Source organism: Carya illinoinensis, chromosome 3 (genome assembly GCF_018687715.1).
Source record: "Carya illinoinensis cultivar Pawnee chromosome 3, C.illinoinensisPawnee_v1, whole genome shotgun sequence".
Lineage (NCBI taxonomy): Eukaryota > Viridiplantae > Streptophyta > Magnoliopsida > Fagales > Juglandaceae > Carya > Carya illinoinensis.
The window spans coordinates 53,351,890-53,408,698 of NC_056754.1; the positions used below are offsets into that span (position 1 = coordinate 53,351,890).

The window sequence follows — 56,809 nt, forward strand, 5'->3', positions numbered from 1 at the left end:
CCTATCAATCACAAGCCTTGGTTTGTTCCCATTCAAAAGTGGGTATTTTACAACCCACGGCCACAGTGTTTTTATACTGTTACGTTACTTTTTCTTCGCGTTTTGCAGCTTGTTGATTCTCTAAAAATTATTTTATAGCACTATAAGTATTTTTCAAACTTTATTTTAGATGTAAATATATTATTATTTTTACAATAAATGTGACTGGTTAGTTATTCTAGACTGAGTCCGAGGAGTCGGGGGTCGGATGGATTTGAGGAATGAGTTATTTGTTTGTTGTTGATGTTGAGATTTGTTGAATAATTTGTGTCTTGAAGTATGCATTGCATGGAGCATGCATGTTCATGTTTAAAAAGGAAAAATTAGATTTTTCACATAATGACATACATGTACATGTATTGAATAATGAAAATTGGGTTTTTATGCATAAATGGATTTTTGGGTGCATGTATCACGACCACAAGTCAAGATGGGGTATTATCTCAGTGGAGCTCCTTTGGTTATTCGAGAGTACAATATACTGAGTGACGTCTCTTGAATTGTTGCTGGGCGACAACGGGAGCAGGTGGGATGATAATGCTCTCGTACCGACTCTGTGGCTTGGGGCGGAATTGAGCATCGTTCGTTACGAAGTCACACGTATGGTCATTACCCATAGTGTGACGAAATGAGTCAGGGTGTGCGGATGACTCTTAAGGGAGGTCATGATGAATTCAGTTAAGGAAAAATGGAAGTTTATCTGGGCCAAATATGACTTTTGACATGAGTTGGAAAATGAATTCTTTTTGGGCCAAAAATGAGATTTTTGGCATGCATGGAAAAACGTAAATTTTCAGGATACATGCATATGACATCTTGTTCATGCATATTATTGAGTTTTAATATATTTTTATCTTGTGGGTATTTGAATTATTACTTACCTGCGGTACCATCTTTGATACTGTAGACTTTGATGCAGATGTGGAGGAGGAGACTGAACCTGAGGAGGCGACTCCGCTAAAGTACTAATTTGGGGTTGTATTGTTGGAATTTTTTTTCCCTTGTCCTTATTTTATGTATTTTGGATTTGTGACAATGTTAAACTTGTAGTATTTTATTACGCTTGTTTTAAACGAGTTTGTATTTAAACAAAATTCTAATACTTAGTTGAAAGACTTTTTATTACTGCTGTATTATTTTTATATACACGTATTGCATGTACACACTTGGCATTTGACGATGGGATACGTGACCCATGTTGTCATTATCCCGACGCCTCGATTTTCACGTGTTCGTACGTGAGCACTGGGGGCGTCACATTAGATATCTACAAAACAGATCCTGATAAAAAAATAACTAAAGTATGACTAAAAGAACATTTTTGTAAAATCAAAACCATCTCCAAGTAACAAAACTATCCATCCACAAAACTTCCAACCTCAAGTGATCAAACCAAGTCCCATCTGGAATCTTAAGTTCAACAGCTATTACTTCAAATGGAGGAACTTTTTACAGTACTGAAAAATTTATGAAATGAAGTGGTGAGTTGTCTCGTGCTCGGTAAGTAGCAATTTAAAGGGGTGTGGGAGTTGACAATTTTCTTCACTATAAGAGAGTGAATAAGTTCTCAATCAAATAAAGTGAGCAATATAATTTCATCTCAACTTTTATGTTCAGCCAAATATCATATTTAAGGCCACATGATAATAGAAAATAACTAATATACCACAAAGATATCATGCCCTGAAGACATAATGCCGCGAGGGGCATCAAATATACCACAAAGATATCAAAAGACGTCGAATATGTCACAAAGACATTTATATCATGGGCTTAAGAATAAATAACAGCCTCACCTTTAACTTTCAATTTGATAAGACACATAATATTTTTCAACCGTTCCAACCATCACAAAATTTGCACAAATCCCACAAGCCAAGCCAAAAATAACATATAAATGTGCACCAATCAAAAGGTTACTCAGGTTTGAAATATAATACCAAAGTGCATCATTTCAAACAAAACCAATAATTTCTTTTTGTAAAAACCTATTAAAGAGCCACTTACCCCAATTTATGCTTAAAATAGTCACGATATTCCTCTGCCAATGTCACTCAAAACCTATTTCAATGTCAGTATAATCTGTCAACTTTAACTCTAAAAATTATCTCACTTAACTCTAAACTTTCCCAAAATCTTTAATACTCATGGGTTTAAACTTGCTCTAAACGATTATCCTTCAAAATGGAAAAACTCACAAATTTCTAAGTTGTAATTAAGCTTCTGGACAGCAAGTAAAGTGCCTCTATTCTCTTCATAACCCAGCATAAATAACGTCTATACTCACCCATAAAACAGTGACATAACCTACATTAATTCTAGGTAATACCCACCACCAATGGTTGAATATTAACTTCTTATTCCATACACCCTAACAACGTAATCCACTGGATATATTCTCAATAATTCACAACTTCAAAATTTACAATCTCTTTTTACAAAATTAAGCAAATAAACAAATTATCAAGAATGAGAATTTACCAAAAACTATCGTTGGTGGTGATGAAACAACACCGACTAATGGCTGTGAGAGGAGTTTACTGAGATAGAGATATAGACAAAGGAGTATATGTACTGTTTAGAGAGAGAGAGAGAGAGAGAGAGAGAGAGATGTATATATATGTGTGTGTGGGGGGGGGCACGGTTTAGAAGTGAGAGAAAAGAAAATAACAAATAAAAATAATATATGTATGTATATGTATATACGGAAGGTTATTGAGAGAGATATAATTTGAGATATAGATATGGTGGTTAGAGAGAGAGAGAGAAAATCGGTGGGTGGAAGAAAAGAAGGTGCTATGTGTGTGTGTGAGGATTGACGAGAGAGACGAAATGATGGGGGGAAAGAAATGATTTACTCAATGGGTTGAGGGATATAGAGGTAGTGGAATGTACGAGAGTTTATGGGAAGAGGGGAAATTATGAGAAGAAAGAGGAAGGTACGGGAAGGGGAAAGAAGGGGGAGGGGAAAAAGAAAGAAAAGAAAATAGGCTTGATGGGTTGGGCTATTTATGCATCCCCCCTCCCTCCCCCTCCATTTTTTTTTTTTTTTTTTTTTTAATTTGGGCTATTATAGCGGGTGGCCCCACCAGCATCTGGGGTGTTCAACGGAGGTGGGGGACAGAGGGCGCTCTGATTTTCCCCCACCCTGCTTCATATATATATATATAATATATAATATTATGTCTATTAAAAAAAACTAAGCTTGAAATGGTGCCATTTTGTCATAGACAAAACAACATCGTTTCAAGCCTCAGGTTTTTTTTAATAACCCCCAATACAAAACATTTGGATTGTGAATTATGTGATGTTGATAATTGATTGTGTAGTGTTTGAATCTTGATTGTTGAATCGTTGATTGTGGGTCACTATCACTGTGCTTCCACCGATTGAATTTGAAATTTTATTTTGTAGGGTTTCGGATTGAGAACTCCAAATTAGTTTAGAGTCAGTTTCAATTTTAGATTAGGACCCCAAATTAATTTATATAATTTTTTGTATTGTACAATATGAGTATGTGTAGCTCAAGTCTCAAGCCTTAAATCTCAATGAGTTAATCCTAATTCCAATGTCTCATCTTGATTCCCATCTCATCATAGTTAGTCAGATTTTAGTTTTTAATTTTTTAATTTCTAATATTTGTTTGTATTTTAATTCTTATTTCTTGTTTATAATTCTAATTTATTTTTCTATTAAATTGTTAATGTTGTTTCAGATTTTATGATCTCACACAATCACAGCATGCAGTACTAATTACATGTCTTTCCACCATTGACTACCTGCCTGGGTTGTCCCAAATGTCACAGTCAAAGATTCAAACAACTCTCTTAGAATATTGAAATTTGAATTAGTTTTACTTGTATAATGTATTCAATAATTTGTAATATTGATACAATGTCTCTTGGACATTTTTATATTTGTAATTGTTTAGCCTCAAATTTTGTAATAGGTTAGTTATTATGATTAGTTTATCAGGTAGTAGACTAGTAGTCTATAGTAATACTTTATTAGTTTATTTGCTCTAAATTTATATTATGCGTATTATTTTTATTCATATAACTTCTTTTTTTTTTTTTAAAAAAATTTGGTTTTTTTTTTTTAATTTCTGATTTTCTGGGTTTAAAATAGCCCGAGACAGTTTCGGGCTATTTTGGACCCATTTAAACTGTTTCTAAGTTAAAAATAACCTCTAGGCCAAAGGCTCGTTAAGGGGGCAGGGGGTTGACAAAGGGACCCCTCCACTCACACCCCGTTATTCGGGATTGGTACCCCACCCTACACTCGGGGGCAAGTGCTGAGGACAAAATTCGGGGCGGAGCCTGGCAGGGAAGGGTGCGGTCATCCCTGCCGCTGCATAGAAAGTGTCTTAAACAAATTATATAGAAATCGTTTTTAGCGGCTAATTGGGAGCTAACATATTTATGATTACTTGCAGGATTGCGCGCATTCCACCGACATGTCTCGAATGAAAGCTATAAAAAATATATATATGTGTATAGGTAAGCCGGCAGGGAGTGAAAGGAAAGATGAGATTGTCAAATTTACGAAGCAGCTCATTGGAGACTGTAAATAGCTACATTGTATGAGGGAAAGGGTAGCAGCACTCGCGCAGTACTCCATTGTCATATCCAATGATTCAAAGTGGTAATTTGGTCTCTGGAACTGGGATTTTGTTGTATTTCCCAACATTTGATATCTCGCATGTTCCCCACACAATGTCTGCAGGTGTCAACAACATCAATGCCCTTTCCTTACATAAGCAGCTCTGTCAGCTCATGATTTGGTCAGTGAAACCCAAAACAAGGCATATTTCTCACACATGCACACACTCTCTCTAATCTCTTGGATGGACAGTGAAAAAGGCATTAAGTCGAGATCATTGGAGGAGTTTGAAAGTACTTAAAACTGAGATCATGACTGAAGTGGGAAGCATGCATGGGCAGGCAAAGAAAAGAATCTAGCTAATTAAAGGGAAGAATTATGAGACATACAGGGTAAGAAAAATGGACATTTGGGGACAGAACATGACCTGCCAAAGTGCATGTTTTCAGTGAAAGGTAAATGGGGTATGCGTAAAAAGAAAGCTAGTCAGCGCACGGCATCATCCTTGCGCATTCATGCTAGCTGTTGCTCATTTCCTTTTCCTGTTTTCATTCCCCCCAGCTCTCTGCCCTCTTTTTGCATTACCTTTTGGAAAATGCTAGATTCCCGCTGGGAACGGGGTGTTTTTTTTTTTTTTTTTTTTTTTTTTTCTCTTAATAATTAAGAAAAATTTGTCTACTATTATTATGAATTTTTTTTTATTTTTTTTAAAAATATTTAAAAGTATTAAAAAATATGTAAATAAAATGAAAAAAACTTCTAAACCTAGCGGGAGCTTTCAGCTATAAAAGAATCCTTACTTTTTCCACCCTCTCTCTCTCTTGTTGTATTACAAACGAATATTGCAAGTGACTTGGGCTGGTCGAAGGCTCAGATGTCTTTTATATTGGGCTTGCTAATTTGCATTGTAGCCTACAAAGTTTTCATGTAGAAGATTTACTTGACCTGTCTTGTGCTCTTAAAGTTCGGTTTGGTCTAATAAAATTTTCATCTTAAATTTAAAATTTTTATTTTATTATTATAATTTTTTTAAATTTTTATATAAAATATAATAAATAATTTAACTTTTTTTTAATTTTTTTAAATCTCAAAATAATAATAATTTTAAAATATAATATTTTAATATTTTATCTTAACACTCAAAATTCTCATTTCAAAATTCTCACTTATCCAACCATACCAAAGAGACTACTCAACCCCCCACACCCCACCCCACCACACCACACCACACCACAAAACAAAGAAAAATAATATAATCATTTATGGGTTCGGATACCAAAGCAAAAAGTTTATGGGTCGTTAAAGAAAGAAAACAAAAATATGGGTCGATTTTTGGCATGAGAAAGAAAAAAGTTAGATGTTTTTGCCTTTAAAGATGAAGTTCTTCGAAGTACTGACTAGAAAAGGAGATCATTCATCTCAGGTCAACTACCAAATTGAACAAGGAGAAAACCATTATAGAATTCTGATCTCTCTCTCTCTCTCTCTCTCTCTCTCCAAGTGTCTTGTTGAATTTAGAAGGACACAACAGGTCAGAGGAGCAGGTCTATTCAAAATGTTTGACTGGATTGCCGTCTTTCTTTAACTTTTGAATATAGATTTCAAACCAAAACATATATATAATTGTCAGCCTTATCTCCTTTCCCTGTTATGAAACCGATCGATGGAAATAACATACTTGAAGCAACGGTCAGCTCCTGTCATTGCCAAGAAAGATAGAGCAAAAATTAAGAAACTTAAGACTTGAGTACTAAATGGGGTATATATCTAATCGGTCTTTGAATTGAAGCCTCTCATCAACTCAAATTCTTCTTTAATTGGTACAAGAATTATTCCCCATTTAGTTGCTAAGAAACTGACTAATGAGGAAGCAAGAAAAGTCCAATCACGTACAATGATTATTTAAGCTTTAAAATAGCAGCAATCAAGTAGGGCAGGGCATGCATTAATATTTAAGAATATTAATGGACATGATCTTAATTATTATATATATATGTACCTAGAAGCTAAGACAAACAAATGTATTGGTTAACAAAGGAAACAAAAGAAGCTAGCTGCGGGTTCATACATGATCAAATATTGACAAAACGTAAAGTAGAAGACAGAATGATTTGGTAGAGATCAAAATGAAGTTGTTGCATGGAGCACACTTGTGTTGTTTTCGTCCCTCATGTTGTAGCCATTGTCCACTTCTTTATATCTTTTTCTTCCTACAATTTTCTTGCGGACTAAGTCAAACCCAACATCTAATTATACCTTGAACCAACTCCTCATATAATGAAAAATAAAATTCACTAACTAGTAAAATACTTGAAGACAAAACTCACCCCACTGGTAATAAAATAGGGCTTATCAACGATCGAATGAATTATGTCAACTCAGCACGTTGGACCTCTTTGTCGTCCCGCGTGAGATATGGCCGGGGATCCATCAATTTCTATCTATCTATCTGAATATTATTATTAGTATTAGTATTATATTATATATAATATATATGTTACAGCATCATTTTGTTCTTTATTTTTTGGGTATTTTCGATAGAAATTGAAATTTTATTATTTTTTAAGGTGGGAATGGGTAGGATGTTTTGTCTAAGACGTACTAACGACCGAATCCACATGTAATTTTAAGAGCAATATTATTTGTTAATCTTCCCTAGTGGCCAGATGGCACGTCGTTATAATTCACAAACCGGATGGTTTTTCTTTTTATTTATTTATTTTTATCTTTTCTGTTCGTAAAAATATATGATGAGAAGTGGCAGATAGTCATGAATTGGCTACAGATCATGACAACGCCTGCAGCTTATATATAGCTGTAATCAAGCTTGCGTGCTTGCCATGGATCCATTTTAAAGGTTATATATATATGAACTTAATTCAATTCTATGCAAAAGACATTAATTTGCGTATATATAACTAGCTGTATAAATGATCTGATCTGCTTGTGTGTCTTGTGTGTGCGTGACATCGATATTGGGATTAATTAAGAAAAGATTTGCTTTTTTTGGTCTCGAAAGAATACAACAAAGCAATCAAAATAAGTAATAATTAACGATCGAATCTTCTCTTTGCCTTTTTGTGTTTTCCTTTTAATTTCTTTTCGGATAAGCTAGGCGATAAGAAATAACATGAAATAATTCAAATTAATTACGTGACGTACAATCTAGCTAGCTGGTCAAAACCCCCTTAGCCCCCCTTTTTTATTTACTCTTACAAATAGGAATTAAATTAATTAAGAGTATTATATAATAAGCCTTTTTAAAAGATCAGGACCATAAAGTCTAGCTCTCTCTATGTATCTACACACACAAAAATGAAAATATAATGTTATATATTATATATATATGTTACCTACGACACATGACCAAACATCAATACTTCGTTGCCGGATGTTTATCTAGGATTTATGCATGAATAATATTAAATACAGTCGTGGAGTGTACAAATGCCGTACAATCATTTTGAAAAAAAGAGCGGGATTTACGATTAAAAAGTTAGTTTTTTTTCTATGTGGGTCTCGTATTAATTTACTTTTTTTAAAAAGACTGCATGGTGCTTGCACAACCACGACTGCAAATATCATTTCTTTTCATGCATATATATATATATATATACACAATATAACAATATATTAGGAAATTAAATTTTTTGATTGATCACTAGGTGCAGGAAGCTAGCGCGCAAAACCAATAAATTAATTCAACGTACATATATATAATATAGGATCAGAGTACTACGTGTCATTTATAAGGACATTTCATGGCCACGTCTTAGAATTCTAAACATTTCGATCATGCAATAAAAGGCTAGCATTGCAGTTTAATTTAAACCGGCTGTACGTAAATCCTAATATGTGCGTGTGTGTGTGAAAATATATATATATATATGTGTGTGCATCATTTGATGCACTACGCAATTTATGAACTGATGAAGAAATGGTAAAACTAGCCAGCTAGCTAGCTGGATTCTCGAAGTACCATAATATCGTTTATTTAAATATTTGATAGCTGAATTAATTAGCATAATGACTAGAAATGTCAAATATGCTCACATGCTCTTGATCTTTACGACTTAAGCCAGAAAATGAACAAAACCGTATGACAACAGCAACACATGATCTAGACGGACGAAACTCTTTCTAGGGCAAGACCAAGCTGCTAGCTAGCTAGCTAAGTGCGCGCAATTAATTTCAGATAGTTTTTTTTTTTTTTCCTCTCTTTTTCTATTTTTCGATTTGATTTTTATGCGGATGATCGGTTTTTAGCTTCCTGCATATTTTCTGATCTCTTATTAATATGTATTTCGAGGAAAAGCAACAAAGCATATAATTAATTATATATGATCATCAGTATGAAGCAAAATGAAACATCGATGAATATCAGCAACGAACACGATTATGATTTTTGTACGTACGATGTTGACCGTATGTGATGACATAAACATGATGTGTTTCCACTAATCATGGTTTTACAAGGTATACTAAGGACAAGTATAAGCTACAAAATGCAGTACTGTTGTTTGCTTTTCTTTTCTTTGTGTGTATCGTGCAGGAAGGTTCCTACATCTTTCCGATGAGAATGTGATAGGCATGTAAGCTCTACCTGCAGGCTACAACGTCAATTATAGTGATTATCTATCTGCAACTATTTTTTGTTCCACGCTTGCCATCAGCAGTGCATTTAACAAGACTCAGGCCTCTAAACTCACCTTATGCCATCACCCTTGTCGTGACCCCGTGGGGATCGTCAATGAGTAAAACTTTTACCATTTTCTGTAGACATTTTTGTTTTTATTTTTGGATAGAGATATATAATATATTTCAATTAATTATGATATTGCTTAAATATGTTGGATTTCTTTTGTTCATGATCTTGAAAATTTCCTTTGACTGCTTTGTAATTATGAACACTAACTACTTGTGCAAAGAACTAATTATTGTGAAGGACTTAAGGTACGTAAGAGTGAAGGTGGAAGCTAGAAGAATGATTTAGATTATTTTGATTATAAAATACATAATTTCCGAAGTACTCCATACGCTAAGGTCATGACATGCACATGCACTAGTGTATCTAGTGGCAGTACTCGACATCATGACCAATATATATAGGTAGATAAACATATGTAAGGTTGTGTATGTACGTATATGCATGTATGCGTATCAATATACATACATACATATACCGAGAGAGAGAGAGAGAGAGAGAGAGAGAGAGAGAGAGAGAGATGACAAAGCGAAGACCGGGTTAAGGATGAAAGCTACAAGAGCTCTATGAGGATCAGAAACAAAGCATTGAAAAGAAGATGCATTAAAAAAAAAAAAAAAAAAAAAAAAAAAAAAAAAAAAAAAAAAAAAAAAAAAAAAAACAAAAACAAAAACAAAAAAAAAAAAACTCTGGTAAAGGAGAATCCAGGGCCGGCTAAGCGAATGCCTCTCTCAGAAAACTTCTAAGACTTTTCCCCCCAGCTCACCACACCTGCGCGCGTACTCAATTCTGATAGGTAATGCCTATGTCCTTTCTTTGTCTCTTGTCTCATGCCCCTCCCTCCTCTTCTCTTGATCTCTATAAGACCTTCCCTTCCCATATTATTTTGGATAAGTAGTACTACTTTCTTTTTCCCACCTTATTCTCTAGAAACAACTGATTCTTTTGCCAGGATCTTCGAGTTTTTTTACCATGGAAATCAACTATCATGAAGTTTCGAAGAGCTCAAGTGAAGAAAGCGATCGATCAGAGCAAAATGACGAGATGGGCACAGGCCGATCCTACGAGTGTGTGTTCTGCAAGAGAGGCTTCACTACTGCACAAGCCTTGGGTGGACACATGAATATCCATAGGAAGGATAGAGGCAAGACAAGGCCTACTTCAGCTCCTTCCGTATCAAGCAGAGCCGATGAGAACTATGTGAATCTTAAATCATACCTACCATTTCAAAACTACCCATCATATTACCCCAAAGCTCCTGAGATGTCTGTAAATTATCAGATACCTTTTCAAGCATCAACATGGGATCTGAGACCCACACATACATATCGCAGCGATGAGTTGTCTGCACAGTATCCACAGCGTCTGAATCTATTTGAAGAAGATTGGCAAAGAAGTCTAAACTTGCCGGTTCATCCCACGCATGTCAATCATGCTGAGCATGGGGAAAAGAGAGAACACGGCAGTACTGAAGAAGATGAATTGGACTTGGAACTTCGACTTGGTCATTATCCATAATATTTTCTGAGTTTTATAAGAGCTTTTATCATGGAGTAATAACATGTTTTTTCGTACAGCTCCCGAATATATGTCTTTGCATATTTCAAACTATCGTTTTTTCATCCATCCAAAAAAGAGGGAGAAAGTTATAAATGGTATCTCCCCTGTGTTAGTATTTGATTCAATTCGAGGCTTACCTTCTTGGGCAGTGGGCACTCTTTTCAAGGCATGCGAGAAATATTGTTTCCAGCTGGATTTCATGGAAGGAAGACGAAAAATCATACAAGTAATAGCTGGATACCCAAGGAAGGTACTATTTTTCCTCTCGATCATGTAAAGCCCTAAATTGATTTAGGGTTCTATGTTCTTATATATTATATATAAGTGTTCATCAGCTACCTAGCTCATCACTTTTCCTATGCTTTGATCTTTTTGTTTCTTTCCTAGTCCAAGTTTTTGTCGGTCAACCCAAATAAACCTTTCTGTAGCTAGTTTCCTGCATGTCTAAATGAATTGAAACCGATTCATCTCGTGATGCCAGAACAAATTACAATTGCTAGAGTACTGCTGTTTCCATTTTCAGCAAGAAATAATATAGAGCTTGCTTCAATTAATTATCAGGAATTTTCTAGTCTTATAAGTAACAAAGCTTAATTAATTATGGAAACCAGCCTTCCTAGCAGCAGAAAGAAATCAGGGATAAAACCCAAACAAAAGATTCACACACCAAAAGAAATCGATTTCATTGCTCAATAATTCTGATATCTGAGATCGATGCATGATGCAAACCAATTTAAATGGATGTGAAAATTTGAACCACTTTTCGTTCAAGTTCCGTGCATGAGCATCAACACGTAATAACAAACATTCTATTCAAATGAGTTGGAGCAACTCCAAATTTCCAATCCAGTTTGGAGGATTTGTATTTGTTTTTTAGTAAAAAAAGAGTTCATTTTTAAATCATTGCATTATGTTGTCGTTTTGAATGTATTATCACAATTGATATCATATCGGATCATGATCGACCTACCAAAGCAATTAGCTAGTGTTTCTTACTTCTGTGTGTATATATTTATATATACATAGAGAGAGAGAGAGAGAGAGAGAGAGAGAGAGAGAGAGAGAGAGAGAGAGAGAGAGAGAGAGAGAGAGAGAGAGAGAGAGAGAGAGAGAGAGAGAGAGAGGCAATTCGTCATGGTCACTATGCTTTTTTAATTGTGAATGGCAGAATGCATACTTGTGGACATTCTTGGGTCGGATGTTCGCAAATTATAGGTTGATTTTAGTTGTGATTAGTAGTACTTGATTTCCGATATAACTACAAATTAATAAATCTAGTGACAGGCAGATTATGACTAATAAATTGTCTTTCTTTTTACGCCTTGAAAACGTCATTGCATGTGCATGTGAACATCATTAGCTAGTTTCCCTTGAAAGTCTTTTTTAAGGTGTCTAGCATGCAGATCACCAGCACTAGCCGCTGTTTCATGAGTAGTACTTAGGATGTTCTAACTGGGAGCAAAAATATTTTGACTTTACTCGAAAAACTTTATGTATTTGGTGTAATTAACCTCTTTCATATATGTTTCCTTAAATCAAGCGATTGAATGAATAAGTACGTACTACGCATGCAGTACATGACGAACTCGTTCGAATGCAAAATTTTTGTTCTTGCGGATGCTTACCGTGGTTGAAAGATAATTTTTTAGAGAAAGAAATAACCTTTCAAGATAATTTTTAAGAGAAAGAAATAACCTTTCAGTCAATGTAAATTCATGTAGTTAACCCGGGGAAATTGAAAAGACACTCTCACTGGTGTCAAGAGCTAGCTAGGCATGTCTATCTCATGGGATAGACCGATGGACATTTACTTTGAATCTTGTGTCTTGAAAGCTAGCATTCCCATTGAAAGGCATGCATGCAGGAAGTTGTAGTTATAACTACTTCCCCTCAACAATGGGTACGAGACTATTAATATAGTGATTGAATGCAAACAAAACGACAAATTAAGAATTAATGTTCCTTAATTATTTTGCACAAAATGTGTTAGGCAACCAAAAGTTCAATTAAGATGCTTGAATATCCTTTGCGTACTCCATTATGCCTGCATAGTGGATAGGACAACAAGGACATTGTTATCTGCACATGTAGCTAGTTTTGATGTAGATTCTATTTCTGACAGGGAATTAAGTTTTGATGAAAACTTGCAAAGCATCGAGTTTTATGTTAAGTACAAAGTTAGAATAGCTTGGAACTTGATATGATCTATATAATAACTTGAAAATATTTCAAGCTATATTGATGTCAGAACTCCTCTAGTGTCATAAGATAGGGGGTATCAGCTTTTGTTGATTTGACTATAGTTGATCTCTTCCTCGGAACATTTCCAGTCAGTCCATAAAAATGGACCATCTGTAAATTTTTACAATCTTTCTTTATGATAGTCATCCTATTTAAACCTAAGAGTTCATCCCTTTTTTTTTGTTTTTTTTTTTTCAACTTCAATTTTCTTTTCCCTTTCGGATAAAGTCGACTAGGACATAAGACCGAAGGTGTAACCAGTCGAAGTAGAATGCTGAAGGCAGGTCGATCATTATTGCAGGTGGCTTGGATTTTCTTTTTCTTTTTCTTTTTTTCCTGTTGAAAGCAGAAGCTTTTAGATAATGCCTATTCCTACTAGAAGCTCGTGGGCTTGGATTGCATGCTTATATATATATATAGATATTCCTGCTAAAAGTTCATTCATTTTTCGATGAAATTATAGTATTGGACCAGAGATAAATTATATGATCATATGCGGGAATAGTATGCAATATGCATGGGAAGCAGGAATAATTTCTTGTCGTGCTGATGATCATGAAATTGGCTTCGATGAGGGATTTCTGTCAAGTTTGGATTGAAAGAGACATGACTACTCGCATTCATAAAGCAACAGCTGAAAATTGAAGACTGATCATGATAGCATATGATCATGAGGACAATGTTGTAGATATCCTGTTGATCTGGATTACCTCTTTGAGAACAAATTGCTCTCAAATTAATAAAACTCTTGTGCATGCAGCTTCTGGTTTATTTTTTTACATACGATCGATCTCGAAGACGCAATACATAAATTTATAGGACCTTAATAGGTGGTTTTGATTGTGAGAATTCTTAACTCCATATATATTCATCTGAAAAAGTACGTAGTATCATGGCCGGGGGTAAATACAATATAAGTTGGCCCCTAATTTTATCATCAAGGGACATGCATCTAAATAAATGATTGCGCCTCTGTGCACACAAATTATAAGCAGTTGCATGTAAAGCCGACCACAGTTTATAAGTATGTCGAGTAGTACTGTCTCAATCAAAAGTGAGAGTCAATGAAATTTAACAAAGGACGTTGTTCTAATATTCCGACTGGATCGATTCATATTATATATATTAGACTAGGCCAGGGTACTTGATGATCGGGAGCCATTTCCACGGATTAATTAAAGATACACTACTAAATCAGTGGGAGCTAGGTGTAAATGGCAAATGAATGAACACTGCCCGCCCGGGATTGAGCTAATTGATTCAGAGAGATCTCTCTGAATATATTTAAGTCAATCCCACTTATGATTTTCCGTTGGTTTTTGTGGACTCTAGGATTTGCTTTCGAATAATTAATAAGACTCTTGGCTCCAGCATTCGCAGGATTTCGAGGCACCACATTGCAAAACGAGTGATAGTTTGAATATGTCAATTAAGCAATAATAAAAACTCTGCAGGCCATAATTAAGAATTTCATGTGTTTTGACTTTGACCTGCTGTCTAACATTTGCCATGCCATGTGGACTTACTCCTCAAGGCAGCTGGATCAGATCAACTTAACCTTGGACTCCTTGTCTTATATGCATTTCTTAAATCAATTTGTTTGTGTCGTTTTAATTCAACATGCATGAGGAAGATTTTGCATCAATTCTAAAAATAATAGCGATGCATGGAAAAGTACCAATCAAATATAGGGTTCATAAATCAAAATCCATCAACATCCAACAAAGCACCAGTGGTCTAGTGGTAGAATAGTACCCTGCCACGGTACAGACCCGGGTCCGATTCCCGGCTGGTGCAGATTTTTTCTATAAACTTTTGTGCCCTAAAAGTCCATAGTTTTTAGTTACTCCATTATTAATTTATACTATAAGCACTACTCGAGGCATAATTGTTGGCTCTACATCTACCAAGTGGACCCATGTCAGGAGAAAACGCCCAAAAACAATGGGAATGACTGGTCAAGGTTTACCGTCATCTCCGCGTACCCAATTTGTCTGTTCTTCCTTTAATTTGTCCCACTTTTGTGACCTTGGCGTCAATTTCTTTCCACCACAAACTCATATCTAACCCGAGTCAATGCCAGCTTACGACGTCTAAGGAAGGTTTTACCAGACTTTAGTGGGTCGACCACCAACGAATGGCAACCTTATTGCTCCAAGCATCAAGAAACTTCCGAGTCCTTGCAAAATTTTGACAAAGCAGCTCTATATATCAATATGTTCATTGCTGATGGCAATTCCTTTATTTTTTCGGTCTTTCCACTTAGACCTGATTGCTTTATATTAATCTTCTCCTCAAAGTTACAGAAGTTCCAGGTTTTGGAGTGTTATTGTTATGCTCGCAAATTATGTGAGCAAGGGAGTTCCAAGCTGCTTTAGGGCAGACCAATCATATTCCAGCTAAAACGTATTGCTTAACATGATGCAAAATTCTATAATCGATCAAGACATGTAACCAAAACACATGGAAAGATCTTTACTATGACATGCAAAATATCTTACAGGCAGGAAAACACGTATTACAACAATATGAAGCAAATTTGTCGTCCCAGTCTAACATAGAGCTAGAAGATATGTATCAAATCATCGCCAGTTGATTACCTAGTAAGGTAGTATATGACTAGGAAAACAACGACGAATGATGCCACAAGTGTAAGCATTCTCCTGCTTGACTTAGTCTCAAATACCTAAAAGGTAAAACAAGATCATCATAGTATCCAAAAAGCAACAATGTAGTCTGGAAAAGAAGATAGACTGCAGAAATAATTCTCTATTTATGGGAACGGTGAACTTTATTTATTGTACATACCATCTTGAAACGATCCATGGTTCCTGACAAGACTCCCCTTGATGAATCCATATCGTTGCCCTAAAGCAAAGAATGCCACATTGTATAAAAGAAGAGAGAGCAAGAAAGAGTGACTAGAAATAGAACAAATAAAACAAAGATGGGCCTACTGCAGCTCTACATACCATTCTGTCCAACATGCGGTTATGACTATCCACCTCCTCATTTATATCACCTGACAACTGAAAGTAACAGGTATTAATATTTGCTTTGGATACTCAAGCTTAAGGCTGTGTTAGGTTCCTTAACTCCTCTTATCTAATCATTATAACTTTCCTAACTTCCAACACAAAGTGTAATAAATAATTCAACTTTTTCAAATCCCAAAATAATAATAATATTAAAAAATAATATTCTAATAATATTTTATTCAACTTTCAACTTTTATCTCAACTCAACTCAACATTCAAACCGGCCCGCAAGATAACATCCACGAAGGCATATTATGAAACATTTTTCTGCTTGCTTAAGCTTCAATTCCAAATAGTTACTGGAGCTTTAACCACTCTTACGGCAGTTTTGATAAGATATTGAAGTAACAGAACGGGGAAGGCATGCTTCATAAAATTTTGAAGAGCATCATCCAATCTATTTAGAGAATTTTTTCGAAGATGCTCCATTTGGTTTGTTGTGAAGATGGGTGAGTACCACAAAAATCTTGATTTTACACAACGCAAAGCTCTAGTCCATTGTTTGACCATATAATAAACGATATTCAGGCCAGTCAGGAACTTCCACAACTACTGAACTATGCTATGACAATTAAGCTTACTGGCTCAGATAAAACTCACTCTCTTTAGCAGAATGACTCTGTCTTGCAATCCATCTATTGCTCTTTCATTATCATGCTCATCAATTTCGTGGGAAGAGTAAGAAGATGAGGCCCTGATGCCACCCTCCTCAATTCCATCAAAGAGAGCAGATCTATTGTTCCGATAGTCTCTGCACACAAGATGATCTTATCATAGGGTCAAAAATTACAGATGATATGCCAAAACCTACATAGTTTCCTGACGGGAAAATTCAGCAGAAATCAACCAGTAGGGAGACACAATATAGAAGATTTATTATTCACCCAACATTTTAAGACACTACGAAATTATGTTAAGATCTAGGTATCATTCTGATCTAAGTAGTGTCAATTTATCTGAAAGAGAACCATCGCTATTTATAATCCATTTAATACCTATACTTCCCATTGCTTATTAATAATTCTTGAACATGTTGTTAACATCCTAACAGGTTTTGAGGAAATGTCCACTGGTCGATTGATAGTCCTGGAGATGTACCGAATAAACCAACAAAATCCTACATATATATATATATATATATCTTATAAGTGAGAATAAGAATAACAGAAGTAAATCCAAACAAGGGTTTACACAAATTTTGAACCTTTGGTGCCAAGAATACCTTGTTTCTTTATGCAAAACCAGTTTTGACACAGAGCTTATTAGGAGTATGAATCGTTAGCATCATATATTGTCGTCATGATCCATTTTGTATTTCTATTATTAATTCAGGGTAAAAAAATAGTATCATCCAAAATAATATAAATATATTATTTATATTTATCATCTCTGCCCATCGTTTGTTACCTAACTTATCTCCCACTTCAAGACTGTCACACCTTATTACAAAGTTGAGGGGCTTTTAGAAAGAGAAGGTCTGACTTCTCTCTAGAAAAAACCCATCCCCACCTTCTTGATAGCCTTCGCCAGAGAGGAGGGTGAGAGCCACGGCTCCACTCTCCTCTCCATTTCCTTCTCATTTTCCCTTTTCCTTTCCACTAACTAGGTGTACATATGCTTTCATTGTAGTGTTTTTCTTCCTCTCCCCTCCACCGGTTCAGTTTTCTTAGATCTATTGCACTCCGGCCACCCTCAGTTGACATGCGGCCCACCACGCCACTCCTCAGTCACCCTCATGCGCGGCTTATTCCCACGTGTGGGCTTCATTCGCTGTCGTGCCCTGGCAACTCCGCCGGCTACTCGTGCCATTCCAGCAAATTCCCTACCTCCCGATCTTTTAGATTGGCCTTACCTCACCTTCAAACCACCAATGAGCGACCTACACGTGCCACTACAGAGGCGCGGGAAGAATTTTGTTTTGCCACAGACCTGTTATTTCGATTCTGGCTTTTCGACTATGTTATCACTTTATTTAAGTTATGTATTGTCTTTTGTTTTAGAAAAAAATAATAATAAAAAATAAAAAATAAAAAACACATTGTCTCTTGGACTTTTGCCTATAGAGAGTGTCCTTTGCTCTGTCTTAGACGGAATATAGGGTTTTGTTTAACTCTGTTTTGGATAAAGTTGTGCTGTCTCTCAGACTGTGGGTTTGTAGAGGTTTGTAGCATGGACTAGATCATGTCAATCATGGTTGTGTACTGGGGAGCTATTAATGTTGTAGTTGGCTTGTAATGTTTGTTTCAGGTCCAGTTGTAATGTCCATTATTAATGAATACAGTATACTTTTATAAAAAAAAAAAAAAAGGATGTGGCGGATAATCGTTGTTGATTGGTGTTATATGTGTAAGAAGAATGATGAATCTATGGACCATTTGTTACTTCATTCTAAGTTGAACAAGGCTTTATGGGATGAGAGTTTAGCAGGACCGGTCTGGCGTAGGTTAGGTCTAGGAGGGTGGCAGATCTCCAAGCCAATGGGAGAGGCCTTTAGGGAATCAAGGTAATCCCCTAATTGCAGCAGTTTGGAGAATGATCCCCTCATGTCTCATGTGGTGCATTTGGTTGGAGATGAATGACTAGAGCTTTGAAGATAGTTAATGCTCTCTGGAAGAACTTGATTCTTTTTCGGTACTTTATTCTTATGGGCTTCCATTATTGGTTTCAATGGTGCTAGCTCCCATGATTTTTTTGTTGCTATTATAAGCACCTAACTTTTTCTAGGTGTTTCCTCTTCTATACTTCCTATCTACTTGGACTATGCCTATTTTTTTTTTTATTCAATAAAATTTATTTTAACCTGATATATATATATATATATACAGCCTGGCATGTAAAGTAACCTTTGAGTTAAACTTGAGCTTATACCTAGTTACAATAATGAATGAAACAGAGAAAGGACTAACCATCGGAAGATTAAGTAATTGGAGTACTTACAGAATAAAATACAGCCAGCCCAGTTATTGGAGCAAATAATATGGTTGATGGATCATCTAACATAAGTGATTCACCATACAGGATCCTTGTGTATCAGCCACCAATGTGTGATACCATCAAAATTAACAGTTGAATGAAATGCAGTACTATTCATTGTTTGAAATCTCACATGGAAAAATTTATTTTTACTTTTTGAAAAAAAAGGCATTGACAACTTGTCCAAGCTCAGCAAGCTGATAAAATGGATTTCAGTATCTCAAGGTATATTTTGCTGATGCCTATTTCTATCAATAAAATCTGTTTACTGACAAGGAAGGAAAGGTATATTTTGCTGATGATGTTGCAGTCATTAGCATGCTCTTGAGTCTAGACTATTTCACAAAGCATCGCAATAGCAAATATTTTATATCAAAGAGCACCTTTGGTTATATACTTGGATAAACTTAGAGTCTACGAATCATCAAAGTGCAAACAAATTCACCCATTTTCTGAGAATAAAGGTACCATAAAAACAATTTAAGTGCCACCTATCTGATACCCATAACATCCACATGCACTAATCCAAACTATGGTTTAACATGATCCTTGTGGGCTAATCGTATACCGATCAACGAATTGAATTTCATCAAACTTTGCTAATATAAGCGGAAACGACTAAAGAATTTCATCGAGATTTTGCTAATAATATCGGAATATTTAGGTTATTGTCTGCAAAAGAAGTAGTGCTTTGGGGAAAAAAAGCAACTACTATCTGAACTGGTTTTAGTTCATAATGCCCCAGAACAAACCTACAGTTTACACCGAAACAAGCACATATGCTTCAAGGACTCCTAGATGGCAGCCCATTCACCCAAATATAGGCACATACCAAAAAACATTTAAGAACGTAAGATGATCTCCCGACGTAGTAAATTTCACATATTGACTTGCACGTACCAATCTAAACAGATCAGATCTAGCAGAGCCCACTAATGAAATCAGATTAACATGATTTTACAATCTTCAAAAATAAAATTAATAATAAAGAGCGTCAATTCAAAAAATATGAAAGAGACCCAATTCAAAAACAACTGAAACAAGCAACCAGGAGTTGGAAGTTTAGCTAACCTTCTGGCATTCATGGCTAGCGGGGTCACAGATTCTATATTCAAGCTTCCGTTTCTTGAACGCGTAATCTCAGGCTCTTCGATCTCCTAAGTTTTTTTCATTGAAAATTCAAGAAAATCAAATAGAAAGAAAAATATATAGAAATTCACAAAAAAAGGAAGAGAAGTTCATCAGAGAAACACCCAAAAAAAAAAAAAAAAAAAAAAAAAAGGAGAAAATCATATATACATGAAAACTAAATCGAGAAAATTATTTCAGGAAGGGAGATGAATTCAGATCTGATAAAAGGGATCAGGAATCGGAGATTTGAGAGGAGGTTACCTTTCGATGGAAGGCTGAGGAGTTTTTAGTGTTGGACGGAAGAATAAGGTGGCAGAATGGAGCGGTGATCATATATATAGGTACACGCACACAGTGGTTTGTTTAGTCGGGGAGAGAGACAGTGATCCTCATCCTGATCGCTTATGTTGGTTGGGGTCGGGAGATTGTGAGTTGGAAATTAATTTTTTTGTGGGCCCCATGCAAAAGGTAGTTGTTCATCCAATTATTAACTTTTTTTTTTTTTTTTTGAATTGTAAATTTGCAAAATATTACTTTAATTTTTATTTTTAATTTTTTTACTTTTATAGATTAATATCTAAGTTTAAAGAAATTTGTAATGAGCTTTTTTTTTTTTTTTTTTTTTTATTTTTTATTTTTTTTTTAACAAGAGATAGATAAAGGTACTTAATAGTTAATTTTTTAAAGTGTATATATCAATTTTTAAAAAAATTGAGAATTTGATTTACAAAAAAGTAAAAAACTCATGTATTAGTTTTGCAATTAATAATTTAATTTATTATCTTTAATTTGGGTGTTAAGTATAAAGTATAAACCCTAGAGTACGATAATACTATAAAATTAATTTTTTGTTTAGATTACTATAAAATTGATTTAATAAACTAATCGAGTTTTATTTAAAACTTACATTAATTCATAGTTAACCCTAATATGAAAAGGAAAAAAATCTTAAAAAAACGAGAAGACTATCTCCATCACGCAGTGCACCATCCGATTCTGGGAGATTTTACATTTTAGTAGAAAGACTGCCGCAACGATCACGCTACTCTCCGTAGCGACTAGCGATTTCCATGGCCATGGGTTCTTTGAACAACGAAAACGACGGCTCCCGCGCTTTCGGATGCTCTCCTGGAATGGAGAAGTTCCTCTGCGACCGTTTGGTCGACCCGGCCCAGCCGATCTCGGAGCGTTTTAGAGCCCTCTTCTCCCTTCGCAACCTCAAAGGCCCCACCCCTCGCGATGCCCTTATCCTCGGTTCGTTCAATCTCTCCAAAAGCGCTTTCTTTTGGGCGAAAATGTCATTTTCTTCGTGCATCCTCTTGATCACTAGTATTCTGGAGCAGCTTTTATTGATTTCCAGAGTAAAATTACATTGTTTCCTGCTAAGAAGCTCAAATTTCATTGTATTTGTTAGTCGATGTGAGGGTGAGACAACCAGAACCTGAATTGTTTATTTGTTAGATTATGCTTAGTTTTGGGTTTTCTAGAAAGTTTTTCCCCCTTTCTAATGTCTTTCTGGGAATCATCCTGCTGAAATTTCTTTATCCAAATTACTGAACTGCTACGTACAGAGACAGAGAAACTCTTTGATCATTCCCAGTATTTTTAGGTGACGAAAGAAATAATTTTTGCATTTGACTCCTTTTACAGCGACAAGGGATTCGTCAAATTTGTTGGCACACGAGGCTGCATTTGCGTTGGGTCAAATGCAAGATGAGGAAGCTATTCCAGCCCTGATTTCTGTACTCAACGATCTTTCTTTGCATCCCATTGTTCGCCACGAAGTAAATATATGGCTTTAACTATTCCTTTGTTGGAGCTGTTCTTCTCTTTGTCCTTGTTTTGAATATGTGTAATTATATTATGATTGCCTAGGCAGCAGAAGCACTGGGTGCAATTGGGTTGGAGACTAATGTTCCTTTCCTGAAAAATAGTTTGGTCTTGGATCCGGCTCAGGAGGTTCGAGAAACCTGTGAATTGGCTCTAAACCGGATTGAGCAAATGAAGAGTGCTGGAGGGAACGATGAAGAAAGATCACCTTTTATGTCTGTTGATCCTGCTGCGCCGGCATCTTCTTGCTCCTCAGTAGATCAGCTAAGGTTTGTTTGGTCGTTGGCTAATGACTTGAACCCATTCCACTTGTGTGTGATTGTGTTAGCTTTATGAATTAATTCGAATATAACTTCAGGGAAGTACTCTTGAATGAAGAAAAAGGCATGTACGAGAGGTATGCAGCTCTTTTTGCACTTAGAAATCATGGTGGAGATGAAGCTGTTTCTGCTATAATTGATTCTCTGGGTTCTCATAGCGCTCTACTGAAACACGAGGTTTGTTAAACCTTCATTTTTGTTTTGATATCATTGTTTCTTACTTTACTATTCTTAAATTCCAAGATGGTTCCTCTTGTATAGACCATGGCTTGTATTTTTGTGCTAATATCATTGTGTCTTACATCAATAGGGTTAAATTTCAATATGGTTCTGCTTTTAGAGACTATGGCTTTAAGAAATGATTAAGAGCATTGGCATTGCTTTATGGCTTATGCATATGCATATGCAAAAATACCTCTTTTGGAGATTGACTTTGCCATTCAAGAAAAACTCCCACATTGAATACTGCATCTTTGAGTCAAAATAATAATAAAATATTATTTTATTATTATTATTAACTTTTTTCCTAAAAATAATTATATATATATATTTTGTAATTAGTATCCATTACATACATTTGGCATTAACAATACAAATATAATAATAAAAAATATAAGAAAATGATAAAAAAATATAATATATCATAATAATAAAATGAAGGTGAAGGTGAAGGTTTGTTGTGTTGTTGATGGAGGGAGAAGAGGAAATGGTTGTGAGAAAGAGAGTGGGAGGAGAGAGATAGAATTAGTAAAGTAAGATTTGTAGAGTGAATAGTGGATCTCCAAATTTGTATAACTCCTGTTCATAGCTATGTAAAAATCTGGAGATGCATAATCCAATTTAGTGAACTTTAAGGCCATATTATGTAAATATGTCTTTGCATATGCATATGCATAATGCAATGCTAATGCTTTAAAAAAATGGTTAATAACTAGTAAAAATGGTTTAAAAAGCTTCTTTTTGGAGGTGATACAGGATGCTGTAATTTAAAGTAGATAATATTTATGTACACAAAGGCACCCCTTGATAATTGTAAATATTAACCCCAAGGGGTTCGCCCAAGTGGTGAAGGCCTTGATACCCCCTTCAAGGTCCAATATTCAACACCTCGTAGGTGCAAACAATCCTTTGGGGCCACACCACCTGGTGAAAAGCCAGCGATAACCAATTCTGTGTAGGGAAACTTCCGAGGGTGTGGTGTATGGGACCGGGGTTTACTCTACAGGAGTGGGTCCAAAGGGCTCTGCCTTGGAGAGGTTCCCCGACATCACAAAAAAATAATAATAATAATTGTAAATATTACCCTAGATTGTTAGTAACCATTTATGATAATATTTTGTAGGTCAATATTTCACATATTACTAGTGAGGTAATAGAGCATGAGATAAATTGACTAAGGCTACGTTTGGGTAGTGAGGTGATATCTGATTATTTATGAATAGTAGTGAAAAAGTGGTGAAAAAATAATGAAAAAATATTGATTAGTAGTGAATAGTAGTAAAAAATAGTGAAAAGTAGGTGAAAAATAATGATAAAATATTGAATAGTAGTGGAGTGATCTACCCAAACACAGCCTAAAATAGGACATCTCATCAAGGAGAAAAGAGTTCATATTATGATTTCCCATGATAATTGATTAAGATTGACCTTCAAGGCCTTGTCTTATTTTGCCTCAATTCGTTGTTGGTGCAATGTGCATGGAATTGCTACCAACTGTACATGTGTCTTAGGTACCTAGCTCATGGACCTCTAAAAAAACCATGTTATTCATTAAAAACCTGAATAGACGAATCCATCTGCTAGTGTCTCCTTCCTTCCACCTTAGTCTCTTGCATGCATGCACCTTACCCCCACTCTGGCGCTTCTCGCCGGAGCTGATATCCTCTCTCTCTTGTCTTTCCTTTTCCTTCCCTCTCTATCTTTTTCTAGATCTTTCTTTTTCCCGTTTTAGTTTTAAGATGGAAGAACTTAGACGCTTTACGGTGGAATAAAAAACCTTCATTTTCTCGAAAGTTGGTGGCAATAGTTTTTGCATCACAGAGAGGAACAGACGCTTGACCATGTTTCTTCTCTTAAATGGCTCGGCAGCTTCATGGGTGGTAAAAATGGTGGGGGAAGCCATCAGAACTAGGTGGCGAAATGATTTCTTCAAAAAACAAAGGGTGGGTAATGGAATTCTTACCCTGTAGCTTCTTAGAAACTCTAGAGGCAGTTATCTCCTTTTGGAGGAATTTAACAATGGCAGGAGAAGAGGTTCTCTAATCATTCCGGAAGGCATAAAGGGTAGTGGTTGGGAGGGCTTCGCTTATAACCTCAAAAAGGTGGCTGAGCACACGGTGGTGCAACCAAAAAGAGTTTCGCGATGGGATGGCAAGTCTGTCCATGCCTCGAAATCTTACGCCATGGCTATTGGTTTTGAGGCAGAGTGTAGTTCTGCCATGGATATGAAGGATGAAGCTACTGGTCTTTACTCTGTGGACGTGGGGACTTTTTTTGATAGTGGTAAAAAGTTGGGAGAGGTAGAAGGCGTGTTTTGGGCTGTCAAAGCACAACTTTCTAGTGTACTAGAAGAAGTTTCCTTATTAATGCAAAAGGTTGATCTGGGACTGAGCATGGTGATGAGACTGAACAAGGTGATCACGTCTCCCACAGCTGTAGCTCTGCGGGTTCCCGAAGACATCACTACTATTCTGGGAAGGGACATGCTTGGGTCAAAGGATGGGGCATTGGTCTCTCTTGGGTCAAAGGACGGGGAGTGCTTGGGTCAACAATCCGAACATCCCTCTTTAATCCTTTCACGGGCCGCTGTTCCTAATACTCATGACCCACGGCCCATAAGCCCATGGGCTGAGTCTTGTGGAAACTTGGACGGGGCTTTGAGCCCTCCCATGGGCTAGCCCATCTGAAACATAGGCCTGAACCCATGGGCTAAGAAATCATGCCCATCCACCGGTGCAAACCCACGGGTCTTATGGGTTATCAACCAGTTAACCGATAACTCGGCTAATTGCGACCTGCCGGTACATATTTTGCCAGCGACTTCCTCGACCACCTTGCCGGCACAGAAAACGCCGATGAACACGGTGGTTGCCTCGATTTTGATGGCTACTTCCCCAAAGGCCTCATCTGAGCCTTTTTCCCCCTTAGAGGCCACGCGTTTGGACTCCATCAGTGGTTTTCAGGCCACCGACTCTTCCCCAATGCCACAGAAAGGGCCAATGGTCACCGGCAACCACTCGGCTCCTATTTTGGCTTCCACCCTCGCCGTTAACAGTTCTAGTGGCGTGAAAAATTCTCTTCCGCTGGGGCCAAACGTGGGAGATGCTTCCAATACTCCTCAACACTCTTTGGGCTTCTCTAAGACACTCTCAAGGATCCTAGAAACTGAGTTGGAAGTGTTTGACAACTCCTCTGTGGATGGGAGTACTTTGGATGAAGGGCCACCGTACGGATCAGACCTTCAGTTGGTATGCAAGGAATTTGGGGCAGACTCACTAGCAACCGATCTGTATGAACCTGGGGATACGCCAAGTCCTTTATGCTCATTGCCACCAACACAACCTTCGGCTGATCCACATGTAGATTGGATTTTTCAGAAGGTTTAGGATATGAGCCACTGTTTAGGGATGTATTGCGAGGGCTATGAGGATCAGCTGCAAGCTCTTCTCATTGCAATAAAATCAGGCCAACCTTTACTTGCTAGATCAGCAATGAAGAATGATAGGGAGCTCAAGAGACTTGCTTGCTCCATAAACTATGATGCACGGGAGGGTAGCGCATGCAGGGGACGACACAAGGATAGGGTGAATCTTGGCGATCCATGAAGCCCAAGATTCTTTCATGGAACGTTCGTGGCTTGAATGACCCCAACAAGCGCCTTAAAGTGAAGAACTTATTACAGGATTGGAAAGTGGATATCATCTGTTTACAGGAGACAAAATTAAAATTTATCGACAGGCACATAATTAGAAGCTTGTGGAATTGCCCTTATGCAGGATGGACCACTCTTGTTTCTAAGGGTGCTTCAGGGGGTATCCTATTAATATGGGATAAGCGAGTAGTCAATTTCGTGGAGGACTATGTTGGGGAATTTTTGTTAGCATGCTCTTTCTCGAACGTGGAGGACGACTTTGTTTGGGGTTTTGCAGGAGTTTATGGGCCAAATGATGATAGTAGCAGAAAACTACTCTGGGATAAGTTAGCTGGCCTATGTAGTTGGTGGGATATTCCATGGTGTATCGGGGGCGATTTCAACATTACTCGGTTTCCGAGTGAGCAGTCGGGGGTTTCTAATATGGGCTCATCTATGGCTGACTTCTTAGGTCTTCTCTTTGACCTAAACTCGGTGGATCTCCCTTTGGCAGGGGGAGACTTCACTTGGTCAAACGAAAGGGCCTGGTCGAGACTGGATAGGTTTGTTGTCTCTCCTTCCTGGGAGACGCACTTTTCCAATTTGTTTCAGAAGCGACTTCCTCGGCTTTGCTTGGATCATTTCCCCATATTACTAGATTATGGAGGTCTTCAGGAGGGATGAAGATACTTTAAGTTTGAGAACATGTGGTTAAAGGTTGACGGATTTGTTGAAAAAATCCATTCGTGGTGGGCCTCTTATCAACTCACAGGCTCTCCCAGTTTTGTCTTAGCAGGAAAGCTTAAAGCATTGAAGAATGATCTCAGAAAATGGAATTTGGAAGTCTTTGGGCACATCAAAGACCAACGGGACAAACTCTTTATGGAGTTACAGCAGCTAGATGAGAGAGAAGTAGATATGACATTATCATTTGACGATAGGACTAGAAGACTTGTTGTTCTCGTTGAGCTGGAAAAAATACACTCATGGAGGAAATCTCGTGGAGGTAAGGCAAAAATCACGGGCCCTTTGGCTAAAGGAAGGGGATAGGAACACAAAGTTTTTCCATAGGGTCCCAAACTCACATAGAAGGAACAACGCTATAGTGGTACTCCATGAGGAGGGCAGGGTTATATCGGGCAAAGATGAAATTAAGAACCATGTTGTCCACTCCTATGAGAAGCTCTTGACAGAGTAGTACCTTTGGAGACCCAAGACGGACGGCCTAGCTTTTGATTCAATCAACCACACAACCCCGGCCTGGTTGGAGAGGCCCTTTGAAGAAAATGAGGTGCTTGGTGTGATAAAAGGTATGAATAAAGATAAAGTCCCAGGACCAGATGGCTTTCCAATGGCTTTTTTTCACGCTTGTTGGGAAATTGTTAAAGAGGACATCATGAAGGTTTTCTTGGAATTTCGCTCTTTTATGAAATTTGAGAAGAGCCTTAATGTTTCTTTCATTGCTCTCATTCCCAAGAGAGCAAGGTCGGTGGAAGTGAATGATTTTCGACCTATAAGTTTGATAAGTGGGGTTTACAAGATTATCTCTAAAGTCCTAGCGAAGCGGTTGAGCGAAGTCATGGGGAAGATTATCTTGAAGTCACAAAATGCCTTCGTAAAAGGAAGACAAATATTAGACTTGGTCCTCATTGCCAACGAATGTCTAGAAAGCAGAGTTAGAACCGGCACTCCAGGTATCTTGTGTAAACTGGATATGGAAAAGGCTTTTGATCATGTAAATTGGGATTTTTTGTTGTATATTCTTAGTAGGTATGGCTTTGGGACAGGATGGTGTTAGTGGATCAAGCATTGTATTACAACTGCCAGATTTTCTGTTTTGATCAACGGCACTCCCGAAGGCTTCTTCAACAGCTCTCGGGGTTTGAGACAAGGGGACCCTTTATCTCCACTCTTATTCATCCTTGTCATGGACGTATTGAGCAGAATGTTGGACAGGGCAGTGGTTACAGGCTTCATCTCGGGTTATTCGGTGGGTGATTCTACTACATGGAAGCATGATGGTTTCTCATCTCCTTTTTGTTGATAATACGCTGATTTTTTGTGATCCGGATCTGGATTAGATCTGCTCCCTCAGAGCACTCCTTTGCTTTGAAGCTGTATTTGGTCTCAAGGTGAACTTATCTAAGTCGGAAGTAGTTCCCGTTGGCTCGGTTAACAACTTAGGGGAGGTGGTGGACATCTTGGAATGCAAGGTCGCATCCTTGCCAATGAAGTATCTTGGACTCCCTTTGGGGGCCCCCCCATAATTCTAAGGTAATGTGGGGAGAGATCATGGAGAAAATTGAAGGCAAACTAGCGGGATGGAAGAGAATCTACTTGTCAAAGGGCGGGAGAATCACACTTATTAAGAGTACGCTATCCAATCTTCCAACGTATTTCCTCTCACAATTCCTAGTGCCTGCAATGGTTTCGAATAGATTGGAAAAGATCTTTCATGACTTCCTATGGGGAGGGCTAGAGAATACAAAGAAATTCCATTTGATCAAATGGGAAAAAGTATGCACCCCATTATCTTGTGGCGGTTTGGGCCTACAAAAGTGGAGAACTTTCAACAAGGCACTCCTTGAGAAATGGTTATGGCGCTTTCATCTCGAGGGAGATGCCCTTTGGAAAAATATTTTAGAAATCAAATATGGGAATGTATGGGGAGGTTGGTGCTCAAATGAAGTGGACCTATGGCGTGGGAGTTTGGAAATATATCCGGAAGGGTTGGGATGATTTTCTTGGCAACTGCAGGTTCGAGGTGGAAAGAGGCACGCGGACAAAATTTTGGCATGACTATTGGTGTGGAGACATGATCTTGAAAAACGCTTTTCCCTCTCTTTATAGGATCGCGTTGGATCAAGGTTGTTCAGTGGCTGATAATATGTGCATTAATTCTGACTCCATCACTTGGTCTGTGAGTTTCACTAGAGCTGTACAAGATTGGGAGATGGGGGACATCACTGAGTTCTATAGAGTGCTATATTCGTTGAAGTTAAGGGCAGGAAGGGAGGACAAACTACTTTGGACTAGTACAGGGAACAAGAAATTCTCGGTTCGTTCATACCATAAAGCCTTGTTGACCCACTCCTCCAATGCTTTCCCTTGGAAGAGCATTTGGAGGAGCAATGTTCTCCTCAAAGTCCTTTTTTTTGGTTGGGTGGCCTCCCATAGTGAAATCTTAATAATCGACAAACTAAAAAGCGTGGATTTTACATAATGGACTAGTGCTACATGTGCAAACATAACGGCGAATCAGCAGATCACGTACTTCTTCATTGCGAAGTAGTTAAGGCTTTATGGGATGCAATCTTCTCGAGACTTGACATTACATGGGTCATGCCCAAGAGGGTGATAGACCTATTGTCTTGTTGGCAAAGGATTAGGGGCAATCGCCAGATTGCTGCTGTATGGAAGATGATACTTTTATGCCTAATGTGGTGCACATGGAACAAAAGACATTGCCGCTGTTTTGAGGATGGGGAGTGCTCCCCAAACAGCTTTAGGGATTTTTTCTTTCATACTTTGTTGCTTTGGGCCCATTCTATTGCATGGAATGGAACAGGACTTAATGATTTGTATGCTACTATCCGTAGCACTTAGTTTTTGTAAATAGGCTTTTCTTGCATTCTCCCTGTGTACTTGGGCTTTGCCTATTTACGAGGATCAATAATTTCTTTTACCTATAAAAAAAAAAAAAGGCCTTGTCTTGCAGATTTGACTACATCTTGTCTGACATGATTTTGCACTTGTGTGTGTTTCTTCATTGTTTAGTGTTGGTAACTTTGGTATTCGCTGCAATCATCAGGTTGCCTACGTACTAGGTCAACTGCAAGACAAAGCTGCTTCAGCTGCACTTTCCAAAATACTTAGGGATGTGAATGAGCATCCCATGGTTAGACATGAAGCTGCTGAAGCTCTTGGTTCCATTGCAGGTATGGCCACTTCATGTAGGCTGTGGGTTTGTTATCTAACAAATAATCGCAATTCATTAATACTGGATATTTTCTGGAATCTGAATAGAGCGTGTTTTTGGTTGAGTGGGATGTGATACCTACATGTGTTCCGTATAATAAAAGGTTCCAAGTCTCACTTAGTTATAACAATATAAATATACAGAAAATACTGTGCTGGTATCAGAGATGAGGTGTCTCTCTGGAATTAAAATGGTATGCATTTAATGTCAACCATTCTCACTTTTCAGTCCTTTCATTAAGTTTTTGTGGTCTGTGCACTTTCAGATCTCCAAAGTGTAGCACTTCTTGAGGAATTTGTCAAGGATCTTGAGCCTATTGTCTCGCAAAGTTGTGAAGTTGCTCTAAGCATGCTGGAGTTTGAAAGATCAGGAAAATCATTTGAGGTATGCTCCACAAATTTAAATAGCAGGATCTTAGCATATTTTCAGATTTGACTGACAACTATTTTATGTGCAGTACCTTTTCATGGAAAATCCTCTTGTGCAGTAAATGGTCCAAGTTTTTCAAGTATCAATCATTTCAGCTGTGCCAATTTTTTGAAGAATGATCTGCAAGATAAAAGAGAGTACTGGACCTGTGTTGCATGACTCTGCTAACTTATGACATAGCTGACGACGTGAACTCAGGTCACAATTCGAAAGTATATCACTAATCTGGTTAGGATTCTATATAAGAACATTGTTGTGAAACCTTCAATTAAATTATCCCATTCCCGTGGGTTCTTTAGGAATAATATAGTACGAGGCACTGTTGGATGTAACATAATGAATGTATAGACTGCTCATCAATAAAAGTATTGCAAGGCGGTTCAGCAAATTTCATCAAATGGATGCTGTAGTAGCCCATCACTGTTTCTTTATAATACATAACTGCACCTCTCCGTGAATAAAGTTTCATGTTCATTGGATTTTGCCCAACTCATCAATGAATGAACTTGCTTTTCCAGCTCATCTGGGCTTTCTCACCAGCGATAAACTTGTTGCACTTCATACATGATAACAGGGTGAGTGATTGTAAGGTGAACATGGTAGTTGGGGAAAAATAAAAAAAAGAATTCCTGCCACTTTCAGATTCTCAAATAAATTCTTTGGGTCATCTGAGAGAATTGAATGTAACTGATGCAGCTCCCTTGACATTTTCACATCAAATCTGGCTTTACTGGCGTGTTTGGGTCCATGTAAATATAACAATATGAAAAGATTATTGGTGAAGACTCCTAATGGCCTACTCGCTAGGAAAACAGATTCTATGCTTGTCGTCTACGTTTCGTTCTTTTGAGGCTTCTACATGTATTTAACGCGCCCTCATTTCAATTGTGCTCTTTCCGCTCTATGGATTTGAGAAATTTTTTCAGCAGATGGAACTCTAGTTTGAGCTGGCTTTCTAGAACTTCAGCAATATCATACAGTGGCGTGCTTGTTTGGAAATACCGCTGTTCCTCTGCATCAGTAGGTGAAAATGGAAGTCCCATCCGATGTAAAAATGCATTTTGTTGGTGTGACATTACAATTAACGAGGACCAGACACTCAAATGGACAAGAAGGTATTTGTTTCAGCTAAGAAACAAATGCCAACAGATGAAGAAAATTGTTGCTAAGCAAACAAACTTCTGGTACCACCCTAAGTGTTGGTTTCTTAAGTATCTTAAGTTAGGATGTCCTGTAGGCAGCTAGCATGTGTGCCATGTGCATGGATGATGCTATACATTAACTGTAAGATAAATGATGATTATGTCACTGTTAGTTTTGTATGTTATTTCCTTCTGAACCCTTCACATCTTCGTTTCCGTTGGGGCTTTAAATGACTTGCAAGGAAGATGTGCATAACCGAGGTAAGGAGTATGATCTGGATTGTATTTCCTACGGAAACAGCCATTTCCCTTAGTTAGGTGAGGAATGCTGTTTTTGGTAACTTTTCAACTTTTTATGACGTATGCTAATCTTCATCCTAGAGCTCGTCATCTCCAATCCCGCTTGTTGATGCGTCAGATTTTAAGTGATTTCATATATCAACCACTTAAAATACAGTCACTTATCTGTCAAATGGTAAACGACTAGGGATCAAAAACTTTAAGATGAAGAAAGAGAATTTCTCAAGGGAACTGGCTTCTTTACTTCTCTGCAGCTGATTCTGGCTGCTGCTATGAGTTGAGTTCAAGTTCTAAAGGTTAGGTTTTCTTAGTGCTGATTACTTAAAAAAGACGGCATTGTCACACTGCAGAAAGTTGCAGCCTAAGCTATATACAACCTACTTGGGTTGAGAAAAAGTGTACGAAATAAATAATAAAGCATGCAAAATGAAGAAAAACGTAGAAAGAAAGCGAAATATCTATGTCCATTAAAAAGGCAAGAAAACAGAGAAATAGATCAAAAACAATGTGGGTGGATGTGGCAATTGCTAAGACTATAATTGAGCATAGGAATCTGGTAAAAGTTAAAAAGAAAGATTTGCTTTACAGATCTGAAAAAGGACGGTTCAGGATCTTCCTAGTCTTAATAAATGAATGCGTAAACATTAACCTTTTAACAAGTAGTAAGATTTGAAGTGTGATACATCCACAGCATTATTACTGGAAAAAAGGCATGCAACCTTAATGGAAAACACCATCAAATATAGGTACAAGAATTTTAGGACTTGTAGTTCCTATGGGTCCTGGTGAAATCGGTACAAAAAGGGGGTGTGATATAACTCTGATAGGTCAGATGCTTTGTGGAAATGATGGCCTATGTGCATAGCAGCTTAGTTTTGTTCCTACTTTAAGTTACTATTTTTGTCTCATGTGATAAATGAAGCATGCTGCTGCACGAGGGATTGAACACAGCTTCACTGACTTTCTTAAGATTGAAGACTCTTCGACAAAAAGAGCACTAGTTTCACGAGGGAGATCTATTTCCGAGCTTTTGCACCTAAAAAAAGAGAGAACCTTCAGCTTCACAACAAAGGAGTCATCAACTCATCATATTTCCCTTCCCAATTCTTGAAAATTATCTTTCTTAAAGGCGTGTAAATTATCAGTGTGGTTGTCGGTACAGCTTTAAATTCCAAGTGGGAGTAGATCACAGAACCAAAAAATAAAGACAAATAGCAGCAGTTCCCAGGTGCGGCGTTCGGCGGAAAAATAATGGTATTAAAACCTCAAAAATCAAACTTAATAAAAAACTTTACAGATCAAACAAAAGAAACTCCAGAAGCCAAATAATACGAAGTTGGACCAACCCATCTGAAAAAACTATCCTCTCATTGCATTAACCATTAATAAATGTTCCCTCAGAACCCTGCAGTTAGACCATCCATGTCCCCCGCTCACACCCCTTATAAGGACCCTCTCTTTGTACCTTTAGACCCCCAATACCCCACTTCCATACCCAACCCCATAACCCCCCCAAGTTTCTCATTTTGCACCATTTCCCAGTGTGCTCGTGTGCCTAAAATTTTATATCTCAGTCTGTCTAACATACAGACACACACCCTCTCTCTCATTCTCTTTCTTTCTTTGATTTTCTCTCTCTGTTTTCTACCATGGCATCTGAGGCTGGGGCTGGGACTGGAACTGGCTCGCCTTGCGGGGCATGCAAGTTTCTTAGGCGAAAGTGCGCATCAGATTGTATCTTTGCGCCTTATTTTTGCTCGGAGCAAGGCCCTGCAAGATTTGCAGCCATTCACAAGGTGTTTGGTGCTAGCAATGTATCCAAACTTTTGCTGCACGTCCCGGTTCATGATCGGTGTGAGGCTGTTGTCACAATTGCCTATGAAGCTCAAGCACGGATTAGAGACCCCGTCTATGGATGTGTAGCCCACATTTTCGCCTTGCAACAGCAGGTTAATAAATATATATCGGCTTCCTACTTCTGTTTACTGCATAATCATATCTCATTGTTCTTTCCGCATAGTCTTATATGAATCTAACAGTCTTTCCTTCTTGGTCAATAGATATGCCTATTTGGGTTGCTAGGGGTATCAGATTTCTAGAGAAAATTTTAGTCAAACTTCTCTTATTTTTTTGATTTCTCCATAAGTTTGTTTGAGATGGGTTTATAGAGAAGAGTTATGTCAATTCTATTACTGACTTGCAACTTTTCTTAATAGGCATATACTAATTCTAAGTTTTCCACCAAATTAGTTTTTCTGTTTCTGTTCATAATGATAAGACTTCCAGGAGCCTATGGCAAAACCTCAAGATTAATACATAGTTACACGATGGCAATATACAGACGAACTCCATTCTTTTTCCTTTTCTGATTGTCTTTCTTTAATATAGGTGGCGTGCTTGCAAGCACAATTGATGCAAGTGAAGGCTCAGCTGGCTCAAAGCGTGATCGATCCGAGGAGCATCGAGAATCAGTGTCCAGGGAATGGGGTGCCAGTGGTTCCAAATTATCCAATTTACATGAATCCCATTTCCCCTCAGAGCTCACTGGAGTCAATTGACCACAGCAATGACGGGAGGAACATGCAAGAAATACAAAGCAGAGAAGATTGCTCATTCCAACCTTATTCTAAGAAAAGACCATATAACAATGACTTGGGTTTGGGTGAGCTTCAGGAACTGGCCCTCAGAATGATGAGGAACTAATTCCATCATTTCTCTTTGAAGCAATATGATCATGTTGAGGTTGATAATGGGGATGAGGATGGTCTGTGTCCAGATGCTGTATATACTGAGACTATCTAAGAAACTTGGAATGAGTGGTGGCCTAAAATAGGCATATCCTCTTTCCTTGTTCTTTTTGTCTTCCAATCAACAGAATTGATTTAAACCACTTGGAATTGCTCTGTGTGTGTGTGTGTGTGTGTGTGTGTGTAAGCTACTAGTATGAAATGCTAAATTAGTAGGATGATTAACATTCTTCACAAAGATAATATAGTTTTTACAGAGCAACAAGTATACAGAGACTCAGTCTTACATGACAATATCCTTGGGACTTTTGTTCCTTTTTAACTATTTACACCCGTCACCAATCAAGTTCAATTACTAATATATATTTAAAAAAACCCTCCATATTATTCTTCCCACGTTAGATATATGGAAAATATCACTAATTTACAACTTCTTACAATTATTTTACAGCTATATAAAAAATGGAGGATAATTTTGTAAAATTGAAGTTCATTTTTAATAAAGTGGCATGATTTTATTGGTTGAGTATAAAATAGATCGTAAAACAGTTGTAAAAGAGTTTTAGGTGTATAATTATCTAATTGAAGTTGGAGGCGGAGATTACAAAAAATATCTTTTTTTAAAATCATGAAAAGTACAAAATTTTGAGAATTGTTTTTAAAAAAATTCAAATGTGTAGTATCCGCTCCTCCCTGATTAATTTTCAATTCCAACAGGAATCCAAAGAATTATGTTTGTCATGTCATGACCCTTTTCATCCTTAGCCACAAGAGGATTGGTCACAACCGTCCCATATATAACTACAAGATTAAAATAATATACTACTTGGGTTACAACATGATGCTGATCATGCTAGTAGTAGCACATGACGCACATAAAATATATAGAAAAACAAATAAATTTACAAGTTAGACGTTCTTTGGCTAGCTAGCAGCTCTAATGTCTAGATTGAATGTTGACTTCTACCAACTCCGGGAGGCCAAAACACAGAAAATCTATAAAGAATTTCCCCCCCAACGTAGCTTAACTTCTTGGATACATCCCGAATTACGTTGGGGGTGCGAATCGATGAGGTTTGCTTTGAAAACTTTCATTTGGCTAGAACATAGGGATTAGGGATCGAAGAGGTGAAGAAATGTTAGCTATATATATATATATATATATATATGTCAAAGCTGCCAATTAAGCAGTACATGACCCTTGGAGTTGGAGTTCATGAGTTCCTAATGGACCCACTTGCATAGGGTAAGTAGCTAGGTTCACCTAATATTAGCACACTAATTAGTTTTTAATAATTATACCTTATGATTTTGTTTTCATATATGTAGACAAAATGTCCCCTTGATTGAATGCAGAGGCCAGCCTACATGATAATATGATTTATAAGTTTTTTGCCAAACTAGCTAGCTGTTGTCAAACATAAACATGCAGTACCTTGGTTAATCTTCCAATCGTAGTACGTGTGGATCATGGAGAGCAAATTAATTAAGAGACAAGCTTTTACGAGGTATTTTCTTTGAAGAATTGTAGTGTACATTCCAAGTTATGACATATTATGTTGTACGTGCATCTTATAAAACTAATTAGGTATATACACATTAAGATTATATATTGCAATTTTATGATATATTTAAGATGTATATTACAACATATATATGTTTTGGATTTTGTAACCTTGAATTTTTTTTCACGGTATTTATCTGTTGAAAGTGAGGAAAATTTAAAATTTTTCTATCTTAAATTAAGAAATAAAATAAAAAAGATGCATGTTACACACACTATCTTAATTTCCAATTCCAATGAATCACTTTTGGAATTTGAATATTAGCGTAGAATTTTGAATTAACAAAGTTTTATTTTCTGAAATTTTTAAAATAGTTATATATATATATATATATATATGTAACATCTCCATAAAAGGCCTAAATCACATAGTATATACTATAAAAGAACTAGTCAATTATATAATAAGAGTACCATTAGATACTTATAAAGAACAAGAACTTTCCATTCTCAAATAATATGAGATCACATGCACCACATACTTACCCTTATTGATCATTATCATATGAGGTATCACGACATATATATATATATGTATGTATGTAATGGCATGGATGGAAATATTTGGGGGAGGACAAGTCTTCATGTAACCCTACCACCCAGAAGAAGACGGTTCATTAATTCTTGCTTGCTAACACGATCAAGATCAACCATGAATTACCACACGACAAGGCCACGTTTTATCACCTGCAGCACTCAACGACCAAAAGAGGAGATTTCACCATCCGATAGAAGTACTGAAAAAGTCAGGGAACAGCTTGGAGATAAAAGAAAGCAGATAGAAACATGTGGATAAGAGGGGTTTCGATCTTCTTTCAGTCTCTTCTCCTTCACCTTGTATAATATATATTAGAGAGGGAAAACATGAGGAATTTCCAATATAATTGTAGTGAGCAACTAGGCTGATTAGATGAGATTTAGCGCCCATATCGGATTTCTATTGATTTTAGCATTGAAATTAATATGACATCAACAGTTTTATACATTTAAGATCAATAAGTTTGTTAATATTTATTTGTTCAATGATCAAGTACTCGAACTCAAATTGACACTTTACCTATAAATTAATAAGCTAGATGTACGTACTCATTTCATAATATATATATATATATATACATACATACATACATATATATATGTATGTATGTATATATCTTGATTAGTTCATCATAAATATGATATCCAAAATAGATCACTAGATAGACCCATCTTAAATACTAATTAATTAATTACATAGGCCTTTGATATTGATATTATTTTCATGATCATAGTGGCCGGATAGGATCAATAGATATGTGTACACGCGTGTGTATTTAAATATTTATTTTGTATCTCAATTATGTGTATAGATAGCTTGTAAATTATGTTGATCTATATCATTAGTTTATTAACTTGAATAAGATGAATTTGGCTAGCTATATTAGATCCGAGGTCTTAATTAATTGTATATGATATTTTATATTTACTTGTGCATTAGGAGAAGTAAAACGAAGGTTAACTTGAAGCTGATCATATTACATTCCTTAATTTTAAGTATAATATCAAGCTAGCTAGCTGGCTAGCTCTATAAATTTGTATTATATGAGATCTGAAGGATACTTATAATTTTTCTTGATTCACTTACATTAGTGATTATTATTGATGTCCTAAGATCGTGTTGATAATCAATAAGCCTTGTGAATGTACTCATAAATATGGAATATCGGCGATCTTTTCTTGAAAAATATGAAACTACGAGATCTTAATAAAGAGAAAGATAAAAAAAAAAAAAAAAAAAAAAAAAAAAAAAAAAAAAAAAAAAAAAAAAGAAGACAGATCGGAGCATTAGATATATTTGACAATAATTATTTGCTAAATTGACATATACTTGCAAAGATGCATGCATGCATGAGGCGTGGCCGTATGACTTTGAATGCAAGAGCCGGGGCAAAGGATCGAGAAAATATGTCAGTAAGAAAAGGATGAAAACAGATAAGAGGCATACAAATCATTTTGCCGTGGCAATCATATATGGTGGAACCACACGTACATGGGATTAATTAACCATAAGTACGAATTGTTCAGTAGTCAACTGGAGATCTAGCTAGCTAGCTAGTAAGAAAACTCCTGCAAATAGTTCTAAAAAAAATGATGATCATTGAATAATATATATAATACTAAATGAAAATGTGAATTTCCTTAAATAACATTCCAACAAAATCTCGCCGGCCACATGCACGCACACAATTAATTTTCATATTGCACGGTTGAATTAAGTATGGTGGACAGGCCGTAACGTGTAAGTGACTAATTCCTCACGCATAAATGCAAGCTGGTCATATTATCATATAATAGGAAGAATTCTATCATTAGCCAAGTTGATATTACTTAAATCAACCTTAATTACATCATCATGGCCTAAACAAACAAATCTTAACAATTGGTATAGGGGCAAGCAAGAGGCGTACGTTAATACATTCTTGTATTGCAACGGCGCCCATTGAATAAGCTGGTCTTGAGGCGCTAGCTGGCTAGCTCTTGATATCTGGTGATCAGGCATGGACCACCTTAAAACCTTAAGCATGCAAATAGATCAGCAAACAAAATATATGTAAAAATTAGTCATGGCCTAATAATCTAATTAGTCAAGCCGCATTGAATTAATCAAAGTGTCATGTTCTTCGAGCCCATGACCTTTGGGGTAAAATCTAATATTATAACCGAACGATCTAGTCAATTGCATGTTATCACTTTCATATTTTGTAGTTTTCTGCATTATACAACGCTAAAGATCAGCTCAAAAGGCAACAACAAAATGAGAAACTTTACTAATATAGAATCCCATTTTGTTCATCCCCACTGTTGGACTCCATTAATTGCACTTAGAAAGTAATCATTCCATAGACAATTAGTTTAATGGGTACGTAATGAGTGATCATTAGTCGAATGTGAGTTTAAGGGGGCAAAAGCTGTCACATAAAGGTAGACTTAGGAGCCCAAAAGCAAAAAGGAAAACAAAAAAGATCAAGGGCAAGAAAGAATTGAACTTTTGATAATTATAAAATGAATTTGAATTAAAATTGGATCAGTTGTTCATGTCATATGTGTTTGAATCATAACATGAAACACTTCCCCCTCTCTCTGGTCTTGATCTACATCTTCTTCGATCTTCTTCTTCTTCTTCTTCTTCTTCTTTTTTTTTTTTTTCTTTTTGGACTGGGGAATAAGTTCAAAATTTTTATTATTGAAAAGGGCAAAAAACAAGAGAAAAAGAAAAACGTAATGGAAACAGCATATGCAGTACTGAGTTGTGCAAACTCATGTTGCCCCCCTCTAATCAAGTATTATATAGGCTCTTTATTCGCATCCAGAAAAAATAATACTTGCTTTGCATCAATAATTATGTGTTTTAAAAAGATATATTAATCAGATGACAGCAATGCCAATGGTGGATTAGTTTAACATGACCAAAACTCACTAGAGTTTTTTAATTTTTTCCTTAAAAAAAAGCAAAGGAATAGGATAAAGATTGGACCCATATATGAAGGCATAGAAAAAACATGTTACCTGAGAAGTCTCTTTCTGAGGTTGAATAAACAAACAAAACTTTGACCATTGAATAAGAGCACACGTGCAATCTAAGCCATCTGATTATGAGGCCAAGTGACCCATATATATCAAACAGGAAAACTTGTCCTTACAAGGAGCGCCTGCCATTCATTATAAAACACGTATATATATAAATATATATAATATCATGATACATATTTTTATATATGATCGGATAGAGAATTCAGAAGTTTGGCAACAGCATTAAATAAAGAGTAGTAAAAGATAAGCTAAGCAGCTCATTGAGCTGTGTGCACTACTGTCCTGTGTGAAAATGACCAAATGTTTCTGATGATAAAAAAGCGATCCGCTAGAGGTTATAAAAGTATAGTTTCCAACATCAATGTGTTTACAAGTAATATATAGCTCATGATTCTTAAGAGTTTTCACATATTAATGGATCGGAGTTGGTATATATCTTTGTAAAAAGTAGGCAGTTCGCAGACCCTATGCATGATGAGCTAGTCAAAGTACTGGCCGAAGAGTCTTGGGATCATTCTTTGTTGTTTTTTCATAACATGATTTTTCGCATAATTTTGTTTTTCGCTATAATATATACGGTGGTCCGTGGAACTTTAGTTTTTTAGCTTGTTTTGTAATTCCAAGCAAGCATCTGCATCTGCATCTTCGTTTTTACAATTAGCTGCGAAGTCCAAACTGGTTGGTGACATGGGCTTGGACTAGGTCAGTTGAATCGGGCCCTGCTGATGCTGAAATCTCGGCCCGAGCCGGGCCTTGTTTGTCCAGACCTTTTGAATTATCATGACTTTACACAATTTAGGATATAAAATGGTCTTATAATATTTATAACTGGTTAAGTGAATTTTTTAGATGGAAAAATATAGTTGTAAGTATAATTGTATATTAATCTGTGTATTAATATGATGTGATTGGTCAAAAAGTAGATTTTATTGAAAATAGTGTTAATTTAAATTTTAAGTATGAATAAATTAATATTGGTACACAGATTAGTGCGTGACTATGTTTATACGTAGCAAAACTCTTTTTAGATAACATTAAATATTCAATAATAAATACTGTAGACCTCACTTCCATGTCTCTCTTTCTCTCCTTCTACATCTTACACTAGTTTGACTAGAAATTCTAGAATATATGAATCCAATCCCTTTGCACGAATGGCACCCCGTCTCAACTTTCGAGAAACTTAGAGCAAAACCTACGTATGCTAGTAATAAGAGTTTAACAATTGGAAGAGCGTTATCTTCAGCTTGTGCCCTATAAGCCCAACAAACTTTCCACTAGGGTTATAAAGAATAAATATACTACTTTCTCTTTAAGAAAATATTCTCTTTGGGTCTTTGTATACGTACAGAAGTAATTGGGTACCACAGTTTTATTCTTCGCCCGTAGAAAGAAAGGGGACATGATATATACCAGCATGTGGATTCTGCTCACATGGGTTTTGTACAAGAGATATGGCATAGGCTATCTTTCTTTATATTTATCCTACTTATGTTGTATCTCCTGTACTTTTCCTGGTCTCTACTTTTTGCCATGCAGGGTAAAACCTGAAAGTTAAGCTAGCTGCTCATCGATCATTGAGTAGCATTCCAGAAGTGTTTTTCTAGCATCTCAAACAACATGGCAACCTAAGAGCAATAAATTCTTAGTCAAGACAATTATATTTTACAGATTTGCTAGCATCCTAGGAACAAAAGATAGATTCACTTAGGCTGTAAGGGTGGTCCAAACACGCCACTAATTGCACGTACAAAAGGCTTGACATTCGAACTAAATAATATTGTACCACTGAGCTTGAGAATATTGTCTCTGATCAAAGCCAAACCGCACGTTCTCATTGTGAAACGTCTTCTCAATGCCTCATAAACCAGTAACAATTTTTAATGCAACAGTTAAAAAGTGTAGCTCACAAACACATCCAAGTAACCGGGGGCCTTCTCTATCTCTTTCTCTCTCTCTCTCTCTGAACTTTCAAGTCAGCTTCTCACCATATATAGAAAATCGGTTAACTATGCATATGGTCTTAGAGAAGCAAGAACAAGGAATTCTCTTTCATCTGCAAAATGCTCAAGCTGTAATGCATGCAGATAAGGGCGCTTAAGCATGTTAAGTAAAACCGACGAGTTGATTATGTTTCTCCAAAAGCTTCAGATTGCAGGCAAGAATATATATACAGCTTACAGCTGATTCTCAGAAGCGTTTTCAAAATGATATGGAAGAAATGGAGATTGCCTCATAATTTCATCTCTTCTGTTCTTCTAGGAAAAACAATTACAACGAAAAAAAAACCCAGGTTCAACATTACTTCTTACATGCTTGAAAGGTAAGGTAGAGTTAAGCTTGAGATGCGCTTGCATTAGTCTATTGACGTGCCACATATAATCAAGTACAAGGAGTTTCAGTTGTGTGGGTCAGCAAATTAATTAAGAAGAATCCTGAAAATGCTGCAAGGAGAGGCTATATATACATGCATGCAGTGTCTTTAATCTGTACTCAAAACTCAACCAGGAATCTATTGCACGATGGAATATTAACTTTAAGATTGCAAGTTCTAATTACATATTTGTAGAGCTAGCAAACGTCTAAACAAGCGGTAATTTATACATTATTATAAGTTCCCGGGGGATAACATTTTGTGAAGAGATATTCTTAATAACAGACTTGAAGAGAAAAGTTTTTCACTTTGGGAAAGGTGTGTTTAGATGTAATTCTCAGGCACTGACAGCATTAAGAAATGGGGACAATAAAAAGAAAAAAGAAACCAAGTGTATCAAGACCAAAGTTGGGTTTTCCCCGAGTCGCCTGACAGATAGATCAGGAATCTTTTCTTGGGATCGCATATGTTAGTCAGAAACAGGGTACTTCATAATATGCATGCTCAAAATAGACACAATTACAAATGTGCACTTTCATAAAATTAAATATCATATATCACCTAATTACTAGTTCCACTCATCCATGTTTAGATATTACCATGAAAAGGAACAAATAAGATGACTGATATTAAAGTAAAGATCAGTTATTATATATCACACACAGGAAGCAAGGATGCGGAATTCATACTCGATGCTCATTCAATGCAAGAATTAGATAAAGATCGAAGCTAGTATCTGTGTCTCATATGCAATGCAACTTTCTTTCTGGGAACAAACTGATATCAGTCATCTATAGCTGCCTTATCAATCACCAAGAGAGGAGAAATGGAAAACAGTTAATATAAATATGGTCATCACCAATATAAATCAAAGCTGCAGACACTGAAAACTCAATCATTCTCCAAAAGCTTTTTCAATGTCAGAATTAGGTAAAGAATATAGTTGCTTGAGTAACTCATTTACTACACGGATAACAATAGCTATTTCTCAAGAAACTTTCTTACAACGAAGTGAATCTTTAGGTTACTCAGCTCTGATCATGAAAGTCTAGCAAGTAGGGTTGATAAGTTAGTATATATAGATCGTTTACTTAAAAATAACATCTACTAATGCCATGATAGAAAATTCTCAAAAATAAGAGAATTGGGCTTTTGAAGGGAAAGTAGTGTATATCAAACTAACAAAGTGGGTAACTGTATGTATTAGGTCAAAATTTCAGGGTCCTTATTAGCTAGGTCCATAAAAAATCAAATTGGCTCAAACAAAAGCATATGATCTTCTCTCCAGTTTTACCAAAGAAGTCCACCATTAATATTCTACTCATATCCAAGATTACAATAGATTAAAAAAAAAAGGTCATAGGGTTGATTTTAGGGTTCCCAATTGTATAAACATCTCTAGGGTTTCTAGCTTATTTATGGCAACAAAAGTGCATGTTTCAAGCTATGCATGCAGCAGCAATTCAGAATTGATAAATAGTCTTGATCACCCGTCGATCTCTTGTGCTAAGGCCCGTACTCTCTTAAGGAATATTGCTACATATAGCCAAACGCAACTGACTGAAGGTCATAATCAGCGTCTTGGAGAGTCCATTGTGTGTTGTTCTTGTGCAAGTGATCAAAAGAAGACATGGAATGCGAAGCCTCTTCATAGGAAGCATTTGAGGCATTTTCCTCATGGTTGACTGAACTTCTGTAGTTCCCAAAAGAGTTCTCCATGAGCACATTCTCGTCGTATGGAATTGTTGAGGCATTATTGGAGATATTGTTTGTACTGCATTGTGGCATCATGTAATTGGTAATTTCTGAGTGAAACCAACTTTGGACATGATCTTGTGGGTGAGAAAGTCTTCCGTAGCACTTTTCATTAGGGTTTGCATTGACAGAACCATCGAGAAAATTTTGAGCTGCTTGTAATTCCTTAAGAGATGCTAGTTGAGTTTGTAGATTTACAACCTGCAGAAAACAAAGTAGAATGCCATTGATTAATTAGGAGTTAACCCAAATTAGGGTTTCAATCATTATATATAAAAAGAGAAAGTCAAAGGGTGAAAACCTGCTGCTGAAGAGCAAAAATATGTGAGACACAGCCATAAATAGGATCTTGAAGCCTAGCCTGCGCTTCATACGAGATTGTGACGGCCGCTTCACAACGATCACTCACCGGGAGGTGAGCAAGGAGCTTCGATACATTACTTGCACCGAAAACCTTATGAATGGCGGAGAAATGGGTAGCTCCCTGTTCATGGCAGAAATAAGGAGCAAAAACACATCCCCTAACACATTTCCTTCTCAGGAATTTGCAAGCTCCACAAGGAGAACCTGAACCAGTCATCTTGATCTTTTAGAGGGTTTTGGTGCTAGTTGGCTTTCTTGGCTTTGTGCAAAGCTGCATTATCACCATGTTTATAAACACCAGAGGAAGAGAGGGTGGATCATATTTTAATGTATACTTAATTAGACTAGGTCCCCTTAATGGGCTGCAGCTTTCATTATTTTTTTCATTATAAAACTCTAGATCACTCCTCCATACTAAATAAGATTCCATTTAACATCCTTATAAGACAAAAGAGCTAGCATAAACCCACCCCATTTCTCCATTTCTTTATGATTGGATATAGTACTATAGGCGCTCATTTTCTGAGTATGTTAGGTCCCTATGGTAAGTACTACAACTACATTTAGAGATTATATATATGCTAGGATCTGAAAGAATGAGGATTAAAGAAGGAATTTAGGTTAAACATGTTTGGTTAGATCCACATTGTAACAGCATTAATAGAACAATCATCACTGTCAGTTGTGTTTTAATTCTTCTTCATTAGTTTCAGGTTGAAGGTTACACTAGTATGCACAACCGGGCCTCTGAATAAAAGGATTTAGGTCGTCCCCTCTTTCCACTGAACAAAAGTTAAGATTCTTCACCATGTTACTTCTTCAAACTTCATTTTGTCTCTTAACAAATTTAAGCCATAAGTAGCATATTCGATACACTAAACTGAATTTATCATTGAAATACACACACACACACACACTATGACACACTTGATCTTGCTTATGTTTTAGCAGAATCCATGATGTCGGGATGTTAGCCGCGCAGATCATACACCCCTCACACATTGTGATAGTAAGTTTGTGCCCACATGCTCAATAATAAGTGTATACTTAAATTCTCAGCAGAAATAAGAAAAAGGACAATCATTAAATCTAAATAACAGAACCAGAAAATTTAAGTACACTACAACCATAATATCATAAGCCACATGCCTCAAATCCGTAAGCAAAATAATATTGTAGAATTGTAGTCAATCGATCTATTAATAAAAACAACATAGTAACTTAATAGATCATGGGGAAAAGCCCCAATCCTCAGTCCTCTGACAGTGCCAAATCTCCATGCTAATAACCACCACCAAACCTTCTCTGCATCAAAATCTATGGTTCTGATGAATGGGATTGTTGTGGAACTACTATAGTGAAATTTTGCAAAATCTTAGTAAATGAAACTAAGGCTAATACTTAAAAATGCATGCTAGTGAAAATGAGAATTATACAAGTGAAAAATACAAAGAAAGATAATAATTGACATTTCACAACTAAACAAAATTAAACTTAACCAAATAATAGTCAATTTCACCTATAAAGTTGCCGCATAACAAAAATCATGTAATCAAAAGAAATTTCCACACTAGTTATTACATACCTGAAAATCTCGTTTTTCAAAACATTCATTTTATTAATGTATATACCATGGTCTCCATCTAAATGGACCATCTGCACACCTTGGCTGCTTTCGTTACACCATGAGTAATGACCACGCGTGTGACTTCTTATGAGTACCTGGCTTCACGTCTCGTTCTTGATCAGGACATCCTTTTGCCTCCACCATTAGGGAGGTCAGAGCTTTGATCTGAGAGCTTTACTGTCTCGATAGAGCCCATTGTCACCCAACAACAATCTAGAAGATATCACTCAAAATTATATGTTCCAGAGTTACTAGAGGAGCTTAAGATAATGCAACATCTCAGCTTAGGGTTGGGATACACACACACCTAATAAAACCATTTAACTCAAAATCCAACAATATTACATAATTCATCTTACATTCATAATTCATAATTCGATAGTAAGAAATTTAGTAAATAGCTATATAATATAAAACAAGCCAATGATAAACATTCACCAATTATTTACATGATGAAAAACAATGTATGTGGAAAAATTTTAGCAAGCACTCACAAGTTGTAATTCAGGGTAAGGGTGAGAATTTCCAACACACATTCACAAGCTACAAGCCAAAGTAAAAGTGGGAAATCCCAATGCTCCCTTATGACTGAAAGACAATATAAATGAGGGTAAAACCCCCATAATACAACTTGACCACAACAACATTTAAAATAAGAAAGCGCTAGAACAATTATGCTACCAAATAAACAAATGTACAACAAGTGCCGGTTATATAAACAAAACGACATAAAAAATCCCAACACTTCACAAGGGCCCTTAAGCTATAAATGGAACTACAAAGATAATTCCAACACTTCACTAGGGCTCGCAGCCACCACACATATCACAATTTTTATCAACAATCATTTTCAAAGTTAGTCCAGAGAGCCACTTATACAAAGGGGACAGTCTTTGGATGATCACAGGCAACCTGAGCTTTGCTGGTTCCTATGGTTGTTCCCATCAGTCAGAGGTGCAGTAGAATGTGTGTGTTGTGGAGACAGAGAGAAATAGAAGGCATGAGAGAGAGAGAGAGAGAGAGAGAGAGAGAGAGAGAGGGCTTGATTGGGGAAGGGGATTTCAGTGCAAGGGTGGGCGGTGAAAGGTGGTGGGCGTGGCCAACGACTTGAGCAAGGGAAGGGAAAGAGAGGGTGCAATGAAAGCAAAGAGATAGAGAGTAAAGGAGACAGAGGGGAAGGGAGAGAAAGAGAGGGACGATAGAGGAGAAGAGCTAGTCGGCAAGAGATGGTGGGCGTGGTTAGGTGGCTTGAGAATTTAAATGAGAGACATAGAGAGCGGTGGAGACAAAGAGGGAGAAAGAGAGAGAATGTGAGGGGGAGAGAGAGAGAGTGTGTCTGTGTGTGAGTGTGACAAAGACAGAGAGGGGATGAGAGAGACCAAGGGTTCATTGTACCCAGTGTCCGACTAATGTTACACAATGGGTTGGTGGCTAAGGCTAGGGTTTTCGAACTCAAACGCTTGCTTCGTGACTGAGAGAGGGAAGTAGGATCAGTGAAGCTCATAAATGGTCTTTGTTAGACAACATGCAATAGACGACAGATGATGGCAATAGTGCCAAAACAAAGGGAGAGGAAAGAAGAGAGAGAGTATGTGAGAGAGGAAAAAGAGGAATTTGAGGGAAGGATACCAAGAGATTAAAATTGAGATGTCATGGGAGGGGGAGGTGGCTTCACTCAATTTATGGCCAGGAAGCCCCTTCATAGGTGGTATATGTCTCAGTCTTGGTTGGTGCAAGTGGGTAGTGGTTAGGGATGGAAGTGGAGGAGTTGAAGCTCGACTACAAGTAATGTGTGTGTATGTGAGTGGTGTGCAAAGGGGTGTATATAGGGTCACCGCGTGGGGGGGGGGGGGGGGGAGAGAGAGAGAGAGAGAATTAGGGTTTTTGTGTGTGTTGGGGTCAAAACGGCACCATCTTGATGGTGAGCTAGTTAGACTTCTAAGAGCTTAGGGTAAGGTTATCAAACTAGTTTCACACACACACATATATCGTCTTATATAAGCACATCAATGGTGAAAAATAGGATATTGCAATTGAGATTAATGATAATTACATGCCAGGATAGAATTACATATATAACTCTTCTCCAAGCGGCCAACCTCAAGCCAAGAATGATACGCAGGAATAGTAGTTAAACTAACAAAAAAAAAAAAAATTGTATGTAAGTACTAAATTAGAATGTTTTAAGCAATTATATATGTAAAATAAATTAAATATTTAAAACTGTGTCAATGTTAGGGTTTTGATTTCAAGATTTGGTTTGAATATCTTGGTCAATCTTTTCTCCCCTCAGTTTCATTTATTTCTATAGATCTTTTTTTTTTTTTTTGGATTAATGAATGCAAGATTAAAGAGCTCCTTCTTCCTCCCCCCACCCCGCGCGGGGGTGGGGTTGGTTAAGGCAAAAAGATTTAAGGAATTTTTAGGTAAATAAAAATAGCAAGAAAAAAACCATCACAAAAATTTTTACTTCGAGATTGTTTAAAATTTCATGCTTTGATATCACTTACGATTCAGATTGTACTCATATATAGTTGCATATTTTTATATGAAAAATTATACTCATCATTCCCACACCATACATAATTTTTTATTATTTATTTTTTTCTTTTACCAACTGTGTGATATATGTATAATGAGTAAAAAAACTCAATTAGTTTAGGAAGAAGAAAACCAAAAATGATTTAATTTTTTTTAAAAAAAATAAAAGTAAGTGTAGTGTGGGAGATAATGAATAGTAAAACTCTTTTATATAGAGTTATTCAAGAACGAACAGCCCTTGAAAGATATGTTATATAAATATATATATATATATATATATTTCCTCCTCATCTTGTAAAATATATATAATATTTTTGGATCGTAAAACCTGGCATTGAATCTGTTCATGTGCTTCAGTACTTTACTAAATTTGTAATAACTAATGGAAGGCTCCGATGAAGAATATATATAATATGGGCTTTCATGTACTTAATTCTTTGTGATTTTGGCTTCTGTATATGTGATGAACTTATGAATTACATGAAATTAAGACTTTGAGTAGTGACACCCACATGCAGAACGTATTTTCTAACATATTTCATAATTATATTTTAAGATATATATAGTATTTTTGTAAAAAGTGTTATATTTATAGTAAAGAAATTTTCTGTGACAAGAAAAGAAAAGACATTTTCTGAACCATTCCACAGTGCTTGTCAGAATTTCTCATTAATTTATTAATTTATAATATGCATAAATCAAGGGCAGGTTGAGCGACATTACTAATTACTTATTATTAAAGACATCGATATCCCTAATGAAATTAATTTTCAGAGCCTTAATTTCTAATATGTAGGATTTGGTGATCCTAAGCATATATTATCAGATTAATATCTGTGATTACAATGATTATTAGTGGATTTGTAATGATATTCCAAATACAAAAGTACAAAAAAAAATACAAAGAAATTAAAAGGAACATATTCCAAAATTGAATGGAACAAAAGATAGTGACAGTACTGCAATAGCTGATCAAGACTTAACTAGGGGAAGCACATGAAGTGGTAGGAGATCCAGACAGAAAGAAGGGGAATAGGATTTCTCTGTTCTAGTGATCTTTGATATATGTTTAGGCTTTGAAGGTACAGCAATTGTCTCTTGCAGTACTGTATTATTGTCTTTAATTAATCTTTTATGCATCAGTACAATCATCAGTCACTTTTCTTGTGTCACATGTACACACCAACATGTAGACCCACATGTACGTGGGTTTACACCCAATTCCAGTAACCAAAGTACTGAATATCAACCTCACCACTCCTAAAACAATTTGTTTCCTGCAAAATTATTATAAATTTTTTACTGAAATCACTTTCGAACACTATTTAATTTGTATTTTAATTTTCGGTGCTGGCCAACGGATATATTAAAACATTCATTCATCCAATTCTTATAATCAAAACGATAAAAAAATATATATATTTTTATGAATGATTACAGATAATAAAACAAAACCATTGACAATGAAATTTAATTACTTCCCAAGTAATTGTAGCAGTGCGAAAATTCAACATTAGAAAGATTAGAATAGGCTGATGACAAGGCTAAGGCCTATGATCAACACTAAAGGACAATACACAGTTGGGCGTATGAGAAGGGGTTTTGCAGCATCGACCTCATTGGCAGCCATTATCCCCCACAAATGGAGAATGCCTTTCAGTCATGTGTACTTGTTGGCCACTTTAGCAGGAAAGGAAAGAATGATATAGGAGACAAGAAAGCAATGTTTTATATATAAATTAATGGGCGGGGGATTATTAAATATTAATCAGCAATAGATAATAATTAAGGGTTCAACTAATCTTTAAAAGGAGGACGACATAAACTCATGTGTCGGAACTTTATTCTTGCAGCATAAGAATAAAATAACACTCTTGAAGAGCGCTTTTTGCAATCCAAAGGTGCCTTTTTGTGTTGATCTTTTGGAAATAAATGAAAACCTGCAGAATAATGCTTCATCTTGATCTATCTTCAACTACAGTACTACTACTAAAATTAAAGCTGGCTAAAGCGCACAACATTGTAATTGATTTGGCCATGATATGACTCATTTATCTCTACGTAGTTCCTTCTAATTGTGATAAAACATATATATATATGCCGTGTTAGCACGGAACTCATAAAAATAAAAGACACAAAAACACAATTAGAGAACCACTTTACCTCATTAAACGGCTAAACTCTGTCAAAGACTTTGAATCTAGAACGTTTCCAAATTAATTTATAAGGATTAATTAGTAGGATGATTTGATGTCCACCCAACATTAATTATATATTGAAGATGCATGAATTCATGAAATGATGTTTCATGAGCTAGCTACCCAAATTTTATGCTTGTTTACCTTAAATTTCTTTTTCCTTAAAAACGTTAAAAGTGAGCTTGCATGCAGCATGACCTGATCATCAGGTAGATAATGACCATGTGTTAGAGATCAGTACCTCAAATAGTGTCAATATTCAAATTCTACCATGTCGTCTCACCAATTAAAAACTTGGAAAATCAAAGGTTACATTACTCAGACCATTAATATTCATGAAGGTCTTATATATATATAGGCTTCTAAACAGTATACCAATTAATTATGTATGAGGTATCATTCCCAAGAAGCAAGAAATGTGGGATATGCAACTTCGTGGACATAACAAAAGCTAGAAAAAATAACCATATTAAATTTTCAGTACTGATAAAAGAGTACGAAGGAGGCAAGATCATGCTTGAGAATTAACACAGCATATGCAAAAGGCCAGGTCTTCCATACTTTAAGCAGACATATGAGTACTGAAATAAGATGATATATATTTAAGTGCAATCGCAAGCGGTTTCAGAATAATTGTAGTACTAGATATCGAGTTAATTAACATTTGAAAAAGGGCCAAAAATCAACTGAAGCAGCCTATTAATTAAGCTCCTTTTCAAGTTGTTATACATATAACCTAATTAATTAAGCTAAGCAATAATTAGTGTACAGGTGCTGCAGGTTCTTTACTAGTTGACACTAATTGCATGCCCCCACCCTCCATTAATTCGATCTCCAATATTTAATCCATGATAATATATAATTGTTCTAAGAAATTAGTGCGTGCCCGCATGTAACGTCCTTTAAGATCAACACGTACGATCAAAGAGATCATAGCATTCAATTAAAAAACAGTCTCATTTGTTTTCACAAATTATCATATTTAAGTATCATAACTTTCTCATACTCTCACACAATACAATAAATAGTTAAACTTTTTGAAATTCCAAAATAAAATTATATTCTAATAATATTTTATTCTACTTTTCTATTGTTTCATCTATGTAAATAAACGAATTTTGTACTTGATCATGTTATATTGTGATCATCGACTAATTTATCAACAAATCAATGCTGCAAAGAAACAATATAAATTATTAACTCTACCTCTTCACACCAGTTTAAACTTTTAGGACAAGTAGTAATTTCACAAATGTGAATTCAAAAAAAAAATAATTTACTTCTTTGTATTAGTCAAGAGCTAGCTAGCTTTAAATTTATTTACAAATGGAACAAAGAAACAAAAATAACTTTGAAGTACAAACTCATTACCAAAACTGAAACCGTAATAATGGTTTTTTAAGAGGGTGGTGCCGACCGAAACCATCCGACAAGGAGAGAGAGAACTTGTCGTAGTCTTATGGTTGGTCCTTAGGTTGCTAATCGATCCCCAAATTCACTTCAAAAATTTAAAAGAAATCAACCAAAATTCACAACAAATTAAAAAATTCACAATAAATTAAAAAATTTACAACAAAATCACAAATTCATAACAAAAAGTTATGAGGAGAGGTGAACGGGAGAGATGAAAGGAGAACGAGAGAAGTGAACCATCAATCGTGAATGACAGAGAGGTCAAAGAGATGTTTCAAAGATGAGCTTGGAAAGGTGAGGGATAAGACGAGGATAAGAGATCTTGGAGAGATGAGGGACAGGCCAAGCACAGAGCGGCGTGAAGGAGGGGAGACGTGTGCAACGGGGTGAGAGAGGAGAGAGAAGAAAGAAAGAGGATCGGGTTGAAGAAGAGGGAGGGGAGGGGTTATTAAACCCTACATCTAAATGACGTTTTTTCGCTGTATTAAACCAAACCGCATCGTTTCACTTGTATTTTTTTTATATGTTATGTGTAAGACGACACCATTTAAATCACTCAAGTGAAACAGCGTCGCTTTCCCTAAGATATATATATATAATATTATATTATATCGGCCTGTTTAGCAGTTTGAACCTGGTTAATTCAGATTGAGACCGAACTGGCCGACATCGATTTCTTTTATTTTTTACCGTTAGCTGATCAATTCTCTGCCTAATCCTGACTCCAACAGCTGGTTCTAGTCAGCAAAGGTTGGTGTTGTCTGTTCCTATACACCCCTATCATTAACTATTGAGTTTTGTAGTTGGTGTATATATATCATGGTCTTTGTTTTCATTCCCTCACCCTAGATTATATATACACACATATAGTTAATGTATAATATCACACACACACATGGTATGCTTATATATATATATATATATATATATACACACACACACATGGATTTTATTTCTCTTTAATATTTTTTTACCAAGGTTAAATTTTACGTGACTTTCTAACTTGGAATTCTCATATGTTCCTTGGAAACGATTTTAAAAACCATTAACGTCATAATTGTCAAAAACGTGATCAAGTGATCATCTGTTCGTGGGCATGACTCTATTTAAAATCAAACTTCCAATCAAACCTAACCTAAACCTGAACAAGCTACAGGTATTTTAGTCATTAGCAAAGCTGAGTCCCTACAAATTACGTACATGTTTCCCCAACATATGGAAATATAGTATTTTTCAACAAACAATCAAACAACCAATTGTTTATCAGGCTTTTCACCCTCCAACAAGCTTCTTCTGTACATTGCACCAGTACTAGCTAGATTAGAACAACTCTTTCTTCGTGTAGAAGAAACAAATTAAAGAAAAAAAAAATGTTTTGAAGAAGGTTTTGAGCTTTCTGTGTTAGGACAATGAATACATAATTAGGCAATCATAGAAACAATTAATAATATGTTTCTTAGATTTGCTTATCAACCAATCACCGCCAAGAAATGGTCTCAATGAATTCGTCATTCATGCACGCCTGTCTGCACAAAATTCGAAAATTAAGCACGAGTAGGAGACAGCATATATAATAGTTGATGAAACTCAAAGAAAAAAAAATAGTAATATGGTTTATTATTAAAATTTCCAAACAAACCAAAGCTTGGGTCGGTGAAGGGTTTCTTTCTAGTTGAGCTTCTTTCCATAAAGGTTTTTCAATCATCAATTATATATATAGTTTTTTTTCATTTAAAAAAAAAAGGAAATTAAGCATATATATACACATGATTAGCAAGTTTGATTCTTTGAGTATTAATTTCATCCATAAGGGACCCAAAGTCTTTTGAATAAATCATTAAGCGAAATGTTGGGGATCCCGATAAATAGTTTTGAGCATTTTTTTTTATATTTTATTTTTAATTCGTGATTAAATAAGTGCATGTATTTTATTAATTAATATTGTGAATTTTATTTTATTTTGTAAAATATTTAAGAAAAAATTTATACTTGTCGGCACGGTGACTGTAGAGGCACTCAATCATTAATGGAGAAAAATAAAAAGAACAAATAAAAGGACAAAACCAACCAAGACAATAGTCATGAGTTATTCTTCCGGATCGAGGCGCACGTGTGGATTATGAAATTACGTACCTCGTCAGTGTCTCATCGATTCCAACTTTGACCACCACACGTGTGGTACTATTTTTGTTTTATTGACACTTGCGGGTCTCAAGGAAAGCCACGTCCACGTCACCACCAGCTTGGAATTCGTGTGTTTGGAATACGATAAAATAGGAGTCATACAGATACATATCAAAACTTATATGTTTAATCGACTCATGTAGGTATTTTCATGGACCGACGGACAAATTAAGCCGTAAACGTCAGTAAGAAGTAACGTAGTCATGAACTAAGAAACCTACAAAATCCATTAAAGAATTCAGTCAAATAATCTTGTGAATAGGTTAAAAAAAACCAATAATCTTTCAAATATATATTTAATTTATACATAACAAATATATATTGTCATTCCATTTATTAATATTAATATGAGTATTAATAAAAGCCCGGTTTTATATTGCGGGTTTCAGGCCAGATGAACAGTCTCAATACGAAGAATATTATGAAAAAAAATTAGATCTCGTGCTTAACATTGATGGTATTAAACTTTACTATCTACCAAACATAAAATAGATCTATGATATATCATATATATATATATATATAGATATTGTCATACCTACTATCTAGTTCCATTTGAATTAGATCATATTTTATGTGTATCACTCATGTTACCATATATGCTAAATGATATGATCACTTTGGAATTAAATAAAAGTGATACTAATGGTTAGAAAATCCAATCCGGAATAGAAGCATATAATAATTAATTAATAGCAAAAACTAAGAATCTAGAAGTAGAAATCACGCATGCTTTGATAGCCCACTTAATTAAAATACGAAGACAGGACACGTTTGGTTGTATGGACAAAGATGGTGCTGGAAAATGATGGTGACAACAAGTGTTCCACTAAGACCAGTCAAGCCGACATCCAGGTTGCACATGGGGGCCATTGCACGTGTATGGATGATTGCCAGGGGTATCTAGGGTTTCTTTATTCCATTTTTTGTTCTCAATCTAGAAGAAAGCCAAAGACCTCCATTGTCTACTCCCCAAGTTCCTTGTTATAATCAAACCCCAACAAGCTAGATAACACAAAAATATATAAAGTTTGAATACTTAAAAGAATATGATCAATCAAGTTAATTAAAACATTATTAACTATGCTCGTTCAGAAGTTAGATTAGACATCGATCGAGGTCTTGTATGAAAGCTACATTTCAAATATAAAACACCATCTGTCTGCAACTTCTATAAGTAACCCTCGGTGTTCAACCACGGATTTCGATATCCCGATCGAGGACAACTAACGTGATGAAAATGCTATATTGCATGACGATTGAGAAACATGATGAGAAAGCTGTATAAATAAATGTCTCCCTTTATTTAATTAACTTCGTTACACAATTTATATCAACATTACGTACGTGTAGTTTGAATGGGGTGCATTTGTTCAAAGTCCAATCCTTAATATAGGGATTGATATAACGTACCTTTTGTAAGAACAATAAGCACATGAATGGCTGTCATATCAATAGGGATTGAGAGAAGGTTTACATGCAAGAGATCATAGAGATGGATTTTCTCTCTTCTTTTTTTATTTTATTTTATTGTGAAGGTATTATTGGGGAAGAATTTTCCACTACTTGTAGACTGGATTTAAACTTCATGATGTCTAAGAAAACTTTCACAGGTGGAGGAGACAAGTAATTCAGCTTGGAAAAGCTGGCGGATCGTCCAAGGAACAAGTTAACTTCATAATTTGGGGCATCATTTGACCAAGGATTAGCCGGTAGTGGTAATGTGGAAAATCTAGAAGATATGGTCAAGAGTGATCTAAAACTAAAAAAAAAAAAACATTTTAAAATTATTTTTTTCTATATAAGAACATTGTATAATTTAATTAAAAATGAAGAACTTTCTGGCCTCTTTGAACTTATAATTGGGTTCCAGCTACTTTGTCTCATTAATGTTTAAAAATAGAAGTCTTGAAACTAAACTAAAAGAAAAAATACTCATGACTTCCTTAATTATATACTTACTATATCAATCACCGTCATTTAGATTACTTCTTGTCTCTTTAAACTATTATAAATATAGTATATATATATATATATATCTATAAATTTATCTTTTAAATTAAATGATATCACGTGAATGATGTATAGTGTAGAAGCTTTCAAATATAATTATTTATATATCTTCTTATTAAAAGAAAAGCTTTACCTGGTAAAAAGAATCAACCGGCGGGGTCGAGATATTGATTAAATGCTTCAATCATTTTTCCAAGTTTGGGCTAGGCTAACCGGATAAACTCTGATTGAGCATATATGTATGTCTAGGTGCTTTTGCTCCCTAGGCTCAGGGCCAGCCCAGCCAGGCTGTGTGCTGATTGCAACCAGCAAGCTCCCAGT

The 56,809-nt window shown here is 36.1% G+C and overlaps 5 protein-coding genes and 1 non-coding gene across 7 annotated transcripts; 4 read left to right on the forward strand and 2 right to left on the reverse strand.

The window, feature by feature from the left end:
• Positions 1 to 10,023: 10,023 nt before the first annotated feature.
• LOC122305780 (zinc finger protein JAGGED-like) lies at positions 10,024 to 11,265 on the forward strand. The gene is made up of 2 exons (XM_043118327.1): positions 10,024 to 10,142; positions 10,299 to 11,265. Exon 2 carries the CDS (start codon positions 10,319 to 10,321, stop codon positions 10,862 to 10,864), a length of 546 nt encoding a protein of 181 aa, XP_042974261.1. The 5' UTR covers positions 10,024 to 10,142; positions 10,299 to 10,318; the 3' UTR covers positions 10,865 to 11,265.
• Positions 11,266 to 14,873: 3,608 nt separating this feature from the next.
• On the forward strand, positions 14,874 to 14,944 carry TRNAG-GCC. Its single transcript has one exon. It is a non-coding gene; the product is annotated as a tRNA-Gly (tRNA).
• A 654-nt stretch (positions 14,945 to 15,598) lies between these two features.
• On the reverse strand, positions 15,599 to 20,711 carry LOC122305300 (bet1-like SNARE 1-1). The gene is made up of 6 exons (XM_043117711.1): positions 20,551 to 20,711; positions 20,230 to 20,315; positions 16,786 to 16,936; positions 16,120 to 16,176; positions 15,956 to 16,015; positions 15,599 to 15,833 (listed from the first exon to the last, which is right to left on the reverse strand). The coding sequence occupies exons 1-6, from the start codon at positions 20,620 to 20,622 to the stop codon at positions 15,744 to 15,746; spliced, it is 516 nt and encodes a 171-aa protein (XP_042973645.1). The 5' UTR covers positions 20,623 to 20,711; the 3' UTR covers positions 15,599 to 15,743.
• A 516-nt stretch (positions 20,712 to 21,227) lies between these two features.
• Positions 21,228 to 31,095, forward strand: LOC122305302 (deoxyhypusine hydroxylase). Of its 2 annotated transcripts, none has more exons than XM_043117712.1 (7): positions 21,228 to 21,543; positions 21,940 to 22,073; positions 22,165 to 22,388; positions 22,478 to 22,616; positions 30,101 to 30,227; positions 30,534 to 30,652; positions 30,726 to 31,095. In XM_043117712.1, the coding sequence occupies exons 1-7, from the start codon at positions 21,360 to 21,362 to the stop codon at positions 30,756 to 30,758; spliced, it is 960 nt and encodes a 319-aa protein (XP_042973646.1). In that variant the 5' UTR covers positions 21,228 to 21,359; the 3' UTR covers positions 30,759 to 31,095. The 2 variants fall into 2 exon arrangements, with proteins under 2 accessions (XP_042973646.1, XP_042973647.1); XM_043117713.1 differs by lacking the exon at positions 21,228 to 21,543 and adding an exon at positions 21,553 to 21,714.
• Positions 31,096 to 31,237: 142 nt separating this feature from the next.
• Positions 31,238 to 35,029, forward strand: LOC122305303 (LOB domain-containing protein 16-like). Its single transcript, XM_043117714.1, has 2 exons — positions 31,238 to 34,088; positions 34,528 to 35,029. Exons 1-2 carry the CDS (start codon positions 33,789 to 33,791, stop codon positions 34,840 to 34,842), a joined length of 615 nt encoding a protein of 204 aa, XP_042973648.1. The 5' UTR covers positions 31,238 to 33,788; the 3' UTR covers positions 34,843 to 35,029.
• An 8,735-nt stretch (positions 35,030 to 43,764) lies between these two features.
• Positions 43,765 to 44,748, reverse strand: LOC122302642 (LOB domain-containing protein 29-like). Its single transcript, XM_043114011.1, has 2 exons — positions 44,451 to 44,748; positions 43,765 to 44,350 (listed from the first exon to the last, which is right to left on the reverse strand). Exons 1-2 carry the CDS (start codon positions 44,727 to 44,729, stop codon positions 43,931 to 43,933), a joined length of 699 nt encoding a protein of 232 aa, XP_042969945.1. The 5' UTR covers positions 44,730 to 44,748; the 3' UTR covers positions 43,765 to 43,930.
• Between the last annotated feature and the right edge of the window lie 12,061 nt (positions 44,749 to 56,809).

What these genes read in the sequence shown, in the direction of transcription:
- LOC122305780 (XM_043118327.1), top strand. Translation starts at nt 10,319, where the DNA reads ATGGAAATCAACTATCATGAAGTTTCGAAGAGCTCAAGTGAAGAAAGC.
- LOC122305300 (XM_043117711.1), bottom strand. Translation starts at nt 20,622, where the DNA reads ATGATCACCGCTCCATTCTGCCACCTTATTCTTCCGTCCAACACTAAA. An exon ending in GAGTCATTCTGCTAAAGAGA is followed by an intron (nt 16,177 to 16,785) that starts GTGAGTTTTATC and finishes TGTTACTTTCAG; the next exon opens with TTGTCAGGTGATATAAATGA. An exon ending in CCATGGATCGTTTCAAGATG is followed by an intron (nt 15,834 to 15,955) that starts GTATGTACAATA and finishes TTTACCTTTTAG; the next exon opens with GTATTTGAGACTAAGTCAAG.
- LOC122305302 (XM_043117712.1), top strand. Translation starts at nt 21,360, where the DNA reads ATGGCCATGGGTTCTTTGAACAACGAAAACGACGGCTCCCGCGCTTTC. An exon ending in GCGCTCTACTGAAACACGAG is followed by an intron (nt 22,617 to 30,100) that starts GTTTGTTAAACC and finishes TGCAATCATCAG; the next exon opens with GTTGCCTACGTACTAGGTCA. An exon ending in AGCTCTTGGTTCCATTGCAG is followed by an intron (nt 30,228 to 30,533) that starts GTATGGCCACTT and finishes GTGCACTTTCAG; the next exon opens with ATCTCCAAAGTGTAGCACTT.
- LOC122305303 (XM_043117714.1), top strand. Translation starts at nt 33,789, where the DNA reads ATGGCATCTGAGGCTGGGGCTGGGACTGGAACTGGCTCGCCTTGCGGG. An exon ending in TTTTCGCCTTGCAACAGCAG is followed by an intron (nt 34,089 to 34,527) that starts GTTAATAAATAT and finishes TCTTTAATATAG; the next exon opens with GTGGCGTGCTTGCAAGCACA.
- LOC122302642 (XM_043114011.1), bottom strand. Translation starts at nt 44,729, where the DNA reads ATGACTGGTTCAGGTTCTCCTTGTGGAGCTTGCAAATTCCTGAGAAGG. An exon ending in TTTTTGCTCTTCAGCAGCAG is followed by an intron (nt 44,351 to 44,450) that starts GTTTTCACCCTT and finishes TGTTTTCTGCAG; the next exon opens with GTTGTAAATCTACAAACTCA.